General features: G+C 40.6%; 2 protein-coding genes and 1 pseudogene across 2 annotated transcripts in view; all 3 read left to right on the top strand.

Moving 5' to 3' along the window:
* Positions 1-26,353: 26,353 nt before the first annotated feature.
* FCRL2 (Fc receptor like 2) lies at positions 26,354-37,409 on the top strand. The gene is made up of 11 exons (XM_069479223.1): positions 26,354-26,378; positions 26,952-27,209; positions 27,445-27,729; positions 28,608-28,895; positions 29,338-29,618; positions 29,928-30,042; positions 35,096-35,123; positions 35,559-35,644; positions 35,887-35,952; positions 37,245-37,276; positions 37,371-37,409. The coding sequence occupies exons 1-11, from the start codon at positions 26,354-26,356 to the stop codon at positions 37,407-37,409; spliced, it is 1,503 nt and encodes a 500-aa protein (XP_069335324.1).
* An 8,333-nt stretch (positions 37,410-45,742) lies between these two features.
* LOC138389894 (non-selective voltage-gated ion channel VDAC1-like) lies at positions 45,743-46,573 on the top strand (annotated as a pseudogene).
* Positions 46,574-65,555: 18,982 nt separating this feature from the next.
* Positions 65,556-72,089, top strand: part of FCRL3 (Fc receptor like 3) — a 14,784-nt gene continuing 8,250 nt past the window's right edge. Inside the window, 5 exon segments of the mRNA XM_069479224.1 lie at positions 65,556-65,573; positions 65,576-65,795; positions 66,615-66,899; positions 67,683-67,961; positions 71,609-71,887. Coding sequence (XP_069335325.1) covers positions 65,556-65,573; positions 65,576-65,795; positions 66,615-66,899; positions 67,683-67,961; positions 71,609-71,887 — 1,081 coding nt within the window.

Raw genomic sequence — 72,089 nt, forward strand, 5'->3', positions numbered from 1 at the left:
TAGATCCAATAATTTCCTGAGGAATGTAGATAAATATTACTATGTCAGAGAATGAGTTCCCAGGTATCCCTTTAGGAATTCTGGGTCAGAATCAAATTTACACGTTAATTTTCTATTACAATAGCTAAAATATTATTTTAGTTATTATTACAAAATGATATATTCGATAATAACATAACCTACTTTTCACCTTGATAAGGCAGCAAAAAATCAAGAAGGGAGTACCTTTTATTGTAAAGTTCCTTAAGAGCTTGGACCCTAATACCACAGCAGTGTCTTTATTTATTTATTTTTCTTTTTACTTTTATTTATTTATTTATTTATTCTTATTTCAGCATATTGTGGGGGTACAAAAGTTTAGGTTACGTATATTGCCCTTGCCCTCCCACCCCCCTGAGTCAGAGCTTCAAATGTGTCCATCCCCTAGACAGTGCACATCGCACTCATTATGTATGTATACACCCATTCTCTCCCCCACCCACATCTACCCAACACCCGATCAAAGTTATTCCTAAATGTGCTCTTAGGTGATGATCAGTGAAACCAATTTGATGGTGAGTACATGTGGTGCTTATTTTTCCATTCTTGGAATACTTCACTTAGTAGAATGGGTTCCAGCTCTTTCCAGGAAAATACAAGAGGTGCTATATCACCATTGTTTCTTATAGCTGAGTAGTACTCCATGGTATACATATACCATATTTTATTGATCCATTCATGTATTGATGGGCACTTGGGTTGTTTCCACATCTTCGCAATTGTGAATTGTGCTGCTATAAACATTTGAGTGCAGATATCTTTGTTATAGAATGTCTTTTGTTCTTTTGGGTAGATGCCCAATAATGGGATTCACAGCAGTGTCTTTAAATGTAACTCTGCCACTTATTGGTTGTGACCTTAGATAAATGTAATATCCATACTTCTTAGTTTTCTCATTTGTAAAATGAAAATAATTATAATTACCTACACTAGTAATGCAATTCTTAGGACTATTATGAGTATTAATTGAGTTAATATACACATATATAGCACTTAGAAACAGTGGCTAGCAAACAGTGAGCACAACTGAAAATTAGTACAACCTCTATGGAAAACTATGGCGATTTGGGCTCAGGCACAGCGAGAGCTTCAGAGCTAGCTCTGGGGATTCGGGGGCAGATCTGCCCATGTGGGGGGCTATTCTGCCAACATGGGTGCTGCTGATGCACAGTCTCAGAGACAAGGGTTTCTCTCAGTGGCCCAGATTCTGTGTAGGTGGGCCAGAGCTGCTACTTGGCCAAGGCTCTTCTCCCCACACCTAGGACCTACTACTGAGGCAGTCACCAGAGGCTTCCCAAGTAGTATCTGTGGTGTCTGTGGCCCCCCCACCCTGTTCAGCTTCCACACCAGGGAGGAGGCATGCTCAGCCCCCAGTCACAGGGCTCAACACAGGGGAGCATCTGCTCCCTTCTCAGCCTGGCAGTGGTGATGTTAAGGTTACTTCTGGAAGGCTGTATCCTGAATAGACCTGGGTTCATGCACCAGAGTGATCAGAATGTCATCAGTTACAGTAGGTTGGGATTGGCAGGCACCAGATCTCTGCTGCACCTGCTCTCTGGTAGAATGTCTCTGCACAGACTCTGAGCAGTTCCCCTATCAGCCCAGAGGTCTGTAGTGGAAGAGGGAGACCCCTCCCAGATCGAGCTGCCCATAACTTTTTTCCTCCCCTAATAGACAGTGTCCCCTTGGGTTGCGTCTATCCTGCTGTCTTCATCTCTTCCCAACAGTGTGAATTGTACTGGGTCCCCAAGATTAATCTCTGAGATGGTGGGTGGTATTTGTGAGTAAGAATCAGCAACACACTGTTTGAGTTGGTATAAACTGTGATGAGCTATAGCATTGTTCTCTCACTCAGTGGTTGATGCTTGCAGGAGAGAACCAACTTCAGAGATGTTCTTTTGTGCCTGTAGTAAGCTCTGTTCCCTCAGGTGGAGCTCTTGAATGCCCCAGGCTTTGGGAGGGACCCTGTAGCTCCCAGTGTGTTGCTTGATCCCCACCATAGCAGAGAGAGCAAGGCAGTGAGGCAGAGCATGGTTGGGTTGTGCAAGCCTGGAAGGCTTTGCAAAACCTTGGTCAGGCTCAGAGGTTGTTTTCCTGGCCCCTAGGTGGAGCCACTGGGAGGAAAGTTAAGGCAGTCTCTCCAGTTCAAGAGGGCTGATCCTAGGGGAGGGGCCTGAACACTTGGTTGCTATGGTACCCTGGTCTGGGATCCTTCCTGCTGGAGCACCACCCTAATCCAATAGCATGGCTTTCCTGAGGGGGGATGCATGCTGTCCCAGATCTTTGTGTCTTGGATCCTCACAGTATTCTCCTATCAGTTCTGTCCTCGTGGGCTCCCTCACCACCTGAGTTTAGCTCCAAAACCCTCCCCCATGTCCCCCAGCAATCGGCTCAAGTACAGTGAGCAAGGGATCTGGCCTGCATGTCTGACCCTCTGGCATGCATCTCTGTGAAATGCTGGTGGGCAGGGAGATCCCAGAATGGGTACCCTAGGTCCTCAAAGGGAAATTGTGGGTCCCCAATCTGTGGAAACCTCAGCCTGGAGTATGCACTAGCTGGGGAGAGGTGGCCGCTCACCAAAGTCTTGGCTCAAACTACTCTCCCAGTTGCAGTGGTTGAGGGAGGGACCATAGTTCCCCAACAGCCTGAGTGCCTGCATGCACCAAGCTTGGTTGCTATGGCTCCAAAGGTGGGTCCTGTGGAGCACCCACCCTACTCCAACAGCTAGGCTTTTCTGTGTGGGGGATAGGAAATTTCCCAGATTGCTGTGTCTCAGACCTCCATGATATTCTTCAGTCAGTTCTGTCCATGTGGTTTCCCTTGCCCCCTAAGTCCAGCCCCCTTGCTCCCTGTCCCCAAGTGACCTGCTCGAGTCAGACATGAGACCTGGCCTGCATATCTGACCCACTGGCATGCATCTCTGTGAAATGCCAGTGGGCAGGGAGCTCCCAGATCAGGTGCCCTGGGTCCCTTGGAGGTCCTCAAGGGGAAAGGCATGGGCCCTAGTCTCTATAGAAACTTCAGACTGCAGGGTGCGCCAGCTGGGGAGATGGGGTGGCTCACCAAATTCTTGGCTCAAACTGCTCTCCCAGTTGCAATGAATGGGAAAGGGGGAGGGAAGAATAAGAGTCTGAATGGAAAAAAGCCACTTTCCAGCCTTTTGGGTCACTTTCCTTGGAGGGGAACCCCACATAGAGTGTCCAAGCTGTGGGGTCATGCAAGTTCTCCCCACTATTCCATGCTTGCCACAATGCTTGGGTTCATGGGGGTGGAAAAGATTCCACAAAACTTGGTAGCCTGCTGGTCACTGAAGGAGTGTGGGAGGGAGAAAGTGACCGCCGCCCCTTACCCCTTCACTGGGCTCTGAGCCTCTCTGGGTTTGATCCTTGCTAATATCTTTTTTTCTTTATGTTCTTCCTTCTCTGCTTTGCAATTTTCCTCCGTGAAGTCCCTGGCAGTCTCTGGCACCTCTCTCTATGATCTACACCTGAGCAGCATCTCATCTCCCCTCTCCTTTACGTGAAACCCTACCTTCCCTCCCTGACAGTTCAGCAAGCAATGTCTCTAGTCAGCCATCTTGCCCCACCTCTCTATTTTCTATATTTTGAATGTGCTTCCTCTTAACATCCTTCTTTCTTATTTCCTGCTTTGCTTGACATTTGCTGCTTTGAGTTTCTGTTTCTGGCCCATGTAAATTTTTATTTTTATTATTTTTTTTAGGACAAACATGGCTTTTTATATTGTCTCTGCCATTGCTATGTGTTTGGAACTCAGGGAGGGCCTCAGAGGATGAAATTGGAGCACCGTATTACCAGAAGCTTGAACTTCTTTGTACGAGTGTTCCTTTAACTTAATACTTACAATAAGTCTTATCCATGGCTTCTTTTTTTTTTTTTTTTTTTTTTTTTTTTTTTTTTTTTTTTAGACAGAGTCTCACTCTGTTGCCCAGGCTAGAGTGAGTGCCGTGGCGTCAGCCTAGCTCACAGCAACCTCAAACTCCTGAGCTCAAGCGATCCTCCTGTCTCAGCCTCCCGAGTAGCTGGGACTACAGGCATGCACCACCGTGCCCGGCTAATTTTTTCTATATATATTTTTAGCTGTCCATATAATTTCTTTCTATTTTTAGTAGAGATGGGGTCTCGCTCTTGCTCAGGCTGGTCTCGAACTCCTGAGCTCCAATGATCCGCCCACTTCGGCCTCCCAGAGTGCTAGGATTACAGGCGTGAGCCACCGCGCCTGGCCTCCACCATGGCTTCTTACATTCCACTACTTACTTCTTAATTTCTTTCTTCATGAACTCAAACTTTCTAGTCCTTTTTGATAGGACCCGTGAGCTCATTTGTCCAAAAAGTGAAAAAGTAAAATTTGAGATTTATAGCTTGGTTTTATGCTCAATGGTTTAAATATTTTTTTCCAAGGTCTTCTAGTTTCTATTATTATCTTTGAGAAATCTCTTAGTTTAATCATTGTTCCTTTGTAGTTAATCTATCTTTTCTCTCTAGTTGCTTTTAAACCTTTATATTTTCAGTATCATGCATTGTCACTATGATTTGCCTAAATGGCTATTTATTTTATTTAAGATTAACTCTTATTTTTAAAAATTATTGATTTCAAAATATTAGAGGAGTGCAAATATTTTTGTTACATGAATATCTTATATAGTGCTTAAGTTGGGGCTTTTCATGTGTCCATTGCCAGAATGGTGTTCATTGTACCCAATAGGTAAGTTTTTACCTCTCTCTCTCCCCACTTCTTGGTTTCCAATGTCTGTTACATCTCCCTGTGCCCATGTATGTCCATTGTTTAACTCCCAATTATTAAAGAGTCCATGTGGTCGTTTTTTTTTCCATTCCTGAGATACTTCACTTAGGATAATGGTCTCCAATTCTATTCAAGTTGCTACAAGTGACACTATTTCATTCCTTTTTATGGTTGAGTAGTACTCCATGGTGTGTGTGTGTGTGTGTGTGTGTGTGTTTGTATACCACATTTTCTTTCTCTGCTCATGAACTGATGGGTGCTTAGGTTGATTCCATATCTTTGCAATCGTAAATTGTACTGTGATAAACATTTGAGTCCAGTGTTATACCTGGATGCTTTTATATTTTCCTAGATTTGTAAATTTTTCAGCCATTATTTTATTAAATAAGTTTTCAGTCTTTTTCTTGTTCTCTTATCTATGAACTCCTACAATGTTAATGTTACCTCTCTGAATGCTATTCCATAAATCCTGTAGACTTTCTTCATTCCTTTTTATTCTTTTTTCTCCTCTGACAGAATATTTTCAAATAACCTATCTTAAAGTTCACAAATTCTTTCTTTAGTTTGATCAATTCTGATGTTGATGCCTCTATTTCACTTTTTAATTTCATTATTGTATTCTTTTTTTAAATAATTTTAATCTCTGTGTTAAACTTCTCATTCTGTTCATGTGTCATTTTCCAAATTTTGTTAAATTGTTTTGGCATTCTCTTATAGTTCACTGAGCTTCCTTACAACAATTATTTTGAATTATTTATTTGTCAAGCAATTCATAGATCTCCATTTTTTTGGAGTTAGTTACTCAAAAATCATTGTGTTTTTTTGGTGGTGTTATGTTTCCTTGGTTTTTCATGTTTCTTGTTGCCTTTCTTTGATGTCTGCACATTGATGGAGCAGTCACCTCTTCTAGACATTATAGACTGGTATGGACTGGTTTCAGTGGGAGAAATACCTTCTCCTTCATGTGGGTGTGAGGGTGTTGGCTGAGTGAAGTGCAGCAGTTCTGGCTCTCATGAGGGCACAGCAGTATAGTCTACATGCAGCTTTGATTTTGGCAAAGATTGCAAGTGTTCTCAGAGGCCAAGGCTGTAGGTATCTTCAGCAATGGTGAGGGCTATTGGAGTCTTGGTGGTGAAGGTTATTGTGGTCCTTTCTATCTCTTTTTTTCCTATCAGGGAAGACCTGGCTGAGGGGATTCCTCTTTGTTCCAGGTACAGCTTGAGGGTGTACTTGCAGTGGTTGTGGCACCATTGTCTGATATGTGGTGCTTCTGGAGCAGGTACAAAGCTGGGGTCTGAAGAATGGTTACATGTGGAGGATCGATGGCTCAGGTCTGGGATGGTGGTAGCAATGGTGCCCAGGACACAGGCACCCCCACTGCTGCACTGATAATGGTGTGCAAGGCACTGGTGCTTGTGGAGCAACTGCAAAAGCCAGGGTCCAGAGAGTGGGTATGCACAGAGATATAATGACTCTAGGGTCTGGGTGCAGGCTAGCTCACTGTGGTGCCAGATCTAGTGTCCAGGGGATAGGGACATGTAGACAGACTGCAGCTCTGGGGCCCAAAGTAGACTAGCCAATAGCAGTGGTAGGTCCAATGTCTAAGGTCTGGGTACATGAGGTGCAGCCACAGAGCCAGGGTCTGGAGAGTGGGCATATGAGGAGGTAAAATGGCTCTAGGGTTCAGGCAGTGGGGTAGCTTTCAGTGGTGGTGGTTCAGATGTCAGAGGTGCAAACACAGAGCAGCAGCAGAGCCAGGATTCGTATCATGAGCATGTGAAGAGCAACTGATGCTACAATGCCTGGGATGGGGCCATAACTGCAGCAATAATGGCTCTAGTTTTTAAGGTGTAGGTGCTTATAGCGTGGCCACAGAGCCAGGGTCTGAAATGTGGGCACATGAGGAATGGCTGTGGCTTTGGGGTCTGAAGTGCAGGCACACACAAGTATTATGAGGGTTGGCAGCCCTGGTCTTGGGACAGCATAATAGAACCCCTTTCTTGAGGGGTGAGGTGCAGCAGCATCACCCTCTCGGGGGGTCTGCAGCAGAGATTGCTGTTGGTCAGCTCAGTGGTGAAAGATGCTGGTGTTTTCTGCAGATCAGGCCACTGTGGACTATGGTAGACCCTACCACATGGCTGATACTGGTGGTCCCTGCCTTTCTTCTTTGTTCCTATCCATCTCCAGGTGTGTCAGGCATGCTGATCTCCCCAGCAATCCTTTCTGTGTAGTTACTGTCCATTTTTCTTTTTTCTCTCTACTGTGTTTCTGCAGATTCTTTAATGAACCCTACATCCCTCCCAAGGCTATTCATAGATAACGGTCTATTTGGTTTTTATGCATGTAGGGGGGAAGGATAAAGGCTAATATTTTGTAGTCTGCCATCTTGCTGATATCGCTCTAACCCTGTCCTTCAAAATCGATTTTGCATTTGTTTCTCCTAAGTCCTGGGAATGTCACAGGCCCATGACCAATTTTTATGGTACTTCCTCATTTGGGGTTTCCCAGAGTACAATTATGAATGTGACACTGTCCTGGGGTTTTGTTATTTCCGGGAAATGTTCTGTTTTCCTCAGAACTCATACAAAGACAAACTTATTTGTCATCTGTCTGTGCTATTGGGTGGATTTTTCCCCCCACTGACCACTCATTTATGAAAAGGAACGTCTTTTCAGGGTCCAGACCTTATGCAGGTGTTTTAGTTTCAGGTTTCTGCCTTTTGCAGGCCCAAAGTTTTGTCTCCTAGTTCCACATGGACTTTAGAAGCTACAATCATAAAGATAACATATTATAGAATTTCCTCTCTCACTCCTCCAGGGGGAACAGTAATGCCAATTTACGTGTTTAACACTCTTTTTTCACTTCCTTTTTATCTGTAATAAGGGAATTTCCCTTCTTTCTTATAAGCTTAGTTATGTATTTAAAAATTATGTCATATTTATCCACCACTTATAAGTATTTAAAGTGGGAGAATTTTCAGGTTTTTTAACCTACCACAACTTTCCAGAACCAATATTCCCCACTTCTTGTATTTCCAGTGGGTATATGGTTTTATTTTAATTTATAAATTTTTTCATCATCTAATGGGACTTTGAAAGTGAGCAGATTTAAATATCAGTGCTTAGTTTGCCATCTTGGATCATCAATTACTTATAATGGAAAACATACATGTTTTATTTAATGTAATAATAAATCCTAAAAATATTGCTGGCTGGAGTCAGAGGCTTTCTGACAATATTGATGACCCTTAACTTTCTCTGCATTTGTGGGGTTCTGTTATTCTATGACTGCCTATCTCTTGCAGCCAACATCTTTTTTACTCTCCCAGTATTGTATCCACCAATCCCACAATCAGATTTTAAAATTTCTTTTTCTTCTTAGTTTCCTGTATCTGATGCCACAAAAAAGGGAAACATTTTTAATTAATTGGAAAATGCTGGAAGGAAACTCTAATTTTAGTTATGCACAGAAGCTGAAATTGTTAGAAGGCAGCTGTAGAACTGACTCTCCACCCTTTGCCTTATCTTTGTTTTGGCTCTGGACTCATTGCTTAGTGGGGCATTTATCACTTTGCCATATACCTTATCATGCCTGGTCTTGCTAGACAGGTCAATAATAGTGTATGGTTTCTTGCTACCAGGAGTGGAAGTTTCCTGTGAGACACAGACAAACCTGTCACTGGGATATTCAGAAAATGACAATGCTAAGTTTAGATGCAAAAATTCTCAATAAAATCCTAGCAAATCGAATCCAAGTGCTTATCAAAAAGATAATCCATCAAGACCAAGTGGGCTTCATCCCAGAGATGCAGGGGTGGTTCAACATACATAAATCTATAAATGTAATTCACCACATATATAGAAGCAAAAACAAAAACCATATGATCCTCTCATTAGATGCAGAAAAAGCATTTGATAAAATTCAAAACCCTTTTATGATAAGAACGCTTAACAAAATAGGCATAGATGGAACCTACCTAAATATGATACAAGCCATATATGACAAACCCACATCCAACATCATACTGAATGGGGAAAAATTGAAAGCATTCCCACTTATAACTGGAACCAGACAAGGCTGCCCACTGCCCATTACTTTTCAACGTAGTATTGGAAGTCCTTGCGAGAGCTATCAGGCAAGAGAGCAGAATCAAGGGAGTCCAAATAGGGAAAGAAGAGATCAAACTCACTCTTTGCTGATGATATGATGTTATATCTGGAAAACCCCAAGGACTCAACCAAGAGACTCCTGGAATTGATTAATGAATACAGCAAAGTCTCAGGTTACAAAATCAATACACACAAATCAGAGGCATTCATATATGCCAATAACAGTCAATCGGAGAACCAAATTAAAGACTCAATACCCTTCAACATAGCAACAAAGAAAATAAAATATCTAGGAATATATTTAACTAAAGAGGTAAAGGACCTCTATAGGGAAAACTATGAAACACTGAGGAAGGAAATAGCAGAACTTGTAAATAGGTGGAAAGCCATACCATGCTAGTGGATCGGAAGAATCAATATTGTTAAAATGTCTATACTACCCAAAGTGATCTACAGAGTCAATGCAATCCCTATTAAATTACCAACATCATTCTTCACAGATATAGAAAAAATAATTATACACTTTGTATGGAATCAGAGAAGACCCCGTATAGCAAAAGCAATTTTAAGCAACAAAAACAAAATGGGAGGAATTAATTTGCCAGACTTCAAACTATACTACAAGGCTGTGGTTCTTAAAACTGCCTGGTATTGGCACAAGTGCAGGGACACAGACCCGTGGAACAGAACAGAAAATCCAAATATAAAACCATCCTTATATAGACATCTAATCTTTGACAAAGCAGACAAAAACATACTCTGGGGACAATAATCCCTATTCAATAAATGGTGCTGGGAAAATTGGATAGCCACATGTAGAAGACTGAAACAGGACCCACAGCTTTCACCTCTCACAAAAATCAAATCACGGTGGATAACAGACTTAAACCTTAGGTGTGAAACTATTAGAATTCTAGAAGAAAATGTAGGAAAGACTCTTACAGACATTGGCTTAGGCAAAGAATTTATGAAGAAGACCCCTAAGGCAACCACAGCAACAACAAAAATAAATGAATAGGACCTGATTAAATTAAAAAGCTTCTGCATAGCCAAAGAAACAGTCACGAGAATAAACAGACCACCTACAGAATGGGAAAAAATTTTCATATACTACACATCAGATAAAGGACTGATAACAAGAATCTATTTAGAACTCAGGAAAATCAGCAAGAAAAAAATCAAACAACCCTATCAAGAAGTGGGCAAACGACATGAATAGAAATTTTTCAAAAGAAGATATAAGAATGGCTAACAAACATATGAAAAAATGCTCAACATCCCTAATCATCAGAGAAATGCAAATCAAAACCACAATGAGATATCACTTAACCCCAGTGAGAATGGCCTTTATCAAAAAGTCCCAAAACAACACATGTTGGCATGGATGCGGAGAGACAGGAACACTCATACACTGCTGGTGGGACTGCAAACTAGTGCAACCCCTGTGGAAAGCATTATGGAGATACCTTAAACAGATTCAAATAGACCTACCATTCGATCCAGCAATCCCATTATTGGGCATCTACCCAAAGGAACATAAGTCATTCTATGACAAAGACACCTGTACCCGAATGTTTATAGCAGCACAATTCACAATCGCAAAGATGTGGAAACAACCCAAATGCTCATCAATTCATGAATAGATTAGTAAATTATAGTATATGCATAGCAGGGAGTATTACTCAGCTATAAGAAATAACAGTGATAGGACATCTCTTTGGTTCTCCTGGAGAGAGTTGGAACCCATTATATTAAGTGAAGTATCCCAAGAATGGAAAAACAAGCATCGCATGTACTCACCAGAAAATTGGTTTCCCTGATCATCACCTAAATGCACATTTGGGAATGATACCAATCAGATATCAGACTGTGGTGGGGGGTAGGGAAGGGGATGGGTGTATGCCTACATGATGAGTGCATTGCGCACCATCTGGGGAATGGTCACGCTTGAAGGTGCTGACTCAGGGAGGGGTGGTGCGAGGAGGGGATGGGTGTATACCTATAGGATGAGTGCAATGCGCACTGTCTGGGGAATGGACACGCCTGGAGCTCTGACTTGGGGGGATAGGCGGTACATGGGCAACGTATGTAACCTGAACTTTTGTACCCCCCATAATAAGCTGAAATAAAAAATATTAAAAAGAAAAGAAAAGAAAAGAAAGAAGAAAGGAGGCTAAAGCTGAGACAAAATATCAAGAAAGCAGCTAGTCTGGGAGAGCCCTGCAGAATTTGTATACTGGGATTGCGGTTAGCTTGATCACAGGAAGTCTGGGATGGCTTCTAAGGGAAATCTCAGGGTGAAGAATTATTGAAAAAAAAAAAAAAAAAGACCTCAATCAAGAGAATCAGAGCAAGCTGCTTTAAACAAAACCAAAGTAAATTTGTAAGTTGGTCAAAACAAGCTTCAGGAACCTGGGAGTCTGCCTGGCTTCTGACTTCCCTCTCACAACCCACATCTAATCAGTCACAGAGCCCTGCAGATTTTGACTCTTTGGCACCTCTTGTATTTACCTCCTCCTCTCCATCAGCACTGCCTTAGTTCAGGCCTTCTTCCTTTCCATCCTGGATCCTACCAGTGGCCACTCATCTCTTCTATTTTTCCCCAGTTTTATCCCATCCAATTCAAATATTCATTTCTTCTGGAAGCTTTTACTTCTCCTTAATCTCCACTGTGTCTCTTCATATGATGCACAGATTTCCACCACAGCACACTTGCTACACAAGTGTGTTTGCTTTTTTTCTGTTAGTCTTCTGATGCTAGACTATAATTCCCATAAGGATAGAGAGTATATAGGGAGTATATCTTTTTTTCTGTGTATATCTAGTGCCAAGAATATTACACAGAATTTAGGTAAAATTTTATTGAATGACTGAATACATGAATGCATACATGCATGAATGAATGCTTTCTATGCTTGGGAATCATGCCCTGAGCTGGGAAGAAGTTGTTAGCAGAGTATGTTAGAAGAGTGAGCAGAAAACCATGGGGGAAACCAAGATTGAAAGCCAGGAATATAATCTGAATCTTGGTTCTTGGCTTTTAGTCTGCCACAACACAACTAGTGCTCAATGCTGGCCAGGATGATACCCACAGGAAGCTGAGGTGGGTGACTCTATTAAGGGTTGTATAGTCAATGACACTTGGCTCACAGTCCCCCTTGGTCATTGGCCTCCCTGCCTGGAAAGTCATAACCCAGTCACCTTCTGGAAAACCCACACATGCACAACTAAAACAGAAAGTAGAAGCTTCGGATTGAATTGTCTCTGACCCTTAGGGGCCCCTCCCCACCTGCTGTTCCGAGGGAGCCTAGGCCATTTAGCAGGAGGTATTTTCACACATGGAAGGAGGACTGCTCCCTGTGGCAGATGCTGCTCTAATATCTTCCAAAAGCCTCACTAACTTTTCCTGTGCTTCTGCCTCTCCTCAGACTCCCAGAATGGGTTCCTCTCATAGGAACAGTAATGCCTTTTGTTAGCAGAGATTTATCATAGCGTCTATTGCTACTGAAGGAACTGGTGCTCTTCATGAAGAAGAAAAGTTTGAGCTTTGTAAGACTCGGTCCCCTAGAGAAGTTCCTATCTAAAACTACTACTTACTCTTGCCATTCTCTAATTGCCTGGAGCAAATATGTGACTGAAAGTCCTTTAGAAACTGGATCTCTGGGGGATCTCCATCTTCATATATGCCAGAGAGGTAATGGGCTATAGCTTCCAGGCATTCTTCCCAGTCCGAATCCTTTGTCAGAGTATTTGGCCTATGCAGGGCCCCAGTGGACTTCTACAAATTAATGAATTGTAGAGGATCTTCTGGGCAGAAGGGCCTGGGTCTGTTTAAATAACATCTGGAGAGTATTTACATAAACAACATCTGGAGTTCCACCAGCCAATTTTGCTCCAGAAGTCCTCCAACAAACAGCATCACCTCTACAGCAACTCCAAAAGTGTGTATGTGTGTGTGTATACACATATTTTTAGTTATTTTTAAGTTAAATCAATATTTTTATTTCATTACATGTAAGTATTGTTCTCATTGATGTAATTATGTTTCCATATTCTTTCACATTCAACATTACATTTTTCTTGGGTAATTGTATTTTTTTAATTTCAAAATATTAAGGGGGTACAAATGTTTTAGGTTACATGGATCACTTTTGTAATGTTGAGTTCCAGCTAAAGATGTGCCCATCATCAAAATAGTGTTCCTATTACTCGTCAGGTAGGTTTTTGTCCCTCCCCTCCTCCCCTCCTTCCCCCTGGTTGATTTCTCCTGAGTTTTACTTCCCTCTATGCACATTTGTGCTCATCAGTTAGTTCCAATTAATAGTGAGTGCATATGGATATATTTATAACCTTGGACATGACATTCTTGGGTAAGGCCCCATTCAACAAAGACATATGTTGTTCAAGATAATCACGGTAATTATTAAAATTACTACTACCCTGTGAATGAACCCACATGGGGGCTTCAATATTGTTCACCGCACAGAAAGCCAATTACTGAGACAACGAGGATTGTCAAGGAAGAAAGGAAGAAGCGTCTGCTGAGAGGGGCAGATATAAACTGCCTCCCTGACCAACAGGGTCAAGGGTTTTTCTGGAGGCAAAATGAATAATGCATGAAGGGAATGAGCATCATTATATGTTTGGGTTAGAGTGAAGGGTGCACAAGTGCAGTGAGAAATCATATGTCCCATGATCAAAAATGGTGGATAAGTCCCTCCCAGAGTGGGGATTTTAGTATTATAATGAGCTAGGGGTTAATATTAGTCATTTTTTCAGCCTTGTGCACAGGCTCAGTGGGTCTTTGGGCATGACCTCTGGTGGAGCATTACTTATCTTGTCTTCTCTGGACAAACAGGTGGTGTGAGGCTTTGTAGTTATTTCATGGCTGCAAGGAGGTTCCACCATTTCTGGGAAAGAAACTCAAAAGAGAACTCATCAATGCAACAGGATGTTACAGAGTTCTGGTCAGCAAATCTTACTGAGAGCTCTCTGTTTTGAGACTGTAGCTGCTAAGCTACCAGGGCTGAGATAAAACTTACTGCCAAGGTCACTTAGAGCTACCAGTCCCTACCATAATGTGAACACTGAAACCTCATTTGAAATATGAGGGAACTAAAAACATTATTGAGAAAACATTTTCTTGCTTATGGAGCCAGTTTCACCACTACTACCATAACAATGATGGTGAATACAACTGTGACTACTCCCACTGCCATTTATACAGCAATTACTATGGTTAGTAATTTATATATATTATGACATTTAATTCTGTCATAGTGACCTTGGAGCTCCAAGTTTAATCAAAGATATCTAGAGATCTTTGAAGTTAACTAGCTTCATTTTTCCACTCTAACTGTCCTAGAAATCAATCTTGTCAAGAAGGAGATCTAATTTGTTTTGTTCTGACTAGTATTTCATGAAAACTCTATTTGTCTCTGTCTCAATCCTATCATGCCCCAACTTGGTACTTGTCCCATTCAAGACATTGAACGTGGTTCACAGAGAGACAACTGTTGCTCTGCATCTGGTGGACTGTGCTACTGTGTGCTACCACCTGTGGAATCTTTAAGTTAAGGGTCTACCTTGTTGAACCAAGAGGATTTCATATGTATGTCTATTGCTGCTTCCCTTTGGGACCTGTGACTCCAGCTTATTGGTGGTTAAATATCCTTGCACAAGGAGTATTGTTATCTCTCACTTTGGTCAAACCCACATACACACAATTTCATTTTTGTCACTATACCCATTAAGTTGCTTTTTCCACCAAGGAACTGTTAAGCTTCCTAATCTCTGGCTGTGGTACCTAGTTTGCATCCAAGTTTAGGTATGCTTCCAGGCTATGTCTATCCACATGTAAATGTCTACCCACTATTAAATACAGAGCAGCACCCATATGGAGCATATTAATCATCTTAAAGGACTTGTTGCCATCATTGGCCACCTTTGTGGCCAACCTACCTAACTGCAGCAATGTTGGTCTCTAACAACTCTTCATTTCTGCTTTCCACCTGCAACTTTCACACCAACCATGGATTTTACCTAATATCATTTGGTAACACCTGAAGAAATATTGATTATCAACAGAAGAGGCCACATTTTCATCAAAGGCATATTGGAATCAATGAAAGGACATGGATATTTTGAAAAATCTCCTCATATTTCTATGAAAAACTGATACCCAATCCTCCACCATCTTTTTTATGCTTCTCTCTCTACTCCATTCTTGAATTACACTCTATCTGTGAGAATTCTATGCCTTCCTGGATGTTCAGAATGGGGAAGAATAATGGAACACATAGGAACACATCCAGTAGGCAGGAAGTGAGAAAATCAGTGGCCAGTCTTGGTCCCAGGGAGAGAACAACTTGCTCTTTTAAACACGTACAAACTATTTGCCTACATAGAAAGTTAAAGGAGCATTGCTTCATATACTTGAAGATGATAGAAATCATAAAACCCAGTTCTTATTTCTTATGAATCTTTTTAAAAATACACAAATAGCATATGTTCATATAGGAATACTAGAAAACATTGATAAGCAAAGTGAGGAAAATAAAAATCACTTTTAATTTCATTATTCAGATATAGTTACACTAATACTTTGGTGTTTATTGTCTCAGATACTTTTTGTTGGAAAGTGGGAGGTTGTGTGCAGCAGATAAATTGCATTCTGCCATCATTTTCCACTTAACATTACATCCTAGGTATCTTATTTTGCTATTAAATATTTTTCTACAGAATTATTTTAATGGCTGCTTGGTATTCCACAAAATTTTTATACACAATTTACTTTTTAATCTGTCCTTGGGCATTTTTAGTATGTTTTACATTATTGTAAGCAAGGCTTTGATGAACATCACATACAAATATTAGCATTTCCCAAAATAAAATTATGTATATAGTGAGTAATAAGTATTCACATGAACAGATGACATTGAGTCTATGAATACTTCACTATCAGTCAATTACCAGGTTACAAACACCTATGACTTTTTTTTTTTTTTTTTTGAGACAGCATCTTGCTCTGTCAACCCAAATAGAGTGCTGTGGCATCATCACAGCTCACTGCAACCTTAAACTCCAGGGCTCAAACGATCCTCCAGCTTCAGCCTCCTGAGTAGCTGGGACTACAGGCTCACACCACCACACCTGGCTAATTTTTTAATATTTTTGGTAGAGACAGGGTCTTGCTCTTGCTCAGGCTGGTCTTGAACTCCTGACCTCAAGTGAGCCTCCCACCTTGGTCTCCAAGATTACAGACATGAGCCACCTCATGCAGCCCACCTATGATTTTTATGGTTTAAAGTTTCATGCTGCATAAAGTCCAAAAGGGCAGCTGGCATCTGCCCAGACAGCTTGATCCTGAGCAGACTGTTATATGCAGCATTCATGGGGACTACATCTAATCAGAGTGAGCATGAGAATAGGCCCTGGCATAATGCATGCTTTGCTTTGTAGGGATAGCTATATTAGGATCAGCCTGTGGCACAAAAAGCAATACAGATTATAAATAGGAAAGGAGACTATGTTTTCAGTGATACAGAACAAGTGTTTTGAAGTATAGTAAAACCCCATTCTAGAAAGTTAGCCATTGACTAAGAAAATTTTCACAAACCCAAGCCATTGGAGTTAGAATTCCCCAGCCCTGAGCAGCCACCACTCCTAGACTTGATTTGAGAGAGTCCCCAGAAAGGAGAGCAGATGCCCTGCATACCTATTAACCCAGAGCTGAGAAAAGAGCAACCAGATGAGAAGAAACCAGCAAAAGAACCCTGACAACATGAAAAACAAAATAGTTTGAGACCCCCAAGAGAACACAATGGAGCTACAGTAGTGAACTCTACCCACAAGGAAATGACAGAAATGGAATTCAGAATACGGATAGTAAGTAAGATGATTGAAATTGTAAAGATAAAAACCAGCAAAAAGAAGCTAAGAAAATTCAGTAAATATATCAAAAAAAGAGAAAAAATTACTAGAGAGCTAGACAACATAAAGAGGGATATAATAGATTTAAACAAATGAAAAAGTCATTCAGGGAATTTCAAAATGCAGTTGAACTCATACACTGCTGGTGGGACTGCAAATTAGTGCAACCTCTGTGGAAAGCAATACGGAGATACTTTAAACAGATACAAGTAGACCTACCATTTGATCCAGCAATCCCACTATTGGGCATCTACCCAAAAGAACAAAAGACATTCTATAACAAAGACATCTGCACCTGAATGTTTATAGCAGTACAATTCACAATTACAAAGATGTGGAAACAACTCAAGTGCCCACCAATACATGAGTGGATTAATAAAATGTGGTATATGTATACCAGGGAGTACTACTCAGCTATAAGAAATAATGAGGTTATAATACCTCTTATATTTTCCTGGATAGAGCTGAAACCCATCCTGCCATGTGAAGTATCCCAAGAATGGAAAAATAAGCACCACATGTACTCACCATCAAATTGGTTTCACTGATCATCACCTAAGAGCACATTTAGGAATAACATTAATTGGGTGTTAGGCAGATTGGGGGGGAGGGGATGGGTGTATACATACATAATGAGTGCGATGTGCACCGTCTAGGGGATGGACACGCTTGAAGCTCTGACTTGGGGGGGCAAGGGCAATATACGTAACCTAAACTTTTGTACCCCCATAATATGCTGAAATAAGATAAATAAATAAATATAAACAAATAAAAAAATGCAGTTGAAAGCTTTAACAACAGCCTAAACCAAGAAGAAGAAAGAATCTCAGAGCTTGAAGATAAGGCTTTTGAGATAATCCAGTCACTCCAAGAGGAAGAGAAGAGTATAAAAAAGTCTGAACAATCACTGAGAGAGATATGGGACTATGTCATGCATATTAACATTGAAATTGCACGTATCCATGAGGGTGAAAAAGAAAGACCTAAAACCATGGAAAACCTATCTGAGGAAATCATTGAGGAAAACTTCCCGGACATTGCCAGATATTCAGACATACAGATATAAGATGGACATAGAACATTGGGAGCTTCATAGCAAATAGGTCATCTCCAAGACACAGAGTAACCAACCTGACCAAAGTCAAAATGAAGGAGAAAATTCTGCAAGCCACAAAGTGAAAGCATCATATACAGTAAAAAGGAAAACCCATTAGGCAAATGGCAGATTTCTCAGTGGAAACCTTATAAGCCAGAAGAGTTTGGGACCCCATCTTCAATCAACTTAAACAAAATAACTGCCAGCCTAGAATTTCATATCCTGCAAAACTAAGTTTCACAATAGATGGAGAAATTAAGTTCTTTCCAGACAAGCAAATACTGAGGGAATTTTCCATGACCAGACCTGCTCTGCATGAAATACTCAAAACAGCACTATACACAAACCAGCACAACAGATACCCACCAGTGTATGATTACCTGCAAATCTTCCCAAAACTCACAACTCTTATAAAACAATAGAACAAGAAGTAAAACAAAGCAATAAGGGACTACCCAACAAGATGAACAAACATCCCATATATCAATTCTATCAATTAATGTTAACCTACTGAACGCTCCTCTCAAAAGACAGATGCTGGCTGAATGGATGATAAAACACAACCCAAGTATCTACTGTCTCCAGGAAACACATCTAAACCACAAGGATACACAGACTCAATGTGAAAGCATGGTAAAAAATATTCCATGCAAAAGGAAATCAAAAAAGAGCAGGCATAGCCATTCTCATATCATATAAAATTGATTTTAATCCAACAAAGGTAAAGACAGACAAAGAGGGCCATTATATAATGGTATGGGGAACTATCCAACAAGAAGACATAACAATCCCAAACATATATGCACCCAATGCATGAGCTCCCAGATACATAAAGCAAACCTTACTAGAGCTAAGCAAAGAAATAAAAAGCATTATAATTATTGCCAGGGACCTCAATATCCCTCTGTCAGAGCTGGATAAATCATCTAAGCAGAAAATAAATAATGAAATAATGAATTTAAACAAAACTCTAAGTCAAATGTACCTAACAGACATTTATAGAACATTTTACGCAAAAAAACCCAGAATACACATTCTTCTCAACAGCACATTGGACATTGTCCAAGACTGATCATATCTTAGGCCACAAAACAGGTCTCAACAAATTTTTAAAAATTTTTTAATTAAAAAAAATTATACCATGTACTTTCTCAGACCATAGCAAAATAAAACTAGATGTCAATCACAATAACAACACTCAAACCTACTCAAAGTCATGGCAATTAAACAATCTGCTGCTGAAAGATTATTTGGTTAAGAATGAAATTAAGGTGGAAGTCAAAACATTCTTTAAGGTAAATGACAAAGGGGACACAATCTATCAAAATCTATGGGACACAGCAAAAGTATTTCTCAGGGGAAAATTCATAGCCCTGTCTACATCAAAAAGAGAGAAAGATCACAAACTGATAACCTAATGTCACACCTCAAGGAAGTAGAAAAGGAAGAACAAACCAAACCCAAAGCCAGGAGAACAAAAGAAATAACATAGGTCAGACCAGACTAAATACATTGGAAAATAAAAAAATATACATATAACGGATTAATGAAACAAAAACTTGGTTCTTTGAAAAGATAAACAAAATCAACAGACTCTTGCTAGATTAACCAGGAATAAAAGAGAAAGGACCCAAATAAACTCAATGCAAAAGGAGAAAGATAACATAACAACTGATACCACAGAAATACAAAATATTGTTTAAGAATACTACGTAAATCTCTACTTGCCCAAACAGAGAATGTAGAGGAAATGAACAAGTTTCTGTAAACACACAATCTCCCAAGACTAACCAAGAAGAAATAGACCTCTTTAACAGACCAATAATGATGAGTGAGATTGAATCGGTAATAAAAGCCTCCCAAAAACAATAACAAAAAAGCCCTGGATCAGATGGATTCACCCTGAATTCTATCAGACCTGCAAAGAAGACCTAGTACCCATAATACAGAAAATATTTCATAATATTGAGAAGGAGGGAATCCTCCTCAACTCATTGTAAGAAGCCAGTATCACCTTAATACCAAAGCCAGGAAATGACACAACAAAAAAGAGAACTATAGACCAATATACCCTATAAAGGTAGATGCAAAAATCCTCAATAAAATACTAGCAAACTGAATTCAACAGCACATCAAAATTACTCCACCAGGAACAAGCAGGATTCATTCCAGGGATGCAAGGATGGTTGAACACATGTAAATCAATAAACATGATTCACCACATAAACAAAAGCAAAAACAAAGACCATATGATCATCTCACTAGATGCAGAAAAAGCATTTGATAAAAGCCAGCCCCTTTCATGACCAAAACCCTCAACATAGTAGGCATAGAAGGAAAATATCTCAGAATTATGAAAACCATATATGACAAACTCACAGCCAACATCATACAGAATGGGGAAAAGTTGAAAACATTCCCCCTAAGAGCTGGAACAGGACAAGGATGCTCACTCTCACCAGTACTATTCACACAGTGCTGGAAGTCCTAGCCAGGGCAATCAGGCAAGAGAAGAATATTAAGGGTATCCAAATCAGGAAAGAGGAGTTGAAACCACTGCTCTTCACTGACAATATGATCTCGTATCCAGAAAACCCCAAAGATTCCACCAAGAGTCTCCTGGAATTGATAAATAAATTCAGCAGTCTCGGGATACAAAATCAATGTACATAAATCAATAGCATTTCTATATATCTCTTTTTTCTTTTTTCCTTTTCTTTTCTTTCTTTCTTTTTTTTTTTTTTTACAATTTTTTTTTTGAGACAGAGTCTCACTCTGTTGCCCAGGCTAGAGTGAGTGCCGTGGCGTCAGCCTAGCTCACAGCAACCTCAAACTCCTGAGCTCAAGGGATTCTCCTGTCTCAGCCTCCGAGTAGCTGGGACTACAGGCATTCGCCACCATGCCCGGCTAATTTTTTCTATATATATTTTTAGCTGTCCATATAATTTCTTTCTATTTTTAGTAGAGATGGGGTCTCGCTCTTGCTCAGGCTGGTCTCGAACTCCTGAGCTCCAACGATCTGCCCATCTCGGCCTCCCAGAGTGCTAGGATTACAGGCGTGAGCCACCGCACCCGGCCGCATTTCTATGTATCAATAACAGTCAAGCCAAGAGTCAAATCAAAGACTCAACACCATTCACAATAGCTACAAAGAAAATAAAATACTTAAGAATATACCTATGCATTGTTAGTGTGACCGCACATTAATACAACCTCTCTGGAAAACACTAGGGAGATTCCTCAAAGAGCTAAAGGTAGACCTACCATTCAATCCAGCAATCCCCATATTGCATATTTACCCATAGGAAAAGAAGTCATTTTATCAAAAAGACACCAGATCTCAAATGTTTATTGCAGCACCATTCACAATTGCAGAGATGTGGAATCAATCCAAGTGCCCATCAATTCATGAGTGGATTAACAAAATGTGGCCTTATGTGCACTGTTGAATACTACTCAAGTATAAAAAGGATAAATTAATAATACCTTTGCAATAATCTGTATGGAACTGGAGACTATTATCCTAAGTAAGTATCTCCAGAATGGAAAAACAAACACCACATGTACTCACTATTAAATTGGAACTACCTGTGAGCACACAAGTGCACAGAGGGAAGTAAAATTCGGTGAAAAGCCACCACGGGGGAGGGGGGAGGGAAAAGGAGAAGAGGGGAATAAACCAACCTAATGGGTACTATGAAAGCTATTTAGGTGATGGGCACACCTATAGCCAGTGCTCAAGCATTACAAAAATGATCCATGTAACCTAAAACATTTGTACCCCCTTAATATTTTGAAATTTAAAAAAAGAATATAAAAAATCTGATTTAAAAAACAATGAAGTTGGTAAAAATAAAAAAAACATTGAGAAGCAATATATCATGGTACTGTATCACACTGTTTAGGAGCCAGACTGTGGAATTGGAATGTCTGGGTTTGAATCCCAGCTCTGTTACTACTAGAAATTGGCCATATTGATCTTGACCATATGATTTGCTGCTATGGTCTTTAGGTTTGTGTTCCCCCAAAATTCATATGTTGATACTTCGTCCCCTATGCAATAGTATTAAAGGTGGGCCTTTAGGGGTTGATTAAGTTGTGAGAGTGGAACCCTCATGAAGGGGATTAGTATCCCTTATAAAAGAGGTTTGAGGGAGCTTGTTCATCCCTTCTGCCATGTGAGGACACAGAGAAGGCACTATTTATGAGGAACAGGCTCTCACCAGACATGGAATCTGCTGGTGCCTTGATCTTTTACTTCTCAGGCTCTAGAACTATGAGCAATAAATTTATGTTGTTTATAAATTACTCAGTCTAAGGTATTTTTGTTATAGCAGCCCAAATGGACTAAGACATTTGCCTTTACTCAATGGTATAAAAGGGATAGTGTTGACTTCAGAAGCTTGCTGAAGATATTAAATAACTTTGTAAGCATATGGTACTTAGAACTGTGTCCAACTTATCAAGACCTGTATATAAGTGTTAGTTATCACCGTAGTGTCAAGATGCAGAATTTCTCTGGCATAGAGAGGATTATCTTTAATTCTCTTGGCTACTGCAGGATGAAAGAGAGTGATGAAAGGTTGCTGGGCTCTTCTACTTCCTTTTTTGCTAATTATGGAAAACAATTCATCTCCTATTCACAGGCCCCAGCTGGTGGCTGAGAGAGCATTTCTCCTCACATAGCTGGATCAGGTCCTCATGCTGCTGTGGTCATTGCTCGTCATCCTAGGTGAGTTCAATAACTTGAATTAGAACCGAGGTGGCAAAAGGATGAGGTCTCCAGTTCCTGAAAACTCTGGGGTTTTACCAGGGCCCAGGGACCAGTGGGGACACTCAGGACTGGGCTTCTAGCATAGGCTTTTGGGGCAGATGAAAAACAATAGGATGGAGGAAAATCAAATTGCAGCTTGTTCTAATCCTTAATGTTTGAGGCAGGCCACTTTACCACTTGGTGATCATGAAGTTCTGTTTTGCTGTCTTAGATCTCATTCAGTAACATTATGTTTTCTTAAATAAAATGTGCCTAATTTCTGAGCTTAATACTGCCTCTCTCCTCCATGAAAACCAATTATTCACACCATCATCTGTAATATTTGGGCTCAGAAACTGTATTGAGACCCTTTGCTAATGTTCCTCTGTTTAATCACGGGCTATGAGGAAGATGAGGGCTGCTGCTGGAAAATAAGTTTCCTTGTCTCTACTCTGTAGGCACGAAAATATTTTTATTGGAACAAAAGGGCTCTAACGTAAAATATGGCCTGAGCAAAGGGATTTAGAGTGGGTTCAACTCTCATAGCTCTCGTTCACTGTGCGTGTTTCTCAGTGAACCCACGGTGACTGCATTGTCATGCAGCAGTGTGTTTACCAGTTGAAAAGCGTGGGTGTGAGGGACAGTGGCCAGGAGGAGGAAGGAAAATGAAATGAAGGAAGGAATCAAGTGTTCAATGTTCCTGTCAATCCTTCTGGTGAAGGGATGGGTTTGCAACTTGCCTTGTGGTTGCACAATGAATGAGGGTTAAGAGCGTATTTGAGGGAAATTGACTTGTTGGTGATGAGGAACTAGGGGAGTAGAAACGGAGTAAAAGATGGAAAGAAGTTTTTGAGCAATTTATCAGAGTAACATACATTTCTGGATTATGAGGGCAGGTGCTCTGTGCTAACCTCTGACCTTTGATCCCCTCACAGCTCCAGCCAGTGCACAGGCAGGTGAGTCCTTCTGTCTTTGTTGTTCTCTCTGTCTCTCATACATCAGCCACCTGGCCACCACAGGGTCCCGCAGAAGTGGCCCTAGAAAGAGTGTGCAGAGGTCCAAGTGTACCACCCTCAGAACCACCCACACGTTTTGAGGTCACATGCCTGGGTGACCAGGCCCCACCCAGCCTTCTCCAGGCCCCAGATGCTTGCTCTTCGCTAAAAGCCCAGGTGTAGGAAGGGAAGTAACATCGGAAGGAAGGTTTGCAGACTGGAGAGGAGGTCAATTTAGAGAGAACTGTTTTTCTGCCCAAAGGACTATAATCCCTCAATATCGTCTGGCTGAATACTGAATGTCCTCACCTCTGAAAACAGTTATCCACAGAGGAAAAATCTCAGGGCTACAGGGCTACAAACCTCTGCGCGGTCAGAATACACATGGGCCATCATAGCTTTTCTAGCTCCAGATCAGGAGTCAGCAAACTTTTTCTGTAAAAGGCCAGAGACTAAATAGTTTAGGCTTTTCAGGTGTCTGTCATAACTACCCAGCACTGTCATTGTAGCAGTAAAGCCACTACAGACCATATATAAATGAGCATGGCTTTGTTCCGGAAACATCCTTTTTTTTTTTTTTAAACCAAAACAGGTGGCTGACCGGCTTACAGGTTATAGTTTGCCAACCGCTGCTCTAGATTTATTATTTAGTTCTGATTTTTTAACTACTTGCATTACTTTTCTAAAGTCGCAGGACTAAAACTGATTTTATCTCACCCATTTGATTTAAAGCTGTGCTCGGTAAAAGAAGTCAATGAGAAAAATATTTTATTCTACATGGTGAATCTCCACATGAGCCAAGACTAAATCTAAAGAAAGAGAGAGTTCGCTTGCCTGTCCAAGGAAGCCTGGGCTCTAAGGAACTGTGCTGGGATAAGCAGATCCCTGTCTCTCCTCAGAGGGAAGGGGAAGTCAGGGAGACCCGCAGGGGTCCTGGCCTGCAGGGTGTTCAGGAGCACGTCTTGTCTCTCGCATCCATCCTTTCCCATGTGAGGTCCCCAAGCCTGACCTCATGCTACGCATCAGCTCCCTTCCTGTCTGGATGGAAATTAGGGGAAACCTCAGTTAGAGCCCAGGTGTTTCGCGCTGTGAGTGGGAGCTGTGCGATTACTCAGTCTCAGTGTGATGAGGGGCAGGCTCCTAAAGTGAGTCAGCCGTGGCCACTCAGAGCACAGGGCAACGACCACTCTACTTACTTCCTCTCCTTGCTCAAGAGCTTCTCAGAAAGCTGGGATGGGAATGTGCTCCAGAACTGTGAGATCTCTCCTTTTAAAAAAAGAATAAAAGGGAACTTAGTTCAGTGTGAGGTAGTGAAAAGAACAGGCATTACATTACCTGAAAGACGAGACTCAAATCATGGCTTCGCTATATACCTGCTGTGCAGGCCAGGAGGTCGCTTGGCCTCTGAACCCTGTTTCTGGATGAAGACTGTAGTGGTTTAAAAGTTGGCTTGATTGCAAGTCCTACAGCAGAGTTCCCATGGGATCTAGCCTCTATCTGTGAAGGAGGGCAAAACTCTTGGATTGATTGTTTCTGCAACCTACTGTTTAATTTCATCAGAAAACGGATCATCAGCTGGGCAGGGAGGCTCACGCCTGTAATCCTAGCACTCTGGGAGGCCAAGGTGGGAGGGTTGCTTTAGCTCAGGAGTTTAAGACCAACCAGCCTGAGCAACAGCGAGACCCTGTCGCTACTAAAAGTAGAAAAAAATAGCTGGGCATGGTGTTGCACTCCTGTAGTCCCAGCTACTCAGGAGGCTGAGGCAGGAGGATAGCTTGGGCCCAGGAGTTTGAGGTTGCTGTGAGCTAGGCTGACGCCATGGCACTCTAGCTTGGGCAACAGAGTGAGACTCTGTCTGAAAAAAAAAAAAAAAAAGGAAGGAAGGAAGAAGAAAGAAAGAAGGAAAGAAAGAAAATGGATTCCCCACCACCACCACCAAATGTCCAACAGGTCATTCTGATTCTCCTAGAACAACCAGTAGCAAACTATACATTTTTCCAAATATTACAATTCCAATTCCACAAGTCACTTGTGCTACTTTGGCTCGGGCTCTGCAGTGGTATTTTATGAGCCATCACGTCTCTTACTTGATGGATCTCTGCTTCCTTCCACTACACTTCCAAATCTGACAGTCATGGTACAATTGAATAGTGATAGGGAGAAGATTTTTATCTGAGTACAACATAGTTCCTCACCTTTAGGTCAAAATCCTGAACTATAATCCTAAAATATAATGGCAATGTCATAAACACAGAACATAATCTGTACCATAAATAAGTAAACTGACGGGGTAGAAAGTAGGGAACCTGTGGCGGATCTAAGGAAAGCAGCCTCTGGGGAGGACATTTGTGACTTTTTTCTCAAAATGATCAGTCTCTAGGAACCAAGCCTTGGATTAAAAATAATCTCTGTTTTGTTGTACATTGAATGATGGGGAAAATTTTCTGAAAGCATTCAAGTGGAAAGTTCTGAGAATTAAAGATATTGGACCTTATTCCAGTAACTGACTTATCTCTCAGTAATCCAGACCACTTGGGGGTTTCATCTGGTGAGGCAAGAAGAAGGGATGGGACTGAATTCACAAGACAGTGCAGAGCTCTGAGGGCTGGATGAAGGCACAGGAGATGGGAAAGCAAAGTGCCCACTGAGGACAAGGGTCCCCTGTGTGATGTCACCAGTGGAGAAAGCTAAGGGTAACGGGCCTTGGCAGAGCACTCCGTTAGTTGACACCCTCTTCAATAGACTGAAAGTTTGTGTCCCCCTGAAATTCACATGTGGAAACCCTAATCCCAGTGTGATGGTATTTGGAGGTGGGGCCTTTGGGAGGTGATCATGAGGGTGGAGCCCTCATAAATGGGATTAGTGCTCTTAGAAGAAGAGGGCAGTGAGCTAGCTAGTTCTTTCTGTACCATGAGGGGATACAGTGAAAAGTCTGCAGTCTGCAACCTGGAAGAGGGCCCTTCTAAGACTCCGACAATGCTGGCACTCTGACCTTAGACCTCCAACCTCCAGAACTGTGAGAAATAAATTTCTGTTGTTGATAAGCCACCCAGTTTATGGAATTGTGTTATAGCAGCCCGAGCTAAGATACCTTCTCAGGAAACATGGGGTGTACCCGTCAGTAATTAAGGCACGGGTTGGAACCTCCATCTTATCTAAAGACGTAGAGGCTGTGCCTCTGAGAGCACCCCACTGCCAAGGAAGCAGGTCAGGCATCTGGGTTCTCTGCAGAAATGGTAAATCCAGTTTCCCTCCCTCTTTTGCAGATGGGCTGACTCTCCTGGCACCCTCTTCTGTCTTTGAAGGAGACAGAATAGTTCTGACATGCCAGGAAGAAAAGAAGCGGAAAATAAAGACGATGACTTACTACAAGGATGAAACAGAGTTACTATCTTTAAGAAAATTCTCAAATTTCCCTATTCAAAGGGCAAATTTTAGTGACAGTGGCAACTATCACTGTACTGCTACTGTAGGATTGTGGTCATGGAAAGAAACTTCACAAACAGTCAATATCAAAGTCCAAGGTAAAACCTTTACTCCTGTGGGCTGGGCTGGACAGGAGACTGTGGCGGCAGAGCAGGATGGGTACCTGGTAGGGGAAAGCTGCCCACTGGCCAAATGTGGACTGGAGTGCTTGTGGTTGGGATGGCTGAGATGTGTCTGGCCCTGAATGTCCTGGGGTTGCTTCTCTCCAGGGAATTTTTAGCAGGAACCCTGGGATCTCACTGCTCTGGGGAATGTTGTGATCCTTCTCTCTAGAGCTGTTTCGACGTCCTGTGCTGACAGCCAGCTCCTTCCAGCCCACTGAGGGAGGTCCATTGACCCTGACCTGTGTGACTCGGCTCCCTCCACAGAAGTCAGCGGTCCAGCTCCAGTTCCGCTTCTTCAGAGATGGCCAGGCCCTGGGATCAGGCTGGAGCAGATCCCCAGAGCTCCAGATCCCTGCAATGAGAACTGAAGACTCAGGGTCTTACCGGTGTGAGGCAGAGACTCAGATGTCCAGGATCAGAAAATGGAGCCCCCAATCCCAGATTCATGTGCAGAGTAAGTATCCATGGGGCTGAGCCTGGGAGGAAGAGAGAAGTGCTGTGGCTTCAGCTGGACTACTGGGCTTTTTGTTTCTTTGTGCAACTCTTGTCCTTGAGGAAAGTGGGAATTGGGCTAGAGAAACTCTTAGATTACTCCTGGCATCTCTCTTCAAGAGAAAAAGAAATAGATTAAGCTCCTTATAAGCCTTTTCTCTTTTATCAGTTAAGTAACATTCATTGATAAGTCTTCATTGATCCCTGACTGTGTGCATTTAGCAGTGGGCTGGGTACTTTGAAAGGCAAGGCACGGGCTCTCCACATGCTCTGACTGCAGCATAGATTGGACTAGGAGGCAGCGTGGTGCTACAGCATACAGAGCTAAATGCAGCGTCAGAGAGAGCAGAGAGCAGAGTGAACACAGTGGGCAGAGGAGATATAGTGATTTGGTTCAGCCTCGGAACTGGGAATGATAGAGGAATTGTAACTGGGATTGCTCATAGGAACAATGCCTTTTCCGAGATAGGACCGATGCTACCAGTGTCCATCTTCATTCTGTGCAAAAGGCATCTGTCTGCACAGTGACTCATCAAAAAAAAAAAAAAAAAAAAATTAAAGTTTCCTGTCTCATGGAGTGGATGATCTATCACAAATTCTTAAATGATCTCTACCCATGAAATTAGCAAGGATCAGGGTGAGAACATAGAAATATCTGTATCCACATTCTTAAAAAAAAAAATTGTCATGGATTCCCTACCTCTTTAGGAGTACTCATAATGGATTACATGTATAATCCCCATATTCCCATTTCTTGCATTAGAGAGTAGACTCAGTTTACCCCCATTGCCAGAGTTTCCCATAGTCAGGATTCTCACCTGTTATCTTATATCCATCTAGGAATCCCCATCTCTAATGTAAGCTTGGAGACCCAGGTCCCCGGGGGACAGGTGATTGAAGGAGGAAAGCTAGACCTGCTCTGCTCGGTGGCTGAGGGCACGGGAGACATCACATTCTCCTGGCACAGAGAGGCCACAGGACCCAGTCTGGGAAAGAAGACCCAGCGTTCTCTGACAGCAGAGTTGGACATCCTGGCTGTGAGGGAGAGTGATGCTGGTGGATATTACTGTACAGCTGACAATGGCCATGAGCCCATCCAGAGCAAGGTGTTGAATATCCTTGTGAGAAGTGAGTTACACTCTCATTCATCTCCACCAGAAGTTCCGAAATCAAAGTCACTGTACCCAGGAGTCATGAGGAATTCCAGGATGTCCTGGGGCTCAGTGCTGTGGAGAACTAAAAGCAATTTGTAACTGAGCTATCCTTGCAAGTTAAGCTGCTGACATCTTTCTTTTTGTAGAAATATAAAGAAGGCTCGATTGGTGTAAGAAAAAAATCAGATGCAAACAACGACTGAATCTTTAGATAGTACCCCAGCATTGATGTTCCCCCCAAAGTTTTAAATACATTGTTGAAAAAATTACCTCTCATTGTTCTAGTGGAGATGTGAAAATGAAAGGAATACACAATGCGCAAGGGTCCAGGCCCTTTGCTGAGATCTTAGAGTGGGAGTTTGTGAGTCTATTGCAGCATCACAGATTCTCTCTGATAGCCCCTCTCTGTCTATCAGTTCCAGTGTCCAGCCCTGTCCTCACCATCACAGCTCCCAGGGCCCCGGCTATGGTGGGGGACGTGGTGGAGCTCCACTGTGAGGCCCTGAGAGGCTCTCCCCCGATCGTGTACCAGTTTTATGATGAGGATGTCAGCCTGGGGAACAGCTCGGCCCCCTCTGGAGAAGGAGTGTCCTTCAACCTCTCTCTGACTGCAGAACATTCTGGAAACTACTCTTGTGAGGCTGACAATGGCCTAGGGACCCAGCGCAGTGAGGTGGTGACACTCTTCATTTCAGGTGTGTTGGTGGTATCTGCATACGGAGTATGATGATCAATGGCTCTGTCCCACCAGTCTTTATTGGTACCATATTGGGGTTTCAAAAGATGGGAGGTGTCCTGGAGATGTTTGGTGTTGGGGGGGAGGTGGGGAAGTTGATCCTAGTGTCTAGCTGCTTTTCTTTTCTCCACACTAACCTGAAGCATACAGAGTATACTTAAATGACTTCTTACATGAATTTGTATTTACCATTCCCACACAGTATTGATAAGAAGGGTCCAAGTCTTTACCCTCTGGGACTGAAGCACTCACTGGTTTCTTCCCTTAGAGGCCGATGGCTATAGAGGAGACCTTGTCATAGCCAGAGCTCTTGGAGGACTGTTTGGTGTCCTTGCTTTCACTGGTGGTGGTGTGCTGTTTTATCACTGGTCCCAGAAGATATCAGGTTGGTATCTACTATTTGTTGTGTTTTCCCTATTTTGCTATGACCTTTTCCACCAGTGATATAGATTAGATTTGCAAGGTCAAAAAAGGAGACAGAAAAGAAAACCTTCCAAAATCCAATAATTTCTTCCTAGGCTGCCCATTCCGTGCAATAGGCAATGTTACCATACTACTATTTTACAATATGTCATTGTCCCCTGTGTGCAATCACTTGAGATTAAAATATTAACACATTCTTCCATGCTTGACTTTTAAATTAAAAAGTTTAATTATTAAATGTCCTTTAATACTTTTCAATAGACAGTTTATACATAATGGAGTAAAATCTACTAAGGGGCTATATTTAAAGGAATGAAAATCAGTTGAATATAATCTTTCCTCTTTTGTTTATCCATTTCCTGTTAGTTACCCTACTCATGACAAAAGCACTGACTCCTCTTTGAATTCTTGGATCCATTCTATGGATCACAAGGAGGCATCTCCTCCCACATGTCTCGTGGTCGATGCTGGCTCTAGGGCAGGATCTAGACTGTTAACAAAAGCACATACACATAGACTCTCGATGTGGCCTGGATGACCTTAAGGTCACAGCACAAAGACCTTAAGGGAGTAGACTTTTGACATGTTGGCTCAGGCTCCAAAAGCAAATGTGATAGTGAATCTGCAATACCTTTTATCAACCAATTTTAAAATTGTGATGTAGTGTCACTTCCAGCAAAATTTTGTTGTGTCCTAGTGCTTCACAAGCCTGCTCAGATATGAAGGGAAAGAGCGAAGGCTGCACTTTTAAATGGGAGAACTGTCCAAGAATTTGCAACCATATTTTTAAAATTTTCATACACACTTCCATGAGTTCCAATCCATGTCCCCAATCCCCACAAGGCTCTCAAAAGCAGAAGCCCCCAGTCCGTCCTCTCCAGAACCAGCAAATGCCCCATGGAACAAGTGGTTCCAGAAGACAGGTGTATCTCCCCGAGCCTCTCTCCTCTCTTGTCTCAGTGATTCCTCACTTTGTTATTGCCTCTTCAATGCCTAGAAATAGACTTTCAGAAATATTTTGCCCAGAATTTCTAGTTGTCCTTAGGAGAAGGGTCTGTTGAATTTCTTTGTTAACCATTACTGGAGGCTTAAAGGCATCCACATTTTATAACCAACACTTTCTTAATGCTGCTGTGTTTTTGGCATTTTCAGCCTGACTATATCTTTTTGTAATATATTATTTTCAAGGTCAAGAATTTAGAGAATTTCTCTGAGTGATTTCTCACACTCATCTTTATTAATATCTTACCAGTCAAAAAAAGTTGTCAGTGATCAATTATTGGGTCGATTATGTATGGCAAGTTTATGTATGTTATCTGTAATTATCATAAGTTATTTTTAGGTGTGTATTGTCTATGTTTAACAACCTTGGGAAAACTAAGTAGTCCACCGTGCTCACTCGGCCAGTAGGGGGCAGAGCTAAGACCAGACTCCATATCGGCTTGACTAACACGCCTCAAGCCTAACTTTGTTGCACGTCCTCACTTTATTCACCTCTCATAAGTTTCATATTTCAGTATTTAAGCTATCAGGTAAAGAGCAAGAATGGGGTACATCAGAATATCAATAATAACTTTTACACTCTTGCAACATGCTTTCTTACACTTACCTACTTCTATCAAATGAAAGAAATTTTAGAAATTAATCAATTAATTTTTTCCCATATAGTAAATATTTAAGCCAGTATTTTCAAGTCCAGTAGAAGTTCTATTTTTTTAAACAGACCATCTAAGACTAAGGAATTGTGATATTACACCAAATGGATCCCTCCCTGCTGCTCTATTCCCAAAATAACTTTCACAGGCCCTCATTCCTTTCTAGAACCTCCTGCCTCATCATTGCTCTTTCGGGGATGAGATGGTCTTTCAGGTAACCAGCTCTGCTCTGTTTTCTCACCCACAAAATAAGAAAATAAAGTCACCTCAGAGCTACACCATGACACACCTAAGCTATCTTCAACTGTTCTAGATTTTCCAAAGAGAATAGTTGTTCTTTTCTATGGAGACAGCATAGGGTGCCTATATTGGTCTACTGGGGCTGCCATAACAAAATACCACAGACTGAGTGACTTAAACAACAGAAATTAATTTTCTTATAGTTCTGGAGGTTAGGAAGTCCAACATTCAGATGCCAGCACGATAGGTTTCATTCTGAAGCCTCTTCTCTTATCTTGCAGTCAGCTGCCATCTTGCTGTGTGCTCACATGTCTTCTTGCCGCATGCAGAGAGAAGGAATAAGTTCTGTGGTGTCGCTTCTTATAAGGGCATTGATCCTATTGTATCAGGGTCCCACCCTTATGACCTCACTTAAACTTAATTCCTTCTGTAAAGGCCCTGTTTCCAAATATGGTCACAGTGGGCATTAGAGCTTCAATATATGGATTTGGGGGGGATACATTCAGTCCATAATGTGCCCAAGAGAGGGCAAGTGCCGATATAAAAACACTTTTCAATCCTCCTAATATGTCACTTTTGTTATTGTCCCATTGGCCAAAATAAGTCACATGATCATGCCCACATGCATTGCTTTGCAATGTGATACAGACTATCAGCTTACTCTTATATAATTTTATGCAAACAAAACAAAAACAATAACAGCAAAACAAAAGCATAGTTTCTCCAAAGAGTCCCTGTTCAGTATCAGTGTGTTTGGTCCCATGTAATGATGATTAAAAACTCTCTGAATCCATAAGTGAAAGCATTCACTTCCGACTGCCCACCTCATGCCCTATTCAGGCCAGACTTCTGCAGTGTGAAAAGATACCCTGGTCTGATGTTTCTGCTTTCCTCAACTCACTTCTGCTTTTGAAGCCTCCATGGTTGATGTTGATTACCTCTGGCTCCAAAAATGCTGACTTCCCAGAATTGATGGGTTGAGCAAATTAGTTCCTATTTAGGGTATGTGTTTATGGGTTTTCCAGAGCCTCCCGACTGGAACATTGGCTACTCTTCTTGTGAGACAGGTGATTCATTTTTCTCCTGCTGGGCCCTTAACATCTCTCCTCAGTTCCTGGGAATCCATGGCCTCCTTCCCCTTCACCTCCGCCTTCACTTTGGAACCTCCTTAGCCTTCTAGGCAGTCCTCTCGGCCAGCTTTTGAAATGGCTTTAAGCTGGCTCTCTCTTCCACAGGGCTCATATCTGGTCTACAAGAAACACTCACACACACTTGCACCAACTTGTATATGTGCAGCTCCTGCCTCAGGCAGATGGCCACAGACTCTCTCCTTAAGATTCCTCAGGCATGTGTCTGCGCTTGGTACCTTCCCCCCGACCAAGATGGCCTTAATGTTCTCCTCAGCCTGACTATAAGTCCTTACCTCCATTTTCTTAGAGAATTACTTTGGAAAACTCATAATTATAAATTCTTTCTCTACCTCTTTAAAATACAAATTTTCTCCCAGCCTCTTGCCAGTTTTACAGTCCAGGAATGTCCACCTCAAGGAGTTGGGAGCCATCCCTATGGGATGTAATCATCTAGATAGATCATGTCTATTTCCTGTACTGTAATCTCCCAATTTTGCTTTCTAATTCTAGAATTCTGATATTGTCTTTGTTGGTTGCTCCCTTTTGTTTTTGTTAGCCTTATTCTTTTGAACAAATTAGATATTTACTTGTCTCTCCTTTTTCTTATATATTTAAATATATTTTCACATATATATTCAATTGCTTAAGACTTGCTTCCTTTAAATTTATGTTATAGTCATATGTAGATTTTTTTCATAGTTTTGTTATGAATTACCAGTTCCATTGTGATCAGAGAATATTATTTGTGCCATATCTACTTTTTGGAATGTTTTTGAGGTTTTTTGTGAATCAATATATCTTCAATTTTTGTTATTCGGAGTGCTTAGTAGGCTAAAGTCCATTTTAAAGTAATTTCTTCAATAAGAAGTTGTTAGAAACATATACCCTGATTTCATACATGTTTGAATATATGTGCCTCTTTTTCTTATGCTTGAATGACAATTTGGCTTGGTAGAAAATTCTGAAGTCATTCTATTTTCTGAAGACTAAACAAGTAAATTATAAAGTTTTTCTTTCTCCTTGGGAAACTAAGGTTAATTTTCTAGCACTGTTTTCTCAAAAACCTAATAAAGTTGGAATATTGACTATGTTACTAGCAGTATTTTTTCCTGATTGGTAAACTGCATCTAAACTGGGAGCACTCTGACCAGGGTTATAAATGTTTGTTGAGAAGCACAAATGGGGTATCCACGAGTGCAATGTAATTCTTGAAACTGAGCATGTCTCTTGTAGTGGTGACCTCTAGAAGGTATACTCCTACACTCATGCATGTTACAGAAGTATTGATTTCTAAGAAGCATAAGGCTTTTGAGCCAGGGTTGCCCCATTCTCATCTATGTGGCCTTGTTTCCTGAGCTATTAATTGGAGGACTAGACAATATCTCCCACACCACTGTGAGGACTCCCTCTGAAGATACACCCAACACATCTATGGTGATATGCTGTGTGTCTTGTTCTACAACTCTCTGCAATGCTAATGGTGCAAGAGATAGCCTAGTGTGCCTTATAAATGCTATTAGTACTATCAAGCCTAATCCCAAGACCACTGCTATTGACTAGGTATTGCAAATATCAAAACATTTAAAAAATTAAGCATGGTCATGTAAAGTCTAAAACAGAAGAATAGTAAGGTATAATTAGAGCCATGAACAGTTAAAGTATATTTTATAGTAACTAAAACAGCATTGTACAAGTGCATGAATAGACAAAGAGAAAATAGAACAGAATAATAAATCCAGAAACAGTAATCAATGTATGCAGGGTTTGCCATTTGAAGTTGCATTTCAAATCAGTGGGGAAAAAGAGTGGATTGTTCTATTAATAACTAATAGTGTTGGAATAAATAAGTAGCCATTTGGATGGAATACAATTGGATTACTATTTTATATCTTATATCTCACCAGCTGATGATACATGGTTAAGTCATATAAACACTTTAAGAGATAAAGCTTCCTCCCTTGAAATGAATGTTCCTTTATCTGCTTTCTAGGAAAAAGTTCCGCTACTAATACACTCAGGTGAGAACTCTTCCTAATAAAAATTTCAACTCTAGAGGGCTCCTTCATTCACAGTTTTAAACACCTATGTCTACTCTGTTTGTAGATAGGGATCAAGGCTTTTGATTATGTAGTACCTTTCTATAATACTGATGTCTCTACTTTATTACATTTATGCTACCAGAGCACTTTTTTTAGGATGGTCCACATGACTCTAGGGGAATGAATCTGGGGCAATATCATTGTCTTATTTATAACTTTTGAAAAATCCAGAGATGAAGAACAGAACATTTTGACCAGGTCAGAAAAGATAGTCTATAACACAAAGGGCCATAACTCACCTAAGCAGAGAGTCATGCCTGCCTGGCTTCTGCTCCCTCTCTCCTCAGTCTTTCTCCTCTTTCTTCTCACTCACTGCCCTGGGGATTATCATGCAGTTAGTTCACTTTCTCACAGAGGTGTTTCCAGCCCAAACCCTCAAGTGTCCACCCAGCCCAGCCCACTCTTCGCCATGGAAGACCTGCAGCCAGAGTATGTCAATGGTGAGTCTCTGCACAAGGAGGAGATCTGGGGCTGAGGTGGGAAGGGGAGAGGGGGCAGGAGAACAGACCATGAGATGGTCTATGCCCCAACCCCTGAAGCTCAGTCACTCTCAATAAATAAATCTTGAATCATGATGGGGTTGGGAGGAACAACATAGTCAAGCAGCAAGGGACTGGGAAGATGTGTATGAAGTTTGATCCCTTGGCCACGAACATCTGTGAACTCTTGTCTCTCTCTGCAGTGGGCTCTGTAGGTGTGGATGTGATTTATTCTGAGGTCACGGGCTTCCAGCAGCCAGAAGACTCAGGTGAGAAACTGCAAAGTGGTTCTTGTCAGAAGCATCTTCCCAGGAGAGTAATGCATTGTGTGTAATAGAGGCTTCAATACCTCATTTGTCCTTGATATGAAATATGTAGATCCAAAAGGGAACAGGAAATACCTGGAGGCAGGCTCTTGTGGAGAAGGTAAACTAAAAAAAGTATAGGCAGATGGTTCAATGAATCTTCTTTCGGGTGGGATTAGATAGTCAGGGAGAAGCTAGGATACAAGGCAAAGGGAGGGAATCAGGCAAGAGTGAAAATATCTAAAGTCCAGAAGGAATTCTCTCAGAAGAAGAGGGTCATTGAAGTTCCTCTTTTAAAGGACCTACAGTCTTGGCACAGAATGGGAGAATCACTGAATCAACCAACCTGATATAGGGAATTTTCACTTTGACATGTAACTTTGCAGGAACTGAGATGATAATTCTGCAACAGTACAGAGCTCTTCAAGCTTCTGCTCCAGTGTCCGTGAAACTGCAACTCTAAAAGCTGCCCTTTGGTCTCTGCTCCCAGCTGCCTCTGATGGAGCCAGTGGCTGTAGGCAGCTCAGCCAGTTTCCTGGTCAATTGTTATCTGGCTATTCTCTGAGCTTCTGAATCTGAGTCCTCTGCTAGCCTTGCTTAGAGAGGTTCCACTGCAGCTTCCTATACAGTTGATTACCCTATCATTCTCCTCCTCTGTTACCAGCCCAGCAGAATCAAAAAGTACAATCATCTTCACTGAATGCTTATCTTTCAAGCCCTCTAGGTATACATCTGCAGTTAGAGGAGGGAAGGAGATTCAGTCCTACTATGCACACATGGAGAGAAGGGAGAAAGAAGCAGACATCACTAAGAAGCCCTTGTATCCAGACACAAATTGTTGTGTGACTCAGGATCTGTCCTCTCTTATCTGTGCCTCCAATTTTTTTTTCTATATAGCAAGGTGAACCACCCATGGTTGGTTATCTATGGAACACAGGAATAACACAAAGTGAGCCGCAACAGAATAGTATAATAGTTACAGAAGCCAAGAGGAAAAAAATATTATAGGACAATGATCTGTGGGAAGTTGCATCAGGGAGAGAAGGGCTTTGTTACTAAGTGTTGGTGGGGGGGCTTGGAGAATGAACGGAGTCTTAGACTTCAGAGTAAGAAACATTAAGAGAGGACTTTACAGAAGAACAGAAGATTGAATTCCACACATTAAACATAGCAGTTCTATGTCCTGGGGCATAAAGCCAGGAGTGAGGTTTAAGTAGGAACCCAAGATCTCAGCACTATTTATTTTTCCTCCACAGCAAACACCAGAAGGCCATCTCTGGAGAACAAGGTGAGCCAGAGTCCTTGGAAGCTCTCTATTTTTCCTTCCTCTACCATGTTCCTTCTTGCTCACTTAAACCCTTACTCCCATCTGTCTCTCCCAGGACTCCCAAGTCATCTACTCTTCTGTGAAGAAGTCATAACAGTTGGAGGAATCAGAGAGAAGATCAGCAACAAGGAAGGGCATCACTAAGGCTTGCCATAAAACTTAATGAAAATGCTCAAGGCTCATCACTTGTCACAGCCAGAATGTGCTTCAGGGGCTACCTCATGTCATCATTCTTGTTCTAACCATGTTCCTTCCCTAATACCTTCTTTCACTCATTAAATATTTTTGAAATGCTACCACATCCAGGCACTGCACAAAGAAATTATTTCTGCTATCTTCTCTTAAGCAATCAATATACAAAGAGTTGAGGAAAGAAGAATAAACAAGGGATACAATGTCTCACCTTCACCTACTCTGAGGTGATGACAACAGGATCTATTACTGGGTTGTTCTTTACCTCCCAAACTGGAACTCATTTGTTTTTTTATCTCCCCCAGAGACCTCAAAGTTTTACATCGAATTCCCTCTTGCTTTTGTGAGAACATGAGGATTAAGTTTGTAGGAGGAAACAGCAGCCTGAGTTAGTGTGCTAGGTTATTAAGTATGAAACGTCCTATTTCCTTACATACTGTTTGACAGTTGAGATATGTGACATTTCACTTTGACAATTCTTATTTATTTTTATTGTGAAGGTACATCTCAGTCTTTCCAATACAAATTTTTTCTTGTGATTATCTTTCAAATTTTTTTAGAGCAATTTTTGTGAAATCATAGATAAGTCAAAAATTCATGTTATTTTTGAATATGAGTTTGGTTGTGGAACCAATGCAGTGCAAACAGCTTGAAATATCAACAAAGTGTGTGGGAAGGATTGAGAAGTTTCATTCCAGTGATTTTAATCTTGAAAATGAGCCATGTGGGTGACCTGAAACCAAGGTGGATAATGATGAACTGAAAGCTGTAGTGGAAGTGAATCCATCTCAACCTATGTGTGAATTAGCAGCAAGGTTTGAAGTTCCTATTGCAACAATATTGGACCATTTGAAACAAATCGGCAAGGTAAAGAAGCTGGATAGATGGGTACTGCTTGAATTAAAATAGCGTCAGAAGAGAAATCATCTCAAAGCTTGCCTTTCTTTGCTGTTGCAACATAAAGGTGGACCATTTCTACACCATATTGTTATGTGTGATGGAAAATGGATTCTTTGTGACAATTGTAAGCATTCAGCACAATGGTTGGATAAAGATGAAGTGCCGAAACACAGTCCAAAACCGAATATTCACCAAAAAAAGCTAATGGTGTCTGTTTGGTGGTCCAGCACTGGTATTATCCACTACAGTTTCATGAAACCTGGTCAATCAAATACAGTAGATGTCTACTGCAACCAGCTGGATGAAATGATGAGGATGCTTATGATTAAGCAGCTGAGATTGGTCAATAGAGACAGGCCAATCTTCTTGCAAGGCAACACTCAACCACATGTCACACAAACAACACTGCTCAAACTACAGCAGCTGGACTTGGAAAATCTCTGTTATCCACCATATTCACCAGACCTTGCACCAATTGACTACCACTTCTTCCAGGCTTTGACCACTTCTTGCAAGGAAAAATATCAATTGTCAACAAGCTGTGGAAAACACCTTTCACAAGTTCATTGCCACTCGCTCTCCAGGCTTCTTCACTGCTGGATAAACAAGCTACTGGTTCAGATGGCAAAACTGTGTGAATCGTTTAGGCGCATACTTTGATTAAATGTTCTGCTTCTTGTTTGAGATATAATAAACTACACTTTTGATTTGAAATAGGACATTTCATATTTAATGACCTAACATATTGTCCAGGCTCTTCAATGTTCAATTTTACATCAGTTTAAAACAAATTAACAAGGGTAGTTATGTCTTTGCGAAATACTAAATGTTTTAGGTTGATTGCCACCATAGTGTAGGAAGTAAGAGCATAGCTTCTTACTGCCTGTGGTGGTGTCCCAGCTCCATCCCCTAACTGTGTGGTCTTGAGCAAACTAGTTAACCTCCCCATGCCTCAGTTTCTTCACCTTTATTAATGGGGATAACCCATAGGGTAATTATGAGGATTTAATAGATATTTGCAAATTGCCTAGCACAGTTTCTGACACATAGGTAGCACTATGTAAATGTTCATTACATAAAATATGCATAATTATCACTCAGCCTTCAAACTCAGTACTAAGAAAGTTGAAAAAATCTGAGTAATGAGTACCTCTAATCACATGACTGTCAAAGGCACTATCAGAATTTGCATTACAATACGTCTTTTATAAATTTTTTTATTTTTAATTATTAAGGTTACATAATAGTTGTATATATTTATAGGATACATGTGATGTTTTAATATAGGCATACAGTGTATATTAATCAAATCAGGGTAGTTGAGGTATCTATCACTTCATGCATTTGTCATTTTTTTTGTGTTAGAAACATTCTAATTCCACTTTTAGTTATTTGAAAGTATACCCTAACTTATTGTTGATTATAGTGACTTTGTTGTGCTATCAAATATTGTTCTATCTATCTATATTTTTGCACCCATTAACCATGGGTGTGCAGATATCTTTTTGATATACCCTCTTTTGGATATATTCCCAGCAGTGGGATTGCTGGGTCATATGGTTCTATTTTTAGTTGTTTTTTTTTTTCTTTTGAGGAACTGCCATACCATTCTCCATAGTGGTTGTACTAATTACTTTCCTACCAACAGTGTACGAGGGTTCTCCTTTCTCCATATCCTTGCCAGCATTCGTTATTGCCTGTCTTTCTGATAAAAACCATTTTAACTAGGGTGAGACAATGACTCATTGTAGTTTTGATTTGCATTTCTCTGATGACTAATGGTATTGAGCATTTTTTCATATTCCTGTTGGCCATTTGTATGTTGTCTTTTGAGAAATGTCTATTCAGATCCTTTGCCCATTTTTTTCTTTTTTATTTCAGCATATTATGGGGGTGCAAATGTTTAGGTTACATATATTGCCTTTGCCCCACCCGAGTCAGAACTTCAAGCGTTTCCATCCCCCAGATGGTGTGCATTGTACCCATTAGGTACATAGGTGTATATATACATTAGGTGTATATATACCCACCCTGTCCTCCCCCCTCCCATCTGCCCAACATCCGATTAATGTTACTACTATATGTACACTTAAGTGTTGATCAGGTAAAACCAATTTGATGATGAGTACCTATTGTACTTGTTTTTCCATTCTTGGGATACTTCACTTAGTAGAATGGGTTCCAGCTCTATCCAGGATAATACAAGAGGTGCTAGATCAACATTGTTTTTTGTGGCTGAGTAGAACTCCATGGTATACATACACAACATTTTATTAATCCACTCATGTATTGATGGGCACATGGGTTGTTTCCACATCTTTGCAGTTGTGAATTGTGCTGCTATAAACATTTGGGTGCGGGTGTCTTTTTTTATAGAGTGTCTTTTGTTCTTTTGGGTAGATGCCCAATAATGGGATTGCTGGATCAAATGGTAGGTCTACTTGTATCTCTTTAAGGTATCTCCATATTACTTTCCACAGAGCTTGCACTAGTTTGCAGTCCCACCAGCAGTGTATGAGTGTTCCTATCTCTCCGCAACCACACAAACATTTATTGTTTTGGGACTTTTTGATAAAGGCCATTCTTACTGGAGATAAGTGATATCTCACTGTGGTTTTGATTTGGATTTCCCTGATAATTAGAGATGTTGAGCACTTTTTCATATGTTTCTTGGCCATTAGTCTGTCTTCTTTTGAAAAGTTTCCATTGATGTCCTTTGCCCACTTTTTGATAGTGTTGTTTGATTTTTTTTCTTGCTGATTTTCCTGAGTTCTAAATAGATTCTAGTTATCAGCCCTTTATTGGATGTGTACCATGTGAATATTTTCTCTCATTCTGTAGGTTGTCTGTTGGTTCTCATGAGAGTTTCCTTGGCTGTCCTTTACCCATTTTTAATTGAGTTATTTAATTGTTTTCCTATTGAGTTGTTGGAGCTTCTTATATATTTTAGTTATTAATCCCTTGTCAGATGGGTAGTTTGAAAATATTTTCTCCCATTTTGTGGGTTGTCTTTTCATTTTGTCGATTGTTTCATTTGCTGTGCAGAAGCTTTTTAGCCTGATGTGATCCCATTTGCCCAGTTTTGCTTAGTTGCCTGTGCTTTGGGTTATTACTCAAGAAGTCCTTGCCCAGGCCAATGTCCTGAAGCATTTCCCCAATGTTTTCTTTTAGTATTAATAGTTTTGTAGTTTTTGGTCTTAGATTTAAGTTTTTAATCCATTTTGACTGACTTGAGCATTATACATGGTAACCATGTAACGAAAACATTTATACCCCCTTTATATTTTATTTTTTAATTTTATTTATTTATTTATTTTTTAGATAGAGTCTTGCTCTGTTGCCTGGGCTAGAGTGCCAGGTGGGCGTCAGCCTAGCTCACAGCAACCTCAAACTCCTGGGCTGAAGCAATCCTCCTGCCTCGCCTCCCGAGTAGCTGGGACTACAGGCATGTGCCACCATGCCTGGCTAGTTTTTTCTATTTTTAGTAGAGACGGGGTCTCGCTCTTGCTCAGGCTGGTCTTGAACTCCTGAGTTCAAGCGATCTTCCCGCCTCGGCCTCCCAAAGTGCTAGGATTACAGGCATGATCCATCACGCCTGGCCTATATTTTGAAGTAAAGAATAAATCTTAGTGCCCATAAGCCAGAATATTTTCTACACTTGTGCTCACATATACATAAATATGCGATTTTATAAGAATGACAGTAATATGATTTTTCTTCTAATAGTTTTTTTTATGTTTTAATGCCATTAAATATTGTTCTAAGATATTTGCAGTATTGTTTGGTATGTTTGAATATTTAGTAACTTGTTTTATGTGAAGGTCTTTGTAGTATTGACAATTACTATGATAAACAATGTTGCAATGAACATTCTTGTACCTATGTCAACATTTTTGATAGCATTACTAATTTAGAGAAATGAAAGCCTGTTTGCTATGCAGAGTCAGTCAATAACTTGGCAACATTTTCTCAGAGATGTCCCAGTGGTTGTGTCAAGGGTCTATAAGCTCACAATACATTACTATCAAGGTAAACAATTGAAACAACCTTATAATATGAAGAAATAGAGACCAAATATTGGAGAAATCTTTTACTTCCTTACTATTATTTATTTATGTATGAATATATTTATTTATTTATTTATTTAGAGACAGAGTCTTGCTCTGTCACCCAGGCTGGGGTGCAGTGGTGCAATCATAGCTCACTGCAACTTCAAGTTCCTCAGCTCAAGCAATCCTCCTGTGTCAGCCTCCCAAGTATGTAGGACTATAAGCATGTACCACCATGCCTGGCTAATCTTTTTGTTTATTTGTTTTTTTAGAGACAGAGTTCTGGTTATGTTGCCCAAGCTGGTCTCAAACTCATGGCCTCAAGCAATCCTCCTGCCTTGGCCTCCCCAAGTCTTGCTTTCTATTTAGACAAAATATTCTGGAGAGAAGTTTCTGATCCCTGCTTCCCGTTACTTTTTGACAGACCCCTTCAGATCAGTTGCTGAGACAGTCTCCTCTCAAGTAGCTGAATGAGGATGCCTCATGGTGCTGTGGTCATTGCCGCTGGCATTTGGTGAGCTGAACAACTTACAATGGGATCTAGGGCAGCAAGAAAATAGAGCCTCTCTTATCCAGAGATCTTTGGGGTTTTCTCAGAACCCAAGTCTCTGGTTAAAGCCTAGCAATCAGGCTAGGTCTCACAATTCAGTCTCCAGAGATATTTGGGAACTGAGAAAATGAGAAGATCTATATTTTTAAGAAAATATAAAAGCGATGCATTTCCATTTCTATTAGGAAAAAAAGAAGTCTTTCTTTCCAATGATTTTCTGTTCTGATCTCATAGGAAACTTTATAAATGATGTAATTGGGATTTTTTTTTCAATACCAAACTCTAGTAATATATTTTTTCCTTCTTCCCACACAGAATAAAAACCAATCCTCTTTAAATAACAGATTAAAATTCATAGTAAGCAATGAGACCCCTTGGTAAGATATCATTGCTTAATTGAAGACAAGAGAGGACAAAAACTTTGCCAAGAAACATGATTTCTGGCCAGGCATGGTGGATCACACATGTAATCCCAGCACTTTGGGAGGCTGGGACAGGAGGATCACTTGAGGCTGGTAGTTCAAGACCAGCCTGAGCAACATAGGGAGACCTCATCTCTACCAAACAAAACAAAACAAACAAAGAAAATCCAACATGATTTCTTTCTCCGTACTTGGTAGACATTCTGTCCATAATTTTAGAATGAAGAAATAGACTCTTAAGCCAAAAGTTGACCTGAAGTTGAGAAAGGGGAACTTGCACATCTCACAAAACATGGGAAAAAACTCTCTTCTCTATGTTCTTTCCCTGGCTCTGTGTCTTAAGCTATATTAGGGCCCTGGAGAAGTGGAAGAAGCAGTGAAAGGAATAAATACTGGAGATGCTAAATATCTTGGAAGAGGGAACACTTCTCAGTAATGGGCATTGCATATGTTTGAAACGTCCTTGCGTGTGCAAAATGAAGTGTTGTTGGGAAAGGTGTGGCTTCGGGGAGATGTGACATATGAGAGAAGAAATTTGAAAGGAAGCAGGGCAAGGGGTTGGGGGTGTGGGACTGGTGCCGAGAATGTCCTCAGAATTACAGATTGACAAAAGGTGAGTGTACTGCTCTGTGATTATTTTTCATTCTTCTCTCTTGCCGCTCCTGTCAGTGGACAATTTGGTAAGTGGCCCTGCTGGTCCTTTCTCACAGATTTGGAGTAACACTGTCTTTCTGACCAGCTCAGAGGCGTATAGATGCCGTATCAAGCACATGAGGTTGAGGACTGTCAGATATGCAAATGTTTAGTGGTTGCCTCAGCTCCTGATGGTTCTACATATTTTGCTTCGTGGACAGATGCTGTCTGACATTTTAAAGATCTCCAGTTCTTTACCATCTATTCCAGAGGCTCAAAACTGGTAGACTATGACCTGTGTCAGCCTACAGACTTATTTTGTTTCACTTGCATTTTCTTTTCATTAACTGCCTTACATTTGTGGACAAGATGGCTTCAGGCTTTTACTTCTAAGCTGTACCTTGAAAATACAACACACACAAGAGGTAGGTTGGTGTAATTACTCTACCACCCAGGGACGGTAGAGTAATTACCAGGGCAGCACTAGAACCCAGCCATTATGGGAAACAGACAGCAATAGGCACAGTGCACTGCTTAGCTCCTGAGAACTCCTGTCTCTCTGCCATCCATGGTGGATGATGGTACCCAGTTGGAGCTCTAGAAGTTTTCTGCCTGAGGCTACTCAACACTCCCTAGACACACCAAATATTGACAAAGCTAAACAATAGCCAACTACAGATAATAAATATAAAAATTATAATCTTCAAAATAAATATCTGGCAGGTGAATTGATTAGTATGGAGAATAACAACACTAAAGAAAAGATAGTGAGCTAGAAGATCAGGAAAAGTGCTCCTAAAAATATCAAAAAAGGGCACAGAGATGGAAAGCATAGAAAAGAAGTTAAGAAATATGGATTATGGCAGTAGAAGTGTCACTATCTGTATGATGTATGTACTATAGGTAAAAATAAGAGGAGAAAACTTGTGGGAAAAAATAATGGCCAAGAATTTTACAAAGTCAGAGAAAGATGAACGATTTCCACATTGAAAGTGTTGTAATTTGTTAAGCTGAACAGATAGGAAAGAACTTAACAGTAAGTAAAATTTAGTAATAGCAGAGATAAAGGAAAAATTCTGAAATATTCAAGAGCATAAAGTATTATCTATAAATCACAGGGATTAGGTTAACCTCAGACGCCTTAACAATAACACTACATGCAAGAAGACAATGGAAAATAACATTTTCAAAGTGTTCCAGGAAAAATGTCAAACTCATAATTTTACATCTATCTAGACTGTTATTTAACTGTGAGGGTGAATAAAGATATTCTCTGATATAACAGGCCTGAAAATTTTAGCACACACACATACATACATACACCATTAAAAACATTCTTAGAGGAAGTGCTCCAGTGAGAAGAAAAGTAAATATAGGAATATGCCATGAGATATGGAAAGTGAATTTGAGTAAATAAAATAGTAAAATTTTATTGTTTAAATAATGACAAAATGTGTAGAAAAAAATAAATAAAATTCTATTACTTAAACTCAAGTTTGATAATGTGATTGAAAGATGGGGAGGAAGTTGTTTCTAAGAAATGTAAATGAGTGTTGTTACTCATCTTAGTAAGTTAGTGATTACCACCAGAAATAAGAACAGAATGACTTTCAGAACAGCATAAGGAAAGCAACCTCTAACTAACCCTGATGAGCCTGCTGCTACTGCCTCTGAACAGAAAATGGCCGTGCCTCCCACGTATGCTGATCTTGCCAAATTTGGCAAGGATGTCTTCGGTAAGGGCTATGGATTTGTCTTAATAAAACTTGATTTGAAAAGAAAATTGGAGAATAAACTGGATGTTACAAGCTTGGGGTTGGCCAACACCAAGGCCACCAAAGTGACAAGTAGTCTGGAAACTAAAGACAGATGGACCAAATATGGTCTGACATTTATGGAGAAATGGAACCCTGACAACACATTAGGCACAGAAATTACCCGGGATGATCAGCCTGCACATGGGCGGAAGCTGACCTATGATTCATCCTTTGCACCAAACACTGAAGGATAATGTTAAAACCAAGACAGAGTACAAGGGGGAATACATCAACTAGACTGCCATGTGGATTTTGACATCTCTAGGCCTTCAGTCCAGGGTAGTCTTGTGTTGAGTTATGAGGGCTGGCAGGCTCATAACTGAATTTTGAGATCAAAAAGTCCCAACTGTTCCACAACAACTTTGTGGCTGGCTACAAGACTGATGAATTCCAGCTTTACACCAATGTGAATGATGGCACAGTGTTTGGTGGTTCAATTTGCCAGAATGTGAACAAGATATTGGAGACCACTGTCAGTCGCACCTGGATAGCAGGAAACAGTAACACCCATTTTGGAAGTATCAGGTAGACCCTCATGCCTCCTTCTCAGCTTAGGTGAATAATTCCAGGAGACAGGTTTAGGATACTTTCAGATTGTAACCTCAGGCATCAAGTTAGTTCTGTCAGCTCTGCCTTATGGCAAAAATGTCAATGCTGGTGGCCACAAGCTTGATCTAGGACTGCTGGAATTTTAAGTAAAATTGAATATTGTTCAATTGTTTAGCATAGCTACATTCGAAACTTAGTGTACATTTTAATGTTGTCTATCTAGCATACAAGTATTTCTAAAATATCATATTAGATTTCTACATTAAGGAGGATTCAGATTTAGGGTGTTACCCTTTCAGAGTTACGGAAGTAATTCAGTTTGGAAAAAGGTTCTTCCAGCTGTAGACTTGAGGGTAATTGGTGGTACCTCTAGAGATGTCAGGTTTCTTTTTTATCTAGAAATGGCTGCAAGTGGAAGCTGATAATGTTAGGCACTTTGTAAATTTATATTGGGTAAATGAGTAAAATTGTGACTGCCTGAGAATCGAAACTTAGTTTCTTACCCCAATTGAGGAGGGGCTCATTGCTTGATGGTGTGTGCAAATTCATCTGAAAGGGACTTTTTTAGACAGATATTCATGGCCTGTTTCTACTTCAGTCCATCATCCTTTTTACATCAGAAGTTGTTTGCAGGATATGTTGACTGTTTTGTTTGTGCCATTTTTGGGTAGAAAGCGTGAATGTGGTAAAACCAATATTTCAGGACTTAATTTTCCCTCATGTTGTGTTTGTTTCCTCTCATACCAGAGAATGAACTAGCTTCCAAGAGTATCAGCTGCAAGCCGAGAAGAATCTCTGTTGCTGTAATCACACTTAGAATCTAAATTAGACTTTGGACTGGGCGTAGTGGCTCAAGCCTGTAATCCTAGTACTCTGGGAGGCTGAGGCGGACAGATTGTTTGAGCTCAGGAGTTTGAGACCAGCCTGAGCAAGAGCGAGACCCTGTCTCTACTGAAAAAAATAGAAAGAAATTAGCTGGACAACTAAAAATATATAGAAAAAATTAGCCAGGCATGGTGGCGCATGCCTGTAATCACAGCTACTTGGGAGGCTGAGGCAGAAGGATCACTTGAGCCCAGGAGTTTGAGGTTGCTGTGAGCTAGGCTGATGCCACGGCACTCTAGCCGGGGCAACAGAGCGAGACTCTGTCTCAAAAAAAAAAAAAAAAAAAAAAAGAAGTTTAAATTAGACTTTGGTTATATTCTCACCACTCAATTTATTTTTTAGCGGTGTAATGGGTACATTTTAGAGTCTTCCATTTTGTGTGGAATTAGATACTCCACTATAAATGCTATAATTAACATCATTTAAATAAAATACTAAAAATTCAATCTTTCTAATGAAAACTGGTAGGCAAGGGTCAAAAGTAAATTTTAAAAAATGGGTAAACAGAAATGATGAAATAAAACAGCAGAAATTAGGTCTCATTAGCATAATAATTACAATAATTGTAAGTGAGTTAAACTGAACAATAAAAAGGCATGGCTTCTTAGATCGTATTTTTAAAAATCCAGCAATACATTCAGAAATATATATAACACATTAATTAAACAAATACAAATAATACTAATTCAATCACTATAATTCAATTTAAATGATGTTATTTGAGTTGCTAATTTGAAATGAAACTATTTTTATCTCCCATTTTACTGTAAAAAATGAATTTTTTTTTTTTTTTTTTTTTTTTTTTTTTTGTTGAGACAGAGTCTCACTTTGTTGCCCAGGCTAGAGTGAGTGCCGTGGCGTCAGCTTAGCTCACAGCAACCTCAGACTCCTCGGCTTAAGCGATCCTACTGCCTCAGCCTCCCGAGTAGCTGGGACTACAGGCATGCGCCACTATGCCCGGCTAATTTTTTCTATATAGATTTTTAGTTGTCCATATAATGTCTTTCTATTTTTAGTAGAGACGGGGTCTCGCTCAGGCTGGTCTCGAACTCCTGACCTTGAGCAATCCACCCGCCTCGGCCTCCCAGAGTGCTAGGATTACAGGCGTGAGCCACCGCGCCCGGCCAAAAATGAATTTTTAATAATAAAATTCTCCTTCTCCTAGGAGAAAATTTAAGAAAATCCCATGATTTTTTTCTCACTCCTAGATAATAGGTAAATTACATATTTAATTCTTTTTTTTTTTTTTTTTTTGAGACAGAGTCTCACTCTGTTGCCCAGGCTAGAGTGATTGCCGTGGCGTCAGCCTAGCTCACAGCAACTTCAAACTCCTGAGCTCAAGGGATCCTCCTGTCTCAGCCTCCCGAGTAGCTGGGACTACAGGCATGCGCCACCATGCCCGGCTAATTTTTTCTATATATATATTTTTTAGCTGTCCATATAATTTCTTTCTATTTTTAGTAGAGATGGGGTCTCGCTCTTGCTCAGGCTGGTCTCGAACTCCTGAGCTCCAATGATCCGCCCACCTCGGCCTCCCAGAGTGCTAGGATTACAGGCGTGAGCCACTGCGCCCGGCCTTTAATTCTTGATTTACTAATTAGTGTGTTAAATTTGAGCTATTAATCAAAATTAAAAACTTGAGTTAGCATCAAATCATTCCTCTTTTCTCAGCATAAGTTTATTTCATGCTAAAATGCAACAGTAAAAATAGAGTATGGAATCTGTTTAATTTCATCTCTTTTCTTCATTTTGCCTCTTAAGGTGGCATCAACAACTTTAGAGCTGGCAACTTTAGAGAAGGCAAGATTAGAAAAGAGCAGGTTTCAGATTATCTAGGCATACCGGTATTTAAGGCTGTTGTTTTCTGGTTGTTTGTTTGTTTGTTTTTGAGGCTGTAATTTGCTATTCAGGAATTACCCACTGAATCTTTCCCTTGGAGTTTCCATGACCCACACAAATGCATGTCTAATCCAGGTGGTAACTTGTTTTTTTTTTTTTTTTTTTTTTTTTGAGACAGAGTCTCACTCTGTTGCCCAGGCTAGAGTGAGTGCCGTGGCGTCAGCCTAGCTCACAGCAACCTCAAACTCCTGAGCTCAAGGGATCCTCCTGTCTCAGCCTCCCGAGTAGCTGGGACTACAGGCATGCACCACCATGCCCGGCTAATTTTTTCTATATATATTTTTAGCTGTCCATATAATTTCTTTCTATTTTTAGTAGAGATGGGGTCTCACTCTTGCTCAGGCTGGTCTCGAACTCCTGAGCCCAAACGATCCGCCCACCTCGGCCTCCCAGAGTGCTAGGATTACAGGCGTGAGCCACCGCGCCCGGCCCAGGTGGTAACTTGTGATTTCCTTCTCCAGCTCTGTGTGTGCACCTCCAGCTTCTTATTTCTAGGATTTTTCTATAACACCAGGTGGCCTTATTAAACAAAACCTAAGATGACCACACACTAGCTCCCTTTTGGTCTCTTTCCTTGTCCTGTGACATCCTCTTCTGAAAAATTCACCCTGTGGTGCCAATAAGCTCAGAGAAAACTCTCTCCCAGGGCCACCATCAAAATATTTATTCTGCCCTTTCTCTCCCCCTAGATTTCCCAGAAAGGAGTCTAATCAGAGTCCACTGTGTTCCTCTGAATATAGGAAACACGTTTCAAAGTTCTCTGAGACTATCAAAAAAACCCTCCCCAATCAGACCCAAGGCAAAGGATGTATCACTTCAAACTAGTCCTCTTGTCATAGAGAGTGGGGGAGCAATTCAGCACAACAGCTCTGCTCAGAGAAGTACATTCAACAATCTGCTCTCTTCCTCTCTCCCAACCCTTTCACTTTCCTCACCCAGATGAGGAATTCGGGAGTCATGGAACATACCCTCAGAATATACGTTAAAAGTCACATGTGGTTATTTGGCATCTTATTTTGGAATTTTACGCTGTTGAATCATAATGTCCAGTCAAAACATTTATTTTAACAATCTGTTACACATTTAAAACAAATCAGGAAATTTGAAAAGTTGAATAAAAAGGATAATAAACTGGTATTCAAAGTAAATATTGGTCAAAAAAATCATGAACATATTACCATCATGCTTATATAGTCATGTAACAATATAGTCTCAGAATATATATAGCAACAAGTCAGAACTGGGGAAGCAGAAGAGATAAATCAATAAATGTAATTAATATTTTAATATAATTCTTCTGGAAACTAATAGATAAAATAAATGAAAACTAAACAAAAGCATAGAGTTGAGTAATGAATTCAAATATAGACAAATTTACAAAGAACTAAAAATTTACTTCTTTGGGAGTACACATGGATCATTCAAATGAATCAATTGTAAATTCAATAAAAAGCTAACATGTGTTTTCAAACTAGAATGCAATAAAATTCAAAACTGATTAAAAAAGAGAGTAAAAATAGTCTCATGTCTGCAAAAAAAGAAAATTTATTCAAAATAACACTGCAATTAAAGAGGAAATCATAAAGAATATTATAAAATACAACAGGATGATAAAAGCATATTGTGAAAAATATAGAACACAACTAGAGCAATACTCAGAGTGTTATTGAATTAATTAACAATTATTTATTGAATTAATAACAAAAGAAAAATTAAAGTCAAGGGACCTACCATTCAACTCAAAAAGCTAGTAAAAAGAACTACAGAATTCTCCCCTCCAAAACCAAAGAAGAGTAAAGAAATGACAAAAATAATAGAATAATAAAAACCAACAAAAAGAGAGAACATGCAAAGCCAGTATCTGTTTCTATAAAAATACTAATGAGATAAACAAACATCTAGCAAAACTGATTAAGAGAAAAGAGGAAATGCAGATGACAAAATACATAATATTAAAGGGTAATTGGCTACAGATATATGGCAATTTAACAAAAGATATAGTGAGTAATTACATGTCAATACATTTGAAAGTTTTACTATTGAATATACTAGCAGGTAACCCTGGAGAGATCCTGAATTCTAGGCATACTCTTGTCTATCCCCATTGTGTATTAGCAACCCTATTTACTTTGATAATAATAATAATAAGTAAACCCTGCCAACATAGTATGGTAGTTAATTTTAAGTGTCAACTTGACTGGATTAAGGAATAACAAGGGAACTGGTAAAGCATTATTTTTGGATGTGTCTGGGATGATGTTTCCAGAGGAGATTGACATGTGTGTCCGAGTAGACTAAGTAGGGAACATTGGCCCTCAATGTGGGTGTGAACCATCCTATTTGCTGGGGGACCAGATAGAACAAAAAGGCAGAAGAAAGAGTTTCTTCTCCTCCTAGAGCTGGGACATACTCTTCTCCTCCTGTCCTTGCACATCAGGACCCCAGGTTGTCTGGCCTTGGAACTGCACAACTTACACTAGTGCCCTTCCACTCTTGGTTTCTCAGACCTTTGGCTTCAGACTGAGAGATACACCATCAGCTTCCCTGGTTCTGAGGCTTTCAGACTTGAACTGAGCCATGTTACTGTCACCCAGGGTCTCAGTTTGCAGACAGCCTGTTGTGGAACTTATTTGTGTGAACCAATTCCCCTAATAATCCCCCCCTTATATGTTTAGAGAATATATCCATACCTATGTCTACACCTGTATCCTATTGCTTCTGTCTCTCTGGAGAATCCTGAGTAATACACATAGTATACCTCTTTTTTTTGCCTGTTGGTGTATTGACATGAAGTACCTCAAACTGCCAGACCACAGTATCTGTTTCCAGATCAATGTAATTGTGTCCCCCAGTGTAAGTATTCTCTCTTTTAAGGCCTCTAAGAAGAATCCAAAATCTTAGGAATGGAAGAAAATATGTTGAAAGTGGGTCATAAGTCGTACTAGCAAGAGGCATCACAAGTTATATCCTATTTCCACTCCTTATTTCTCAAACCTAAGTATTCTGACTATGGGAGAAAGAGTATCATATATTGGCATAAATAAGATAACTCTGATCTGGTTATTAAAGAATGAATAGGAAGTTCACATGAAAACCTAGCTAGGGGAAATACGAGTGAATTAGAAAGAAATCCACAGCAGCACCGTGGTCAGTACTCTTATCAACATTGCCTGGAGTAATTTTCTTTGCAGAAAGGCAAGAAAAAGAAATTTAAAAATATGAAGATTAAACATGGAAGAAAAATAACTAAATTATTCACAAATGATATGATTGCATATATAGCAAATCCAAAAGAATATGTAGATAAATTATTGGAATTAACACAAGAGTTTAGGAAGATTATGGATAAAACAATCAATACACAAAAATAAATGGATGCCTTTTCACACTAACAAAAATAAAATGAAATGCAAAAAAATCCATTTTCAATAGCATACCTAAGAATATAAAAAATAAGGGACATTTAAGAACTGTGCAGAGGTAATACAAAATTTCCTGGGCCGGATGTGGTGACTCATGCCTGTAATGCCAGCATTTGGGGTGACTGAGGTGGAAGGATGGCTTGATCCCAGGAGCTCAAGACTGCAGTGAGTTATTACCATGCCACTGCACTCCAGCCTGGGCAACAGAGCAAGACCCTGCCCCCCAACCCCCCCCCAAAAAAACCCAAATTGCCAACAAATAAATACTGGGATGAGGTGGATTCACAGATGAATTCTACCAGACCTGCAAAGAAGAACTATGACCAATACTCCTGAAACTGTTCCAAAAGATCAAGGAGATGGGAATCCTATCTAACTCATTTTATAAAGCCAGCATCACCCGGATACAAAAGCCACAAAAGGACACAACAACAACAAAAAGAAAACTACAGACCAATATTACTGATGAACATAGATGCAAAAATCCTCAACAAAATACTAGCAAACCAAATTGAACAGCACATCAAAAATATAATATACCATGATCAAGTGGGTTTCATTCCAGGGATGCAAGGATGATTCAACAGATGCAAATCAATAAGTGTGATTCACCACATAAACAGAATTAAAAACAAAAACCATAGGATGATTTCAATAGATGTGAAAAAAGCATTCAATATAAGGCAGCATCCCTTAATGATTAAAAAAAAAATGCCCTCAAGAAACTAGGCATAGAAGGAACATATGTCAAAATAATAAAAACCATATATGAGATAAACCCATAGTCAACATCATACGAATGGGGAAAAGTTGAAAGCATTCCTCCTAGGAACTGGAATAAGACAAGGATGCCCACTTTCACTGCTCCTATTCAATATAGTACTGGAAGTCCTAGCCAGAGCAATCAGACAAGAAGACAAAATAAAAGACCTCAAAATTGGACAACAGGAACTTAAAATATCTCTGTTCACTAATGATAGGATCTTATGCCTAGAAAATTCTAAAGACTCCTCTGAAAGACTCTTAGATTTAATAAATGAATTTAGTAAAGCCTCAGGATACAAAATCAACATGCATAAATCAGTAGCATTTCTATACATTAATAACTGCTAAGGTGAGAATCAAATCAAGAACTCAATTCCACTTTCAATAGCACAAAAAATAAAATATTAGGAATATGTTTTACCAAGGGGGTGAAAGATCTCTACAAGGAGAACTACAAAATGCTGAAGAAAGAAATAATAGATGACACAAACAAATGGAAAAATATCACATGCTCATGGATTGGAAGAATTAATACTGTTAAAATGATCACACTGCCTAAAGCAATCTACATGTTCAATGTAATTCCTATCAAAATACCAAAGTCATTTTTCACAGCATTAGAAAAAATAATCCTAAAGTTCATATGGATTCAAAAAAGAGCCCAAATAGCCAAAGTGATTATAAGTAAAAAGAACAAATCTTGAGTCATCACATTACCTGGCTTTAAATTATACTACAAGGTTATAGTAACCAAAACATCATGATACTGACATAAAAAAATAGACATACAGATCAATGGAACAGGATAGAGAACCCAGAAATAAAGCCAAATACTTATAACCAATTGATTTTTGACAAAATAGACAACAACATATACTAGAGAAAGGTCACTCTGTTCAATAAATGGTGCTGGGAAAATTGGATAGTCATATGCAGAAGAATGAAACTGGATACATATCTCTCACCATATTTAAAAATTAACCTAAGATGGATTAAAGACTTAAGTGTAAGACCCAAAACTATAAAAATTCTAAAATAAGATCTAAGAAAAACTCTTCTGGACATTGGCCTAGGCAAAGATCCCAAAACCAAATGCAATAAAAACAAAAATTAACTGATGTGACTTAATTAAAATAAAAAGCTTCTGCACAGCAAAAGGAATCATCAACAGAGTAAATAGACAATCTATAGAATGGGAGAAAATATTTACAAGTTATGTATCTGAGAAAGGGCTAATATCCAGAATCTACAAGGAACTCAAACAACTCAGCAAGAAAAGAAGAATAGTGGGCAAAGGACATGAATAGACATTTTTCAAAAGTAGATATACAAATGGCCAAAAAACATAAAAAATGCTCAACATCATCAATCATCAGGAAAATGCAAATTAAAACCACAGTGAGATACCATCTTATTCCAGGTAGAATGACCATTACTAAAAAGTCAAAAAATAATAGGTGTTGGAGAGGATGCAGAGAAAAGGCAACACTTATACACTGTTGGTGAGAATGTAAATTAGTACAACCTTGATGGAAAACAGTATAGAGATTCCTCAAATATGTAAAGGTAGACCTACCATTTGATCCAGCAATCCTCCCCTAATGAAAAGAAATCATTTAGTCAAAAAGATACCTGTACTTTTATGTCTATTGCAGTACTATTCACAATAGCAAAGATACGAAACCAACCTAAGTGCCCACAAATGGATGATTGGATGATTGGTGTATATTTTATATACATATACATACCCCCCCCCATGGAATACTACTCATCCATAACGAAGAATAAATCATGTATTTTGCAGCAACATGGATAGAACTGGAGGCCATTATCTTCAGTGAAATAACTCAGAAATATTAATGGAAATTCAAACACCACATTTTCACTGATAAGTAAAAGCTAAATAATGAGGGAGTAGAAAGAGATTTAGAAAGTGAGTGAAGAGTATTGTGTCATAGAAACCAAAAGTAAAGAATCTTTCAAAAATGAAGAGATCAACAGTGAAAGTTACTGCTAATAAGTCTAGTAAGATAAAAAATGAAAAAATGTGCCATTCAATTTAGAATCAAGATCATTGGTGACCTTGAACAGAGAAAATTCAGTGGAATTATGTGGACAAACTTGTAAACATGAAGGCATGGTTTCAAGAAACTTGGATGTAAAGGAGAGAGGGAAATAGGATAATACAAATAAAGGCTAACACTTACAAAGCATTTATTCTGTGCCTGATACTATTTTCATCACCCCCATTTTAGAGATGATAGTAGGGGACACAGAGATTCAATACATTGCCCAAGGTCACACAGTAAAAAAGTAGCAGAACCAAGATTTGAACCCGGTTTCTGATGCTCTGAAAATATCCTTGATTAGGGGAGAGTTTTTTTCTTTTTAATGCAAAATAATTTGTTATATTTGAATACTGACAGGAAGAAGCAGTATCAAGGGAGATTTGAAGATATGGGAGAGAAAGAGAACCAATAATAGAGTCAGTGAGAAGGCAGGTTGGTTTGGGATCCAGCACAGGGGCCCAGACTGGTCTTGGGAAAGGGAGTACCTCTTCCACTAACATGGGAGGAATGGATGGATTCAGAGTCAAGAATTAGTAGGTTTAATGGTGTGAAATTGAGTGAGTTCCCACCAGATGTCTTCGATTTTCTCTGAAATCTTAATCTGAAAGTTGGGAAGGGTGCAAATGGGCAGGGGGCAGCAATGGAGGCCGGAGGAAGCTTCCGTGGCACTTCACCTAGAGCTTCTCTTCCCTCCCTGTCCACAACTCAATCTCTTCTGCTGTTCTTCCACCATTAACACCCTCCTGGACATCCATTGTGCTCAAGGCTCTATTCCAGGGTTACTTCTTTCCTACTCTAGACAACTTTCTGGGCTACCTTATCCACTCCCATGGATCCCACAGTTTTCAGATAGAGTCTGATCTGAAAATAATTCTACCACTGCCCAAAGGTGCCAAATGCCTCTATACTGTGTGCAAGCAAACTGAATTCAATCTCACATACCTGGGTCAGTTCAAGGTTTTGCTTTTTAACCATCTATGCCCACTATATGTGGGCTTAAAGTCAGATACATTTTGTCTACTATTTTGACTCTGAAGGGACATTTGACTCCTTTTAAGGCAGAACAGAGCTACTTTCAAGGCTTTCAAGAGCTTAGCAGTCAGTAAGCCACAAAGCTGCACTTGGTCACTTGTGTGCATTCTGCTTTCTTGCCTCATCTGTGTATATTACTTTTATTGTACTTTCACTCATGCAATAGAACATTATGGTCAGCTTTGTGAATAAAAAAGGGAGATATAGAAGTAGAAAAAAAGAGGGAGGTGGGGAGAAGGGAGAGAAAGAAAAAGAGAGAACTATATTCTATTTGCATTTTATTCTATTGAGTGCTAAGCTTTCAAATGCTGTTAGAATCAGAAAGATGGAGTTCAAACATCCTGTCTCCTTCTAGAATAAAGTGCAAGTGAGGTTAGATCTCTACCTTATCTGGCCATGGTATATCTATGACTTTCTTCTGTCTCCTTACTCATGTCGAACCTTTTCTTTGACAAGTATGTATGTCATGTAAATAGCTTGTTCAATAATTTACTTATTTCATATTTGCTTTTCACATAGCAATTTGTGTATACTCCTTTATCATATTTATCACCCTTCATTATAAAAATGTGTATACTTTCTTGCAGATTTTTAGATATCCTATCTCATTTCTCTTTGTGTTGCTAATAGCAGCTGTCAGAGTTCCCAGGAGTTGTCACCCACGTTCATGAAGCTGCTCCCCCAGGGTCAACCTTGCTGTTGTAGCTATCCTCATGGGACTGCTGGTGGGCAGTGGTATAGAATTTTCCAAGATTCAGAAAAAAAATCTTAATTATATAACACCAATGTCATCTGGAATCCAAGGCTAAAATTTTACTATTGTTATATTTCCCCATGACAAATTAAGTCCAATAAGCAGTTCAGAGGTTCTGCAACGAGATGAAACAATAACATAAGATCTTCCAATAACAAAATTACAACAATGTTGAGTTGTCACAAATTTTACTACAAACTCTTTTTTTCCCTTTTTAATATCCCTAAGATGAAACTGAAGTTCAAAAATTAAATCCCCCTGTAAGAAAAATTCCAGGCACATTAAAATCTAAATATGCAAATAAACTAAGCCTTAAACCAAATTATACCTTAAGAGTTAAAAGTTGAAAGAAATTAAAGTAACTCCTGGCTTCTAATTTCTTATTCTGCTTGATCTCAACTAAGAGGAAGTCGTAAATGTCTGGATGGAGCTAAGGTTGTTTTAGCAATTACCGTGTGGACTGTCTCATAGATGAACTGAATCATCTCTTTCAGAACCTTTAAGGTTGTGTTGGTTCAGTGCCAAGGCTCTCATGAGCCACGGTTTTAATGAGTTCAAAGGATTAACAGGACATAAAAGATTATCACAGCACAGACCTCATGCCCTCTTAATTTTAAAAAGCCAATCCCCAACTCTAGAGCAGTAATACTAGGCAGACTTTTGCTCTTAGACGCCATATTTAGTGTCTCCACAGACCATAACAAAGAACCATTCCCATAGGAAGAAAAGAAAAGAGAGTAGAGAAAGAAATTCTTTGCTTAGCTTCAGCAGGATGCCAGTCATTTGGAGCCAGATGCTGCTAGTTGACTCAGAACCTTTGAACTTAAGTTCAAATGTGAATAATCTATTATATGTTTCAAAATATCTACAATAGAATAATTTGAGTTTCTAGCATAACGAAAAAACAAACATTTAAGGTGATGGATGTCCCAATTTCACTGGGACAAATCTTTAACAAATTTTATGAATGTATTACATTATTACATGTACCCTGAAAATTTGTACATGTATTATGCATCAATTAAAAATTAAATTAAATTAAAAAATTCAGTTATGAGAAACCTACCAGCACAAGTTTGATGTTGACACTAAGCATTTACTATTTTGGGGGTGGGTGGGAACCGCTTACTTAGTGCTTTCCTTTCCCATTAAATCTATTCAAAATCTGTTAGTTTTCACTTCCTCTCTGGAGGGAAGTGCTTCTGACACCGTAGCTCTGAGTTCAGGTGTTTCTTAAGTGTCTACTCCAGGAAGCAGACCATGTGGTGCTCGATATGGAATTGCACTGGTCTAAGAAGCCTGCCTCCCGGGAAATATTGTCACCTTGCCCCCACATATATTTCAGTTAGAGAATGTACCTCAGCACATTCCTGAAATGAAAGTGCTGTGTATGTTTCTGAGGCCTGTGCCCCAAAGGGTCCGATGAGAGCCAATCCTTCCCAAATGTGCACCCCAAGAACCTGACCCTTTTAAATTTTATAAATCTATCAGCCACATCCCTGTAGGATATAAGCAAGACCTGCATGTCCATCTACAATAACTAGACATTCTTGAAACCCTCCCAAGAATTCTTTAAATATTTTCCACCCTTGAGCCTAGAGAATGTCACGTGAATTCAAGAGTGATTCCTCTGGTTTGCTCCTTGGGCCTGAATGCAGGGTGGGATTTGGGATAACTCATATAGGAAGCCTTTCCAGGCTTGGCACTAGCAGTTTGAAACTAAATCCTTATTGGTGATTTGTTGCATACAAGGACTCTTACAGCTAAAAATATTAGTCCAGTCACCAGTGCCTAAAAAAACTATAGAGATTTCTACTTTTGCTAAAAAAGACTATCTGGTTCAGCCATGACTACCTAGGAAAAGCAACCCCACCCACCATGGGCCTTTGTTAGCCACCTTGTAGCCCCCAAGGCTCTGTGGCTGGATAGCCCTGTGGCCATCCATGCACCTGCTGCCCACAGGTAAGCCCTTGCCTCCCCTGTCCCTGCTTACAAAGTCTTCACAGCTCTCTTGAAAGCCCTCATGAGATTTTTGTGCCTTTTGCTTATTGCCTATATGGATGCAGTCCTACGTCTATGGAAACAGCCACTGGCCTAACAAGAAAGCCACCGTAAACTGATGTCACCCTCCAAGGTCACAAAACCATGGGCCCTAAGCCTGCAAGCTCTTGCCCGGGCTCAGTAGTTAAGTTTAAAAGATGGCTCAGTGTTAGCCTCTTCACTCTAGAAAATGCCCTGCTCTTACTAAAGCCCAAGGCTGAGACCCACAGGGCCTGGTCCCTCCAAATGATTCTCCTTGTGAATATACAGCTCCCGTGTACTTATTCTTTTGTTTTTTGTTTTCTTACATCTAAGCCCATGCCCCAATTGTTTGTGTCTCTGAGAATTTGCTCTCAAACTATAGACCACCCCCATCCCGCCCTAGTGCAGGTGAAAGCCTGTGCTTGTTCACAGGCCTCACCACCTGCAGGCTTGCATCCAAGGGGAAGAGCACGGCACTGAATTAAGCATGCCTCACTTATTCTTCCCAAATTTACTAATCGGATAGGGGACTTCACTTCTTCCAGGGTGGAGAGAGTAAAGAGCAGAGGGAGGAGCAGAGAGGGGTTGCATGCATGTGGAAGAACAAGCGTCCCCCAACATGGTCATCTATTAATTTATTCATGCAAATTAGAAGTGATTCCGTTCAGTTAGGATTGCCAGGTTTAACAAATAAAAATATAGGACTTCTGGTTACATTTGAATTCCATATAAATAATGGCTACCCTTTTAGTGTAATTACATTCCAAATATTCTATGGGACATAGTTATAGCAAAAATTATTTGTTTTTTATCTGAAATTCAACTTTAAGTGGGCACCCTGTATTTTATCTGGCAACCCTATACTAAGTGTCAGACATTGTACTAGGTGCTGGGACTATGATATGAACATGACCTAGTCCCTGGCTAACAGAGGGGGAGTTAGCAAATGCAATACTTTTGGCCAGAGTTGAGCAATAAAATTCAAAAGGCTATTTTCTGAGCATCTCTTTCCAACCATAGGAAAAAATTGCTAGTAGTAATCATCAACATCCTCACCTTTGATCATGAAATGAATTTGCATTCATTCCTGTGTAGATTTAGCCTGACTTTGACATGCTATATCACAAAGCTATCTGTATTCAACTGAGCCTTCCTTTTATTGATGGCTATGCTGACCGGAGAGAAATCGAAAGTGAACCCTAGCCATTTCCTTCCCTAAAGATACACTACTAAGGAACACTGTCAAAGGGATAGAAAATTACACTTCACTGCCATAAGCTCTGGGATGAAGGAAATTGAAGTGTTATTGACGACATGAGAGGAACACTTAGCCCAAACTTGGGAGGTCAGAGAAGACCTCTCAGAAGAAGTGGCATCCACATACTACAATTATTAGTTTACAATGACCCTGCACTATGGATGAATTAAGGTACAATTTTAATAAATAGTTTAATTTAATTTAAATAAGTAGATATAACCAGTACATCTTCTCTAGAATATTGGAGAAAACTTTAACCAGGAGGGACTAAGAACATATTCAAACACATTGAGTCCTTTTCTGTAGTCATCCTACTCCTTATTGTCTGTCCCTCATTCCTCATTCAGCAAGTACTTACTGACAAATTGGTATGTGACTAGTGCTCTGCTAGGCACTGAAAATATAATGAAGAGCAAACCAGACTCAGTTCCAGTCCTTGTGATACTACAGTCTAATGAGAGAAATAGATATTACACAATTACATAAATACACATAGAATGATAAAATTTGGTAACATCCATGAGGGAAAGAATGGAATGCTATTTGGTTAAAAAAGAGTACCTTTTTCCATTACATGCTCAGAGTTGACCTTCCTGAATGTGGAGCATTTGATCTGCAGTCATCTTCCATTTCTAATTAAAGATCTCTTTGAAAGGTCATAGCTTTATCCTGGTAGTTAGATTACTGTGAATGGTTTACCTCTAAATCTAAAACATGCATTCCCAACAGGGGTGATATCACCCTCAAAGGGGCAAAAATTGGTTCTTGGGAAGGTAAAAAATTCTTACCCTTTTTATGCATAACACACAGTCATACATACAGCACATAAACAGATAAACAGTATGTGTGTGGTATTAAAATTTCATGGAAGAGAGGAGTGGCTAAAAAAATGTCTAAAAAGATAACTTAGGAGAACAATAATGAAAAAAAAGTTGAGAAACACTTGTCCCTAATTTTTCACAGTCTGCTCAACAGTCCCTCAAAAATATTTATTAAAGGCCCACTTTCAAGAAAGGACTGTTAGAGATGCAGGAGCTACAATGGTGGATAAGACAAACATAGGTCCTTAAATGTAAGTGGAGTAGAAGACACAAAAATAAGCAAGAAAATAATTACATATTGTGATAAACACTATGAAAAAAATCACACAGGCCCTGAAAGAAAATAATGAGGTGGGACCACTTTGATTGCAAGGTGAGGAAAGTCCTTTCTGAAAACGGCTCTGGCTTTAAAAACAGGGGTTCCTATTTGTACACTTGCTCATTTGTCTCCTAATTTGCACAGATCTGGGTGGGACTTAGGGGCAGCCCCTCTGCTAATCTGTAAATTTCTATAATTTTCTTGTTCAGAAGCCTCATGCCAATTTATGTGAAAGTCAAAAAGGCTTTTGCATATGCTTTGACATCTTGACTTTGCATGACTCACAGCACTAAACAGCAGGATATCACACTTGTCAAGCTGGTCTATATTAGGAGCTTCATGAGGAACCAAAGGTGGTGTAAATTTGAGATAAGAAAGGGGTTTTCCATTTGAAAATAAAAAAAGTTATTTGAATATGAACAAATCCACAGCTTGGCATTTCCAGAGAACCCAGGTACAGCAGTGGAGGCATTTCTCCTAAGAGACCCAAACTGTTAGAAGATGACCCTGCATATCTAAAAATGCACAGCTGCTGGGATTGAAATACATATAGCATTTAGGAAGGCAGCCATGTTCATATTTACAGAACCCAAAGCAAGATACGATACTAAGTTCTTCCCTTTTGCTAATTCTTGCAGGTCTCAGTTGAGTAGCAGCCTCCTGTACACCTCTTTGGGTGGGAGATAAGCCTGGCTTTTGGTAAGATACACTTGTCCTGCCGTTGGCCAGACCAGGTCCCCATGCTTCTGTGGCTGCTGCTGCTGATCCTGGGTGAGTAGATGGGCCGGGCTGGGACAGTGGCCTCAGTTCCTAAAGTCACCCATGGGAAAAGCCAAGGAGCTTCTATTTCTGCTTCCACTCGGGTTTCAGACACAGATAGGAAGACATGGGAAGTAAGCGGAGCTGGATTCCCAGGACAATCAAAAGCCTCCAAATATAACCGTCAGACCAAGAAAGGTATGTTGCCCTTGGTTTCTCACCCACTGCTTTCTTTAGCTTGTAAGAAACTTGGATTTTTCTTTCTGCCAAATCACAAGTCCACATCCCTCCCTCCCTCCCTCTTATAGCCTCAAACTAAATCATTTTTCAGATAAATAGTTATTTCTAAAGCCTAGGCAAGTAAGGGAAGTTCTACTAAGAAAGACGACTCCTTCTCTGAGTTTTTTCAGCCAAAATTTAACCAGAGATTAAAAAACTAGTAGGGACAATAGAAAGCCCAAGACATGAGGGGAGCATAAATCATTCCTCCAAGTTCTTGCCTGCCTCTACACACTGAGTTGAGGCTAGAGAAGAGAGGGAGAGAGTGAAGTAGAAAGTTGCTAAGCAAGCAATAGCAAAGAGATGAGCCAGGGATGTGGACCCAGCCATTACATGTTTGTAACATAAATTAGAGGCTATTTGTTGTTGTTGTTGTTGTTGTTGTTGTTGTTGTTTAGGGACTATGGGTGATACAGAAGGAGAGCAAAGAAATGGGAAGGAAAAACAACATGTGGTTATAGCTGGGTTGTTAGAAAATTTCGCAGAGAGTGTCTGATTGCAAAGGTTTGAGAAACATTTCCCTGTGCTAATCTTTGAATTTAGGCTCCCTCACAGTTATTGGGAGAGAACAATCAGGTAAGTTTCCCCTTCTCTCTGCTCCTCTTGCTCTCTGGGCATCAGTCCCCTTGGCCTGCACAGCCTGTCCCAAGCCCTGTACATGAGGGATGCACCAACATCAGTGGCGCTGCTGATCTGGGGTCACATCTGTTACTATGTTGGGTGAACAGACCCTCCACTCACTTCCCCAGTCTCCAGTTCTTCCCCCATTACCAGGATGCCTCAGTGTAGAAAGGGAGGAAACATTTGCAGAGGGAAAGGCAGAGGCAAGGGGCCGATGTTGAGAGATCTGATCTTCCTATTCCCTAATGCCTTTTCCTCTGTATGTCCAAGCCAGTGCTGCTATCAAAGAGCATAGAAACAAGGGAGTGCTACAGTGAAACCCTCATCCATCTCCAACAGAGCTCACACCACTGCCATACCTCCACTTCCACACCCATCACTCAGCTGCAGTTCCATACGCAAGTCTGATTTCTCAAGCAGCCCATCCTCCTTCATTCAAATTCTTTTATAACCCTTAATTATTGTGTCCAACTTAGAGGGAGAGTACAGTTGCTTTCCACACAGAATCTCAAACTAAGCATGGTTTAAAAGTAATAAAGATGAAAAAACCTTGTTCATTAAATGTTAACAAGTAGGAAGTGATTTTCTAGAGTCTAGAAACTGCTTTTGAGGTATATGTATCCCAGGTTCACCTTTAATAGGAATGTATGGGACAAGAGCATTTCAGAATCAGCCCACCTTCTGAGGCCTTCACGGTGTTTGTCCAACTTCAAAACACATTTCCTGAGCTTTTATGACCCCATACCAAGAACCTGAGACCTATTCCCTATGACACCCTTTCCCCTCAGCCTAGGCAAAGGATGAGGAAGAGCAGATTCTGTCCCAGGCATTTCCCCCAGGTTGTTTCTGCTGCATTTCCAACCCTGGTCCTGACTGGGAATTAGGCCAGGAAAACTCCAGCTGCAGGCTTCTCCCTTTGGCCCCCATTCTGTGCCTACCTTCCCTTTCCTTCACTTTCTATTTCCTGTTCAAGGGCCCCTCCAAAAGCCGTACTTCTCCGTGGACCTCCATGGTCCACAACTTTCAAAGGAAGGAGAGTGACTCCCACACACAGGGAGATGCATTTTGGTATCATAATGGAGATTTATTGGAAAGAAAATCTGAAGAGATCCAAATAAAAATATCTGGATATTACCAATGAAAGACCCAAGGATCCTCCCTCAGTGACCCTGTGCATGTGGAATTTTCATCTGAGGAAAAGAGGGGGCAATCTCTAAAGTCCCGCCACCTAAGCTGAGTATCCAAGGACTGGGTTAAGGCAGGGAGCCCGGGCAGAGTTGTAAACAGGCAGGAGGATGTTTGATGTAAGGATCCTAGTGGGGAGAATGAGGAGACAGGGCGGCAGCACGATGATGCACTGTCCGTTTCCTCCACCCGGAGAAGTGTGGGCAACACAGAGGCCACCAGGCAAAAAGGATCTGGTCTGGGAAAGGTATAGGACAGTATTCCTTGTTTGTTTAAAGGCATGTGTGGAAATTTCTCAAGGACATTTTCTGGGAGTTAGCTCATTCTCCCAGGGCAAGGAAGAATCAGGTTTGGGGCCATTTGGCAATGTTGCTGGAGGACAGGGGGGTGTGGGACTGTGGCTGTTGCCCCATGGGCAGAAATGAGAGTGAAAACAAAAGCAGCAGGTGATAAACAGTGTGCTCCTCTGCTCTTTGTGGACAGGCTGATCCTGCAGGCTTCGTGCCCTGTCTTTGAAAGAGATAATGTAGTTCTGAGGTGCTGGGGCAGAAACGAAGAGTACACAAGTGAAAGAATTTACCACAAGGATGGAGAACAGCTTTGTGGTAGTTTTAACTCAGAATCCATCATGCTAAATTCAGTCTCCAGGGACAATGGCAAATAACATTGCACTGCTTCTAGGGAATTTTTTAAAACAACAAAGAAAGAAACTTCAAAACCTCTAAGGATCAAAGTTTGAGGTAACAGGTATATATTCCTGTGGGTTATAGGGTTTGGCAGAGAAGCTGTGAGGATTGAGGGAAGATGCTCATCCATGGGGATTTCATGAAAAGACTCTTATGGCCCAGCCACAGGAGGGAGATGGTTCCATCCGCATGGTTCTCTGTCTCCTGATGGCTGGTGCCGACAACACAGCTACACCTCTCCAGGAACTCTAAGCCTCACTGTCCTGGGGACTGTGTTTATTCTTTTCATTAGAGCTGTTTCCATATCCTGTGCTGACAGCCAGCCCCTCCCAACTCCATGGAGGGAAGTCGCATGACCCTGAGCTGTGAGATCTGGGAGACCAGCTCCCTCCACAGAAGTCAGAGGTCCAGGTCCAGTTCCGCTTCTTCAGAGACAGCCAGGCCCTGAGATCAGGCTGGAGTAGCTCCCCAGAGCTCCAGATTGCTGCAATGTAGAGTGAAGATTCAGAGTCTTACTGAATCTGGTGCGAGGCAAGGACAGTGACTCACAATGTCATAAAAATGAGCCAGAGATCCTGGATACATGTGCAGAGTGAGGGTCTTACTGGTTGCTTTTCCAGAGCCAGAGCTGGGGAGAAGAGAGCAGAACAATGACATGTCCTGTCCCTAGGATGGTGGACATAACAGAGAGGGACATCCACCTTTCCTGGTATTCTTCCCTCTTCAGGCTCAACATTGGTCTAACAGCCCTAGAACAGTCTCTTCCACCTCAGTCAGGTAATAGCAGTTATTGATCAGTTACTGAGTGCCCAACCCTGTGGTGATTACAGAGATGTACAGGATCTGCTCTCTCATGAGTCAGCAGACAACCAGAAGCCCAGATGATCACGTGCAGTCTTTAGGGGTCCTTATGGTGGTTCCATTTGTTGACCTAAATTCACATCTTAATAGTCAGAAAAGAGGAAGGTGAATGTGAACTGCAATAGTCAGAGAAGAATATGGGCAAATGGAAACAAGACTGGAGAAGTCTCAAAGGATGGGAGTACGGTTTGGATTCTGAGTAAAGTCACTTCAGGATAGAAGATCTCCAGTGTTCTGTCTTATTCTGTGCTTCGTTGGTGCATCAGTAATTCCTCAGAGATAAATTTCCATAAAACGAGGCTGCAGACTTCATTAGGTTTAGGAAGACCACGGACCTGGTGCCCACATTCCCCCGTGATGAAAATTATGGGATTGGGGAGGGATGTCATTCCCTGTATAATAATATACACAAGTAATTTCTTATTTCTTACTTTGGACCACTGCCTATTGCACCTGCTGCTATTGGCCTATTCATGGCAGCTCCAGCCTTTTCTTTGACCTTGATGTCCCTGCTACCAGGACCCTCACTTGTCATCTTGTGTCCTCCCAGAGGTCCCTGTGTTTGGTGTGAATCTAGAGATTCAGCCCCGTGGAGGGCAGCTGACTGAAGGAGAAAATCTGGTCCTTAGCTGCTCAGTAGCTGAGGGTACAGGGACTATCACATTCTCCTGGCACAAAGATGGAATAAAAATTGTGGGTAGAAGGATCCAGCATTCCCCAGTGGCGAAGCTGCAGGTGGGCGCTGTGAAGGAGCACCACACAGGGCGTTACTACTGTGCAGCTGACAACGGTCACGGCCCGATCCACAGCCAATGGAGCACAGTTACTGTGAAAAGTAAGTTCCAGTTTTCTTCTGCTCAGCCCTGGTTCACAAATCAAGGTTTAGGTTCTCTGACAGCCATGAGGATCTTCTAGAGAAGGGAAAAAGCAAAAAGCAAAACAGGGATGTGAAGATTTAAAAGCTATTCAAGGAATGGCAAGATGGGAAGATAAAATGCCTTACTCCTTGAGGGCAGGACTGAGTGTTAGATCTGGAGCCGAAAGAGAGACACACGAAGCCTCATGTGTAGCAAAATGCTGTTTACTTTGAGCATCTGGGTGTAGATGGGTGGAGGTGAAAAAAGCACCCACGAGAGAAAAGGGAAGAACGTTGGGTTTCATAGAGGGTTTATCCGGGGGTGGGGAATAAATGGGCCAGAACAGCTGCTTGTAATAAATTTTTTTTTGAACAACTAGCTCCTAGGACCCCTGCCCCAGTCACATCCATCCTTCAGCTCCAGCATCATCCTCATCATGGGTAAACTTCATCCTTATGGGGGGAAAAGGAATGCTGGCTGCAGCTGGCTGTTAGATTTACGTCTGTTAACCGCATTCTGTCCTATACATACTTTTCGGGTTCCCACCTGGAACAAACCTAACACTGGTGATGAAAACATGATTGCACAGGATTCTTTCTCTTGGTTTTGGAGAAATGCCTTTATTATTAGATGAGGAAAATGTGGTCGGTGGGAAGCAGAAGCGATCAAGGGATGTATCTATTTCTAGGCTCCTTGCATGGTGTTATAAATCTGTCACAGCATCGGAATCCTTCTCTGACAGGCTCCTTTGTCTCCCTCAGTTCCAGCATCTCACCCTGTCTTCACCCTCAGGATGCCCAGGGCCCAGGCTGTGGAGGGGGACACAGTGGAGCTTCACTGTGAGTCCCTGAGAGGCTCTCCCCCTATCTCATACCTGTTTTATCACAAAGAAGTCATCCTGGGGAGCAGCTCGGCCCCCTCTAGAGGGGGAGTGTCCTTCAACCTCTCTCTGACTGCAGAACATTCTGGAAACTACTTCTGTGAGGCTGACAATGGCTTGGGGCGCCAGCGCAGTCAGAGAGTGAGTCTCAATGTCACAGGTAAGCAGGACATGCCCACAGCAGTTAATACCAACAAAGACTATGCTGTCTCACAAACAGCTCCACTGGGCTCTTTGCTGGTGAGATATCCCAGCAGACTTCCTGCTTTCTCTGCCTTCACCTTGGGGGGTTCTGGGATTCTTCCTCGTGACTACACATTCAGGCAGCTTAGACCATTCCTTTACTTCCTCTGTCATTGTTGTCAATAGCCATATGCTGCACACATTATTTCTAGCAGAGGCACAAAGACTTTCCAAAATACCAGATATATGATGGCTCAGTGATTACTGACAAAAGAACATGGTATAGAAATCCTTATTTCTGAATTCCTTTGCCCAGGAACAAATGACCAGATTACTCCTAGCCACTGTTTTCTGCCCCTACCTTGATCCAATCTCATTCCCACTTGACTCCCTGGATCATTAGGCAAAGTGTCTCTCCTGTGGATATCTCCAGCCATCAGAGCAGCAGGGCTCTTTCATAGCCTCCAGATTCTAATGAGTGGTTAGCCTTCTCACTTTTCTCAGATGCCTTCTGACTGGGGTCCCATTTAGCCTGATGTTCTCAGCATCCCCTAACAAAATTTTTCTTCACCAGGGGCACCAAGGCATCTGTATTTCCCACGTCTGGAACATATTGGCAATTAGCAATGTGCCCAGTGATTTAGGAGAGACCCCCCAGTCCAAAAGCCATGGTCATTCCAAAGTGCCTAGCATTTGGAGGGTAGGATAGGGCACTGGGACATAGGAGGAGGTGGCAGAATAAAAAAGATATGGCACTGACTGACCCCCAGTGACTCAAACCCTTACATTCTCTGATTTTGCCATGGACTCTTGTTCTCCAAAGATTCCAAACTATTAGAACACTTATGATATTTTGGTTGATAATTATCCTTCCTATGGACCACACACGGGTTATGATTCAAGGAGGTATTAGAACCTAGGAGTGCCAGACAGTGTGCTAAGACTGAGATTCCAGTCTTGAACAAGTCTCCTTATGAGTCTTGCCCTCAGTTTCCTTATTTATAAAGTAATTGAGTCAAGTAAATCAGGGAGATACAAAAACTCTTGATCCCAAACCACTTTCAGTCAAAGTGTTGAACATACACCCCATATATCTGTTTATTAATTACATACCTGTACTTCTGTACTACCTTACTATGCACATTGCAAACAGAGAAATATGCAGTAAGTAAGAATGAAAATGACAATATTTTAAAATCTTTGATTTAGAATATCTGACTAAAATTATAATTGAATATGTTTCACAGTTATTTGACATTTGTTTCTGAGTTTTGCTTATTCCAATTGGTTTCAGTGTCCGTTATAGCTTAAAAATATAGCTAGATCCAAGTGGAAACAGAGCATCACTGTTGCTCTTTCAAATGCATGATACTCACTTTTTAATCCCATACACTAATTACACAGATTTTCATTGAAATTTGGCTAGTAAGTTTACATTTTCTTTGGCGTCAATTAGTTACTCTTGTAAAATAAGTGGGAAGTGGTGCATGTTTGAATCTATAGTAAATATGTTCAAGCTTTGGAAGAATCATAATAAACCCCTGGCAACATTTTGTTTCCATGGATTTTTAAGGGTGCAGACATAAATTTTTAAAGTTGACATATTTACTTTTTAATAAATGGTAATAAAACCACATATAAATATTTCTACACGACTATTTCCTGAAATATGATCTCCATAGCATGAGTTTAGAAAAGCATTAACAATATGAATACTGTTAAAGGTCACTTTTTAGAAGTGTCTGCTAAGTATCATACTGTTGACAGCCACTGATCACTCCCCCAAAAAATCAACAAAAATTATATACTAGTCTTTCTTCATGGAAAAACACACAGCTCAGCTTTACATTGAACTCCTCTTTTTAGAACTTTGCCACCAAATAATCAAACTTTGGTGTGATACTAAAAGGTCTGTGGTCATTCCCCAGTCTCATCACAAAGCATCATAAAGATTTTATTATCTAAGTTAAACTAATCTGTAAAAACACTCAAGTATCCAACTAAAAGGGCAATATGTTGCAATATGCTGAGAGTGAACAAACAGGTGAAAGCACTGCTGTCCCCCACCCCACACTGTAGGGGCCCAGCCTTCATGGGAACTCCTGTCCTGTCCCAACACAAGGTGTGTGATGTACGCCTGAGCAAGAGTACCACTGTCAATATTAGTAAGGCTGGATATCTTTTTAGATTTCAAGCTCAAAATTAAATACTCTTAGTCATTCTCATATTTTCTTCTCACACCTCAACAGGATGTCTTGCACCCCACCTTGGAGACCACCAAACTTGATAATAACTAGGATTTTTTCAGCCCCAGAACTCTTTGATTTTAGAAAAATGTGCATAAGGAACCAGAGGTTCCATGAGCCCTAGAAGAAGTCATGAGCTGGAAGAAGTTGGGAATCTCTGCTCCCAGAACACAGAAGCCCAGAGATGGGTGGAAAGGCACACTGAGATCCTACAGCACCATATAAAGACCTCTCTGAAGCCCTCTGCATCCTGCCCTGCTCACTTTATACTGCAGAGGGTATACTGGAGGTCCACACTCAAGCCATCAGTTTCAATTTAGCAGGAACTCTGCACTTCCACTACCAGGATTGGCATCTCTACCTGATGAGGCAGGAGGCACTGTCTTTCCTGCAGCCAGGAGATGGTTCGTTTTCTAGTTTAATTATTGCTATGCAATGAGTAGTTTCCATATTCACACTTGCTTCCTTATTAGCCAATCTCTGATGCAAAGCAGAGCTTACTAAGATCCTTATCAAGCCTCCCTTGCCAATGAAGCACACGGCTTACATCTGAAGCACTGCACACAGGTTAGTTTATCCAGGTTTCCTCACAACTTAGCAGACCAGCAATCATGTAGTTCATATTCCACAGTAATGGTTTTCTATTCTTCCCAGCTGTCCTGTTTCTATAATTATCCATTAAAATGGCAATCATTGTCATGAGTGCTCTATCTGGATATTTTTGTGCCAGCGTGGATCAATTCAGTCATCCATTCAATCACCAATTATTGAGTACTTTCACATGCCAGGCAAAGTTCCAGCAGCTGGAACAGCAATGAACAAATGGAGATGAGTCTCCATTCGTATGGAACTCACATTCTATTGGGAGAATCAGATATATAACAAAGATAGATAGGTAAATAGATAGCATTTAGTTAGATAGTGCTAAATGCTACGTAGAAAAATAAAGCAAGGTGATTGCATAGAGAGTCATGAGGCCCTACTTTAGGTGGATATTAATAGACTGGTTTTAGAGCTAAGATTCAGGAGTAGGAATGTTTAAAAACAAACCTTGATTTTAGTTATTTATATCAATAATAATGGTCAATATTTATTGAGAACTTTACATACAGTACGTAATTCTTATTACAATAGCTTGAGATAGAATTTATCATTAGTTCCATTCTACAGAGGAATAGACCAAGACTTAGAGAAATTTAAAAGTTTTTAAAAATCAAGATTACAGAGCTGATAAAGGTCAGAGACAGGATTCAAGCCCAGGTTTTCCTGAATCCAGGTCTATGTTCCTACTGCTAAACTATATTGCATATTCCTTTGTTAAGTTCTCTTGTACACATGCTTAAGCAAAACTGCCAGTGAACTATTTTTCCTCCCTCAGTTCCCGCATCTCGCCCCGTCCTCACCCTCAATACTCCCAGGGCCCAGGCTGTGGTGGGGGACGTGGTGGAGCTTCACTGTGAGGCCCTGAGAGGCTCTTCCCCGATCTGGTACTGGTTTTATCATGAGGATGTCAGCCTGGGGAACACCTCGGCCCCCTCTGGAGGAGGCGTGTCCTTCAACCTCTCTCTGACTGCAGAACATTCTGGAAACTACTTCTGTGAGTCGGACAATGGCCTAGGGGCCCAGCGCAGTGAGGTGGTGATGCTCAATGTTACAGGTGGGTTAGTGTTACCTGGGCTAGAGATCACAGTTATGGTCAATAAAATATTTTTCCAGCAGATTGCACAAAGTCTACCACTGTCAAGGAGTGTCTGAATATGCACATTAAGGCTTGAGGCTTCTGGAGATTGGTACTGATTTTATGAGGAAGAGAGAAAAGAAATAAATTTTAATCTTAGATGCTGGCAAACACCCTTCTT

This window comes from Eulemur rufifrons, chromosome 8 (genome assembly GCF_041146395.1).
Source record: "Eulemur rufifrons isolate Redbay chromosome 8, OSU_ERuf_1, whole genome shotgun sequence".
Lineage (NCBI taxonomy): Eukaryota > Metazoa > Chordata > Mammalia > Primates > Lemuridae > Eulemur > Eulemur rufifrons.

Excerpts from the sequence above, each read along its gene's own strand:
- FCRL2 (XM_069479223.1), top strand. The coding sequence starts at position 26,354 with ATGTCACCAGTGGAGAAAGCTAAGG. Across the intron at positions 28,896-29,337 it reads GTTGAATATCCTTGTGAGAA|TTCCAGTGTCCAGCCCTGTC; the intron begins GTGAGTTACACT and ends TCTGTCTATCAG. Across the intron at positions 35,124-35,558 it reads TCCGCTACTAATACACTCAG|AGGTGTTTCCAGCCCAAACC; the intron begins GTGAGAACTCTT and ends ACTTTCTCACAG.